Genomic DNA, 72,089 nt, shown 5'->3' with positions numbered 1-72,089 from the left:
AATTTTTAAAATCAGTTAAAATAATTTTTCAGTTTACTCATTACAAACATACTAACAGTCTTTTTATATTATTAATATATACAAGTAAAAGTTTAGATTTGAATCAATATTCTAGTATGTATGTATATTAGAGACATACTGTGGAGAACCCAAGGTCGAATCCAAGCCTGAACGTCTGCAGTTTTGAAACTCATTTACCTACATAGTTAAAATCATTTAAAAATTATTGCCATTTACTTCGAAGGGCACGTGAAGTCATCATCCGGTAAGTTACATTAGAAAATTTTTGTGTAAAACAAAGAGGATTTAGAAACTATTGACACCAGATGTCCAGAGAGAGGAGAGGAGCAGAGGAGTACTTACTTCTAGTCCACTCCTATTTATTTATTTATTTATAAAAGATATACCAACAATATGTTCACAATAATTAAACAGACTATGTAGAATGTTATAAGTAAGTAAGTAATGAAAAATTACTATTTAAAAATGCGTAAATCTAAGTTTACTTGAACAAAAACATTTCTTTCTTTCTTTCTAAACTCAAGGCTAGATGAACACATCAATTAGAGGCGTATTTTTTTTATACTACTTAGAATGGCGATCAAGCTGACGGCCTACCTGATGGAAAGTGGTAACCGTCGCCTATAGGCATGAGCAGTACCATGGACATAACAGAGTATACTGTTTCGCCCATGATACCCATGATACCATTCCTGAGGACTCAGGTGTTATTCCTCTGTACCCAGTAAATTCACGCCATATCTCATCCTTCAAACTGAAACACAGCCATGCAAACACAACTGCTTCGCGGTTGAAACACGAATGGGACAGAGGTACCCAAGCAATCGACTTTTGTACAAAGTCTCTCTCTGGTACTATGGATACCAGGGAGAACCGCGTGGAGGTCGACCTAATAAGGTATACTGGTAGCAATGAGGCTGTCAAACTCCATTGATAACAATCCTTTTCACTCTCGGAAACCCGTGTTAGACTCGTTCCGTTACACGCTATGTTATTTATGATTACAAATAAAAGATAATTAAGTAGAATAGGTATCTCTGTGCTAATACTACCTACCTACGAAGTCAAGGGGGGAAGGGATTGTTAGTGATGCGGACTACCAGTCCCATAGCTAGTAAGGTCAGGTCGACCTCCACGTGATCCCCCCTGGAAACCATCGTGCTGAAATCCAGATGTATTCATCACGATGGGCTAACTGACCTGCTTCATTCTCACCTATCATCCCTCACTGGTGCCCCGCCACCGTTTACCGATAGCGCAGGTGGGGTTACTATGCCATTATAAGTGATTAAAAAAAATATAAACAATTCAGTACATTTCGTGTTGTTATTGACAACATTCTAGAAATAGGCATTGTTGCATCACTATTCTTAGTCACAAGTTAACGAACCGTTTGTGAGTGACCTTGAAAATCAGCCAGTCATCGCAGGTCATGTTGTCTGATAATAATTTGCACTGAGTCCTCATCCGTGTGATGACGGTGTAAAAATATACTCTGTCACCATTCCTTTTACTTAATATATCGCAACCAGTGATTAGGGGAATAAAAAAAAAACAATTAATCAATGCAATCATCAATGAAAACTCGAAATTTAACCTTATCTAAACATTTATTTATAGTTAGATGGAGAATAAATTATTTATTTATTTACTCTTTATTGCGTCACTTAAAAAATAATACAAAGATAAATTTATATTACAGTTATGAAGTACAAAAGGCGGTCTTTTCTTTAATCTCTTGTTGAAAACCTTTGGGTAGAGGGAAAGAAAAGACAGTATCAAAAAAAAAAAAAAAACCTATGAAGAGAAAGTAAAACAAAACAATATAAAAAAAAATAATAAAATAAAAAAGAATAGTATTTTGTATTGGCTATTGAGGCTATATTTTAATACCTTGGATTTCATTATTGCAATTTCCGTATGGATTACTATTTTTTTTTTGTAAATAATATTTAGTCTATGGTACTTGGTGATAATGTAGCTTTCTATATGTGAAATAATTTTTAAAATTGATTAAATTTTATCCATTACAAAGAATAAACAAACATACAAAATTCAAATCTTTCCTCTTTATAATATTAATATAATTTTTTTTTATACAACTAAGAATGGCAAACAAGCTGACGATATCTAGATATATAATAGATTAGATAGATAATTTATTAGTTGCAAGTTAAAATATGATTAAAATATGACACTAATATTTTTTTTTTATGATAAAAACTTTTTATGATAAAAAATTGCATTTTTTCGATCACTTTTATTGCTGAGTTATATATATTACATATATAATTATAAAATTTGATTAATTTTTGAAATAGTGGCGGTCCTTCACCGTGAGTTTTTCAAAGTACTTTCTTCGACGCACAACATCTCTTTGGAATCAATTTCCAGCAGCATTATTTCCGAACCAATACAATATATTTTAAAGGCCGGCAGCGCACCTACAGTACCTTTGGAGTTGTGGGTAGTGGCGGTGGTAGTCACTTACCATTAGATGAGACCCATGTCGATACAGCACTTTTTTTTTATACAACTTAGAATGGCGAACAAGCTGACGGCCCACCTGATGGAAAGTGGTAACCGTCGCCTATAGACATGAGCAGTACCATGGACATAACAGAGTATACTGTTTCGCCCATGATACCCCCATGCGTTGTCATTCCTGAGGACTCAGGTGTTATTCCTCTGTACACTGTAAATTCACGCCATATCCCACCTTTCAAACCGAAACACAGCCATGCAAACACAACTGCTTCACTTCTGGGCAATATGTAAGGACAATAAATATGCATAATTATACTCTTTTTCGTATGGGAAAAAACCCATACTGAACAGTAGAACATGAGTGGATAATTAGAGTAGGTACTATCTTTCAACCGCGACTTCCCCCGCTTGATCATAATGTTTAAGCGACTCACGTAAACGAAGATGGTGGGTAAAAGCTAGTTGGTATATTAAAAATCAGTTGACCAACATCAGGATTTATTTATATATTTATTTAAGGACAACCAACAAAGCATACATTTATAATTACTTAAAATATATGATAATAAGGTTACATTATGAAATGCTGCCTTAAATAAAGGCCGCCACGACAAGCGTATTCATATTGTATATTATATAACTACTAGCCGACTCGGCAAACGTTGTTTTACCATATACATTATTTCTAGAACTATACATGAAAATATATCGTACTACAATTATTATACTCGATTGCCGTCTTGCAACCCTATTGCGGAATATAAAAATCGCGATTGAAAAACACGGGTTGATCGTAAAAGGATGAAAATTTAAAATTGTATGTATTTTTCAATGCTAAATCATAATAAAAAAAAATTGACAAAAAAAAATTAGAGGTGGGTCGCCCTTATCATTGAGTGGTATGAAAAATAGATGTTGGTCGATTCCCAGATCTACCCGATATGCACACAAAATATCATAAAAATCGGTAAAGCGGTTTCGGAGTAGTTTGGTAACAAACACCGTGACACGAGAATTTTATATATTAGAAGATTATATATGATTAGGATGAAAAATGATAAAAACTACAATACTAGTTATACAATAAATAGTTACGACTACAGTAATACTTTTGCTTTGAAAGATTTGTACACTTTTTAATGGATGATAATGGAATGGTAACCCCACCCGCGATATCGGTATACACCGGCGGGGCACCAGTAAAGAATGATAGGTGAGGATGAAACAGGTCAGTTAGCCTATCATGACGAATTCAACAAGAATTGTTCACGATGGTTTCCAGGGGGAACCACGTGGAGGTCGACCTAATAAGGCATATTGCTGGCAATGGGGCTGTCAAACTCCATTACTAACAATCCCTTTCCCCCCTGTACACTTATTTAATAAAACAGATACTCATGTATAGTCAGATTTTGGAATGTCATCGTCAACATTGTCATTTATTAGATAAAATACGATATCTAACGGTGATAATCATCTTTCGAGTGTGAGTCAGTACTTTTTATCGGACTCACTCAAATATTAATAAATTGGAGCTCACTCGAATGGTAACATTAGTCGTAAATAGAGTTGTGAGCTATCAACACGTGTTCCGGGTGTATTTTGTATAATTATTCCTAATCGATTTTTCTCACAGTAAGTACTTGACTATGGAATCACGATTTGTGAAAAATCTAAGATTGTGTCCCACAAAATAATACGATTTTAATTGTATCAAAAAAAAAAAATTTAAAGTAACCATCGATCAGATTTAAAAAAAAAATTCTATCAGACCAATTTGTAAATGTATCCTTTCAGATAAAATAAGAATTTTCCAAATCGGTTTACAACTGACGGAGTTATGAGGTGACAAAAACATAAAAAATACAACCGAATTAAGGATCTATTATATAATCATCGGGAACTTTATAGTGATTAACGTTATAGTAAGTAATAAATAAAAATTATAATGATTATTTTTGTTACAGAACAATGCCTATTGATCTGTACCTGAATCCTGGCTCTGCGCCCTGCAGAGCAGTGCTCCTCACAGTGAGAGCTCTCAACTTGGACGTCAATCAGAAATTGACAGATTTAATGAAAGGAGAACATCTTACACCGGAGTATCTAAAGGTACCTATCGTAGAATTATTGTCTATAGTTTATACTTAGATAGATAGAGTGTCTCCATAAAAATGTTTCGAGAAAAGCGGTTCAACTTTTTCATACAATTTTGCGTGAGTGATTCCTTTATAACTCCTATATTTATTTTGTCTCATAATTTTGCATTTTTTTTAATGCCGAAACACAAATTTTATTGATTAAATAAGACGTCAAAATACATTTTATGCGTAAGTATGTAGAACACTGACAAAAAAACAAAACAAAATGTTGGCCCATTTTCTAGGCTCGATGCTCTATCTGTGTAATCTAAGAGTTTATACTAAGTAAAATCCAAGTGTTAGTCGGTAGTTAAATTAAAAATTAGATAGGGTAGAAATTTTGTGAACAAAAAAAGACCAAAACGGCAAAACTATTGCACAACATTTTTTTAATGTATTCAAAAACGACAGAAACATGACAATGCGAAAAACGGCGAAATAATAGTCAGCTTCTCTGCAAGCGCCGTGTATATTAGGTATGGGAGTTTCAAAACTTTTAATCAGGAAGGAAAGGAAATTATACGATCGAGGTAAAGGCAGCGACTCCTCTCTTAAAACATCATCAATACCTAACTGTGGTTGCCAACCCGCATGCCAAGAGTGACAACTATTAACAAAATTTTTTACTCCCCCTACTGGGGGCTTTCGCCAACAGTTAACTTCCCCCTAGATCTATTCAGCAGTGGAAATTGAACACCTGATATGATGACGACTCATTTTTGGGGAAAATATTTGATATCAGATTTCAGCCACTATGTATGTGCATGACTATAAACGACAATTATCCCTTTTAATATCTACCATGATTCTTAATATAATAATTTCATAAATCAAATCCATCCCGTACATACAAATATTTGGTGAATATTGGCTTATCTCTTCGTATTAGGTACACAGTCTATCTGATAATATTAATTCAGTAAAAGAAAATATCCTTTTATTTTAATGTAATAACTACCGATTTATTTATGTACGTGTAACTTGGTCGAGAAAGTTCAACTAGTTTCGGGACCATTAGGGACTCTTAGTCTTGAGCGGCTGCCTAAGACACTAACGAGAATGACTGCACGCCTTGAACCGTTGATTTCTCTAGTCTTGTAACAGCATGTAAAGAAGTTAGCCTTTTTCGTTCATTCCTACTAATATACTCGTTTATTTTTACAGATCAATCCTCAGCACACTATCCCCACATTAGTGGACGACGATTTCTCAGTATGGGAGTCGAGAGCCATAATAACCTATTTGGTGAACAAATATGGTAAAGATACAGGACTGTACCCTGAGGAGCCGCGAGCTAGGGCCACTGTTGATCAGAGGCTGTACTTCGATATGGGAACACTGTACCAAAGATTTGGCGAGTATTATGTCAGTATTTATTTCTTGAATGCAGTTAGTTTAGTTTAGTTTAAAAAAAAAAAACATTAACATGGGTATAATCGTAGTTTAATATTTATGTGTTTCTTTCAATCGATATTTTAAAGAAAATTTTAGTTACCTCATAACTCCGTCAAATATAAACTGGTTTGGAAATTCTTTTATCTGGAAAGATATACTTACGGATTGATTTCATAGAAATTTTATCAAAATCAGTTTAGTAGTTTAGTTTTTAGATCAAAATAACTGGTTGTATATATCTGTTATATTTATTAACATGTTTTTTTTACAACGTAGAATGGCAAACAAGCTGACGGCCCACTTGATGAAAAGTGGTATCCGTCGCCTATAGACATGAGCAGTACCATGGACATAACAGAGTATACTGTTTCGCCCATGATATCCCCCATGCGTTGCCATTCTTGAGGACTCAAGTGTTATTCCTCTGTACCCTGTAAATTTGCTGCCATATCCCATCCTTCAAACCGAAACATAGGCATGCAAACACAACTGCTTCACGGTAGAAACATGAATGTACAGCAATACTAGTGTTACTTTCCACTGTTGGACACGAATCTTTCCAAAAAGAGAAAGACAAACATAATATCTCTTACTTATATATTTATTCTTTATTGACCGTTATAAAAAAAAAAATATCTGGTACAAAAGGAGGACTTAATACTACAGAACATTCTTTCTCCCAGTCAACCTTTAGCAAAACAGAAATGTAATTATTTATTATTAATATTACTGGTTTTATTATTGGCTAACTAAACATTTATTTTCATTTTTTTTTGTACTGGTGTAATATATATTGATTAAAATGGAAATATTATGGACATGTAACATTTTTTTTTTGATGGGTGAAAATGGTATGGTAACCCTGCCTGCGCTAACGGGATACGCTGGCAGGGCACTAGTGAAGGATGACCGATGAGAATGAAAACAGGCCAGTTAGCCCATCATGATTAATTCATCAGGAATTAACCATGATAGTTTCAAGGGGGAATCGCGAGGAGGTCGACCTGGTTAGGTATATTGCTAGCAATGGGATTCTCAGTCTCCATTACTGAGAATCCCTTTCCCCCCGGACATCTAACATTAGGGGCTAGAGTTTGAGTATTGCGAGCATTATTTTTTTTATACTTAATACTTCCCAAAAAACCGCTATAGTCGATTAAAAATTACAATATTAAATACATAGATCCGTTATCACTGACTTTTTAGTATCCACAAATTTTGGCTGGTGCGCCACCTGATGCGGAGAAGTTGAAGAAATTGGAGCAAGCTCTCGAATTTATGAACACATTCCTGGATGGGCAGGAGTATTTGGCGGGCCCGCAACTCACTGTGGCAGATCTTTCTACGGTCGCTACAATCTCGACCTTAGAGTTAACAGACGTTGACTTCAGGAAATACCCCAACATTAATAGGTCTGTAAGACTTTTATATAGCGAATATGGAATGATAATCCTGCCTGTGTTTTTTATGCAACTTAGAACTGCAAACAAGCTGACGGCCTATAGACATGAGCAGTACCATGGGCATAACGGAGTATACTGTTTCGCCCATGATACCCCCCATATGTTTCTATTCTTCAGGCGTTATTTCTCTGTACCCTGTAAATTCACTGCTATATCCCACCCTTCAAATCGAAACACAGCCATGCAAACACAACTGCTTCATGGTAGAAATACGAATGGAAAATAGATGTCCAAGCATTTGTACAAAGTCTCCTTCTGATGTTAAGGATTTAGGTGAGGATAAAGTTAGGTCAGTTGACCGTTGTGTGGACTTCAGAAGGAATTATTCACGTTGGTTTCCAGGAAGATTTGCTAGCAGGTCAAAATGACAGGGTATATTGCTAGCAAGCGGGCCGTTAGTCTCTATTACTTACATTTCTTTGACCCCAAGTCTATGGTGCTAAGAACTATTTGCTATGGCATCACATTATATTGTTTATTATTGCATCCTAAACTCTGTGGCGATTGCCACAAAATTATCAGGGGATCTACACGGAAGTAAAATCTTTGTATTGCAAAAAGAATTATCAAAATCGTTCCAGAATTAGTGACGTATTGTTCATGTCACTGCAACAATCGAATAGGCAACCCTTTGTTTTCCCGTAGGTATCATAAGAGGTGACTAAGAGAACTTAATAGTTGAGAAAGGGGCAGCTTTTTCACCGTCCCTTTTAAAAGTCATCAAAAGCCTAAATATGGTTGCCAACTCGTCTGCCAAGCGAGGCAGCTACTGGCAAAAACTCTTTATGGGGAGTCCTATGTTCAGTAATAGACAAGTAACGAGACCAAGATGATTATGGAAATAAACCCGTTCTAGCTCTTCCAAGGTGACTCGTGACTAAAGACGAGAAAACATATAATTTGTTTTGTTTGTTTCAGGTGGTATGAGAAAATGAGAGCCGAAGTGGCCGGATATAAAGAGGTGAACGAAACTGGCTTAGATCACATGAGAGCTATTATGGAGAAATTCAAGAAAAGTACATAAATTTATATATATATAAAAAAAAAACATGGTAACGATCTAATTAAATGGCACTGTGCAATTAATTTTCGCCACTTTTCTAACGCACTGAATAATTATATGTCCTTGTCAGGAATCACAAATATGAGTTTTATTTTAGCTTAATATGATCAATCGCCGTGTGGTCCCGGCATAGAATAGGCCACCCCTTCCTTCCCCGTGGGTGTCGTAAGAGGCGACTATGGGAGGGCGAGGAATGAGGTGCAGCGTCCCTCTTAAAATGTCTTCAAAGCCTGTGATTGTCAATCTGCCTGCCAAACGTGACAACTACTGGCAAAATCATTAAGGAGGAGGCTTGTTTAGCAGTGGACTATTAAAAGGCGATATGATAATGATCAATCGGCCAAGTGTGGCAATTACTAGCAAAGCCTTGTTTTATACAACTTAGAATGGCAAACAAGCTGACGACCCACCTGATGGAAAGTGGTAACCGTCGTCTATAGACGTGAGCAGTACCATGAACATAACAGATATACCCCCCATGCGTTGCTATTCCTAAGGACCCGGGTGTTATTCCCCCGTACCCTGTAAATATACTGCCATATCCCACCCATCAAACCGAAACACAGCCATGCAAACACAACTGCTTCACGGTTGAAACACGAATGCCTCCCCTTTAGGGGATGCCTATATTCAGCAGTGGACAGATATGATGATAATAATGGACAATCGAACTACGACATACGTTTTAGAACCGGTTACGTATGGGGGGAAAGGAATTGTTAGTAATGGAGACTGAGAATCCCATTGCTAGTAATATACCCAACCAGGTCGACCTCCTCGCGGTTCTCCCTGGAAATTATCATGGTTAATTCCTGATGAATTCATCATGATGGGCTGACTGGCCTGTTTTCATTCTCGTCTATCACCCTTCATTGGTGCTCCGCCAGCGTATCACGTTAGCGCGGGCAGGGTTACCATACCATTTCCACCCATCAAAAAAAAAACCGGTTACGTATGGGGGGAAACGGACTGTTAGTAATGGGGTTTGACAGCCCCATTGCTAGCAATATGCCCTATTTGGTCGACCTCCACTTGGCTCCCCCTGGAGACCATTGTGATTAATACTTGTCGCATTCGTCACGATGGGCTAACTGACCTGCCTTTTCATCCTCACCAATTCACCAATCGTCCCTCACTGGTGCCCCGCCAGTGTATACCGATAGCACAGGCGGGGTTACTATTCCATTATTTATTAAAAAAAAAACCAGGTTACGTATTTGTTTTGGACCCTAACCTTGGTATAAGCTTGATGGGTGATTTTTATGGGAATATGTACATAAGTTGTTGCGCAGGTTAACCCAATTAGTATTATATTATCTGTGACCCAAATAAAAGACTAACTATCCAGTACACGTTTATTTTAGTTTCTCATACGAACGACTGCATTATTTGCAATTTGCTTGGAATACTTGTAATTTATCAGTTTAAACATAGTAACAATTATCTTATCTGTTACGTACATATTCAATTATTGTTGTTTCAAATAAATAATAAAATAGATAAAAGCAATAAACATGTTTTTAAAAAAAACATATTATAATCGTGACTTGACACAAAAATAGATCATTTAAATAGCATAGAAACAGCCATGACGATTTTTATAAATTGGCTACTTTAGTAGATATGTATGTAGCTTTTTGCTTGTTATTTTGTACCTAGACGTGAAATTAAATAATAGGAAACGCAATAATTTTGATCACATCTCGATGGGGTATCGAGATAAAACATCGGATTTTAAATTAGACCTTCAGGAACATAACTGAAAATCGTATACAAATTTAGGGCAATATAAGGTGTGATGCCGGAACACAAGGGCGGACAGACAAAACTTCTAAAAGTTATTGTTTTGATATTATCCTTATATTACCCTTATACCTGTCTTATCATTTTGTTTTTAAATATCTTCCATGTATAAACATATATCGTTTAGTTACAATTGTATTATGTGCAAACGCGGACTAATGAGAGGGAAGGGGGGGGTTCCCAAAAGACTTAATTTTCCTCATCCATGTCCATATTCCATGTATGTTTATTTAAGTCTATTAATTTCAGTTGCAAAAAAATATTTAACAATTTATTTTTTATACCAGGTGGGAAGCAAACAAACATACGACCCGTCTGATATTGAACAGTTACTGTAGTCACAAATAATATAATACTATACTAGTACTCTTGTCAATGGACGACTGCAACACTAGGGGAGTCATGTGCGCGTTGCCAAGTCTGAAGAAACCTTAATATAACCTTTTTGAAAAACCCCGTACTGTATGTAGTCTCTAGGGAAAACCTCGGTAAGGAGGTCATTCCACAGTCTGAGCGTTCGTGGGAGAAAATTCCTTTGAAACCGCACTGTACGTGACCATTTAGACTCAATCGTGTGAGGATGAATTCCCTACCTATGGCGAGCGGTATGATGGTAAAATGTGGCTGTGGGTATCATTTCAAACAATTCCCCAGAATACAAGCGGTAGAACACACAAAGGGAGACAAAGTCTCGCCTTAGACTTAAGGACTGGATACCGCCTGTAGTCATACTTTGTATAGCTCGTTTTTGAACTAAATAAACATAAATATTTTTATATGCTAGAGGGAGACTCTGTGCAAAAGTCGTTTGCTTGGCCACCTCTGTCCCATTCGTATTTCTACCGTGAAGCAGTTGTGTTTGCATGGCTGTGTTTCGGTTTGAAGGGTGGGATATGGCAGTATATTTACAGGGTACGGAGGAATAACACCCGGGTCCTCAGGAATGGCAATGCATGGGAGGTATATCTGTTATGTTCATGGTACTGCTCACGTCTATAGACGATGGTTACCACTTTCCATCAGGTGGGCTGTCAGCTTGTTTGCCATTTTAAGTTGCATACAAAATGCAAACGTAAATTATTGATTATAATGTGTATACAATTGATAAACTAAGTAAAGGTATGGTATATAAAAAAACAAATATGGACGCCTGATCGATAGGTACCGTGAAACAAAAAAAAAAAGGTACTAGATACTTTAATTAATAGAATAAGGGGAATAATGATTAATGTATGCGTCTCACGGCCATAGTTACTTCCATCAAGTCGTCAATCAATACCACTTATACTGCTTTCTGTAGACACTTTATCGATTTTCGATCACTCTTTCCTTTTAATATACATCCAATGATAAATGTATTTTATGAATTGACAATTTCATTGCTATTTATTATTTAAATATTTTAATTTCCATGACAAATAATTTTGAAGAGAGTGCATTTTAAAATATTTAATTGAATTAAAACTCTACCATTGTACGCCATAGACGGGAATTTCACCCTCATATTTTAGAGCCTGAATAGTCGCATACAGCGCGGTTTCAGAGATGCTTACTCCCACAAACGATCAGATTATGGAATGAGATCTCTACCGACGTCTTCCCGATAGACTACAGCATACAGTTCTTCAAAAATGGGATCAAGAAGTTTCTTCAGGGTTGCCAAAGCGTGTGTAATGCCCTTGGTATTGGAAGCGTTTATATGTTACATAAACCGCTTACCATCAAGCGAGCTGTATGCTTGTTTGCTACATCAGTGTTATAAAAAAATATTATTAGTATATCCCTTCCTGTCGCATGGGTTGTGTAAACTTGTGTAAAATTGAAACACAAATGGGACAGAGCTACCCAAGCAAATGACTTTTGTGCAGTCTCCCTCTGGTACTATTTCTAAAAATAAGTATACCAAAATAATAGGTTTATTGCAAACCAATGCAACGAAATCAAACAGGTACGTAATACTGTAATAGTTAAAATTAAAATAAAAACACCTGCAATGCCGTTGGTGTTGTGGGTGACCATGGGCGGCGGTAGTCACTTACCATCAAGTGAGCCGCATGCTTGTTTGCCCCCTGTGTAGTAAAAAAAAATATTGGTTTGTAGAAGGCTTTACTTTTTATGAATAAGGAAGTTATACGTAGGTCACACTATAAGTTTTGCGTAACTTAAAAAAACAACATGTTATAACCAAAATATTATGTTTATTGCTTTTCAAAATTCTCTCCTTTATATTTTAAGTATTTTTTCATACGATCGAACCATTTTTTAAAACAGGAGGACCACAGATCTGAAGGCATGTTTTTTACGTGCTGATTGAACGCTATCACTACCTCTTCGGAGTTGGTTAAAGTGAAACCTCTCATCAAATCTTTAATTTTGGGGAAAATACAGAAATCACAGGGTCGGGACTGTGCGCAGGATGGGTGACAAGTTGTACTTTTTCGAAAGTTAAAAATAACTTTGTTTTGTTGGCCGTGTGTGAAGAAGCGTTGTCATGATGTAGGAGAATGCGGCTTTTTGGTCGTCTTTCGCGAACCTTTTCTAACAACCTGGGTAGACAAATGGTAGAATACCACTCGGCATTAACACTCTTTTAATCTTCAAGTGGAATTGTACAGGTGGGACCCGTAGCTAAGAAAAAAAACTTGATCATTTTTTTACCAACGTTTCTCGCCTGCCTCACTTTTGTTGGCCTGTTCTCATTTTCAAACACCCATTCACAAGACTGCTGGTTTTTTTTCGGATTCAAAACAATAAATTTACGTTTCGTCTCCTGTGACAATGTCACAAACAGCATTAGAATGTCCGTGGTCGTACTTCAGTAGCATCTGTGAGCACCATTCCACGCGAGCCCGCTTCTGATCCGCTGTAAGTTCATGAAGGATCCAACGACAACAAAGTTTCCGAACTCTCAATTCTTCGTGTAAAATTTACTGAATTTGGCTCATACCAATCCCCAATAGTCCTCGAATTGTCTCATAGGTAATCTACGGGTTTTCTTCAATTAGCCGCTTAACAGTAGCCATATTATTTTCGTTGACGGCAGCTGAAGGCCGCCCTTTACGAAATTCGTCATGTAAAGAAACTCGACCTCTCTCAAATTCAGCATACCATCGCCTCACGGTGCTCAAACAAGATGCTTCTCTCCCAAAAGCATTTTGAAGACGAGCAGCACAGTCTTGCGGAGAGAGAGAACTTTTAAAATCATAAAAAATCATCGCTCTAAAATCTTTTCGACTTAATACCATTTTCGTTGCGTACGTAGAACTTTGATGTGCGATAAAAAACAATTGATAAATGATTTCCCGCCAATTTTTTGTTTTACCTTCTTAGTAAAGGTTGCGACGTTTCAAAAAATATAACATTCAATATTCAAATACTTCCGATTAGCTAGAAGTGCAAAACTTTTAGTGTGCCCCATGTATATTATTTTGATAAAATCAGAATATATCTGATGTCTCGTCCCTTCTCACGGGTGCGGTAGCGTAATCGTACCTACTTTTTTATGTAACTGAATGGCAAAACTATCCATTATATATATTGTTAAGTAAAATTTAAAGAGTAACTGTTGGGTTTCTTGAGGATTCTTTTCAGCAGCTAACACCTTACTGAAGCCAGCAGTAGAATCTTAAAAATGACGATGCAAGAAAGCTTGTAAACAAGTTAAACAAATATTATTTCTATTTTAAATATACTGATCTTATTATAATACATTTTTGGGCTACCTTATTTGGAATACGGAATAATTGAAAACACATAGGAATTTACATTATATTTTATTATCTTTGTCTTTAATAAAGTAATTACAGATAGGCACTAAAAAAATAACCATGCATATGTATGACCATAATACAATAATATATTTATCAGATACAACGAACACCGCATCTCTCGTGCCCCGCCCCGGCGGGACGTACGGAGTAGGCCTTAGTAGCGACGTTTGACTAAAATAAACTCTGGTGAGAATGATACATGGCACGAGACAGGCTCGGATCCAGGGGACGGGGGCTAAAGGGGCTCCATACTGACTCGTGGGTCGCAAAGTATGTTTTGTGAAAGATTCACACAATTGTCTAGTACTATGACTCGTGTACGAGGGTCTTTATTTCGATTCACGACTGCCAACAGAACAGTAAGTTTAAACCCATATTAACAATGGCGTATAATAAACATATTTTTAATTATTTAGGTGCTTTAATAATTTCTCATAGTACGACATGGAACCATGACGATATAATAGGAAAACAAAATGTATGTAAACTGCATTAAAACACTTAAATTTTCCATCGACGATCATGCCATGATATTTTCGAAGGAAAATTAAAAGGGCCGCCATACATTTTGTTTTCCCTTTATATCGTGACATTAAATTCGTGCCGTGCTACAAAAGTGGCCCCGAGTCTCTTTGAAGTTAAAACATTTGAAAGAAAGAGACAAAATATATTAAATAATAAAAATTAACAGTGTGTTAATTAATATAGGATTATTGGAGGTTTTAGTGGAAAATATGGTTAATATTTCAATATGAAAGTTATTATAACATCCCGACTGAGGATTAGCAATACTACAAAAAGAAGAGCTATAAGGATTTGAACCCTATTACGTCCCCAATAGAACCGGGACTGGCGCGGAGCCCAACGCTCGCTGACCACCACTGTCCACTATGGTGTGCCCATAGAGACGAGTGTACATTTGCCTTATCGCAATAACCATTAACGAAATTAAATAATGTAATCGAAATAATAGATAGGCAAAACACTGCATATCATGTGTTACATTATGATATCACCAGATGGCGTTAATCAAGCGATAACGATATTAAAATTTGCAGTAGTTCAAATATCTATTATAAAGTTGGATTATACTCGTTCTTACAAGAAAATCGCTGTGATATCAAATTCTACTTTTAGACAAGCGCCATCTAGTGGTTCGACTGCATGAATTACTATTCAATGAAAATTATTTCACGGATTTCCATACAAAAATATCAATGTCCTTCTCATTAGCACTTTCAGACATAGAATGTATTACAGGGCACTAGCATTTTACATTTGCTGGCAAAATGTACACTCGTATAATGGAACGTAACCGACTCGACTGTCACCGTCATTGCAACTTCGGGGAACCGAATCCCGATGAGATAGCGACGTTAGCTGACTAATAACGAACGTTATTAAAACAATGAAAGCTTCAATAAATGTACATGTCCTATACCCGTTCTAGTACAATATGGCGGATAGAAATCTTCGCCATGCTTCGGCAATATATCTGCTCCCCTGCACGTGGCAGACGAATCTATCAATAGAATCGTTTCGGGTAGCGTTCGCACGAGAAAGAACAAGACAAAGGATGTCGCCATCTCTTTCTATCACACTGACTCGCTAGCGATAACGATTCTATCGGTAGATTCGTTTGCCACTCGTCTTCGGAGGCTGGATAGACTAAATTCAGCATATTTTTTTTATTGGATATCTTGTTATTGGATATATGAAGCGTGTCGAAGATTCCTAAACGAATTCACCTTTAGTTGTACTGCACATCAATATTTGTTACGAACCGAAAACGCGACTTTTTATATAGTGCGATAGTTAGCAACTATTACTGTATAGAATCCGATATGTAGCGGTCGCATCGCGTACATTACTACTGTGCAAATCTATTTTGATAACTTACAAATGATCCAAACGTATAAGGCATAGATACAAAAGTATACATCAAAAACGTTTTGATCATTGTTAAAATACACAATTAATGTGTAAAACAATGTATGTGTATTATCAACTTAATAGATTCTCTATGGAGTATGTAAAATTATTACATTAGTATTTTATTAAAGTGTTTGTACATTAGCAGAATCGTAGGTCACGAGGCGTTGAACAATCCTCATATATTGATGAATAGCAATCACCACACGTTTACTAAATAAATCGATTATTTCAATTATAATGCGATACCAGTCCGCGCCAAATATTGACAATACAACGGGCGTCCATCCATCCAAGGCACGTAATATACGTAAATAAAGAAATTAAGAAAAAAAATGTTGTTTTAAAAAAGCTATCTCGTTACTTAGTTAAACTACTCGCTAGTGTAATACAAAAACATTTTAATATTATGAAGCTATTATTTGTGTGATATTCGACACGTTTACAAGATAGTTCGATCCAGCCGAAAATTTATTGCTGTGTGGAAAATAATTTTATAAAATACCAAGGCATTACAAAACCGGTTTTACTTAATCAGCCAACGATAAATTCACTAAATAAATAGATATAATATGAATTATTACCTAAGTCGAAATAAAACTTTGTCTCCCCATAATAGAAATGATAATTCAACAAAATACGCAAGTGAACTAGGAGGAGCGTCAATTTAATATGACGCACCCTGTAAGCCTGGCAATGTTTTATTGCCTGTCAAACTTAACACAATTAATTTAAAGCATTTGCGATAGTACACAAAGTTTCACGATAATCCGGCTCGAAGGACCAGATTTATAAGTCCACCTCCTATAAAAAACATATTAATGATCATTTCAGAAATATTTTATCATCACTTCTGCTATTCACTGTCCAATAATGGACGTAGGTCTTCCTCATAGACAGGAACAAGGAACGATCACGAATGATCAGAATCCTTCATTTGACGTCCTGCAAAATATATAAAAAGGCATCGCTCCATCTGATAGGAGGTGGCCTAGAGTTTACATATACGAAGTTGTCACTCGTGAACCTTTCTTCGCATCAGTTAATTACACTAAAAATTCAACAGTCAGCGCTAATGTTGCCAGTCTTAAAGTATGCGCCAACATAATAGAGGTGCTTGCTTGCTATAACCGAAGCCTGGAATCTACCATGTGATATAATGAATTCTGTTCACAATACGATATTTATTATATTTTTTCGTATTTTATTCGTTTGGACACTAAATAACAATAATTACACAAAGCTATCTACATGAGCCACTCTTAACCGCCTGAGTTGATGTTGCCAGCATGAAATACCTGTCGTAGCCGTAGTGCTCAACGACGCAGAGAAACATCTAGATATTATTTCTGTCTGTCTAGTCGGAACTCATAATATACATGTAGACTAGATACTTATGAGCTGACAACATTAATGTGATGGTAAGACCACTGTCTAGGAATGATTCGTTTGAAGATTGGGTTTAGAATTCCAGCCACTCGCATATCTTTCTTCAGCTTCAACATTGGACTTTCTGTAACGGAAACAAATAATTATATTTAATAACAAGTTTTTATATACAGTTCTTATGATTATTTTTAAGATTTATGAAGAAAAATTAACGTAACATGATGAAGATGAATGTACAGACCAGGAATGGCAAACTGGTCAGACGCGACTATCGGTCCAGTCGATCGTGGCAAGGAAAAAAATATAATATTTTGCTAATCTAGCGGAAGATGATCAGACGCAATGCTCACACTATAAAACTGAGAACAATTTTCAATTTTATGTTTTCCCTCTTAATAAAATAAAAAAATACTACAATACAACATAATTGTGTACTGAACTGTTGTTTCATTTGTGATTCCAAGAAGTATGTAATTGGTAGATCGTATTGGGTTTCGTTAGTAAACAGTAGATCTTGGGTCTAGTCAAGTCGGTCACCCTCGGTATAGGTTATGGTTATTACTTTCCATTATGGGTAGTCGATCAATATGTTTGATTCTCTGCGATATTTTTTTTAACCACTTTTTAGTGGTCACATTAAATTCGATGTTCGAATGAACTTTTTTATCATCAAGAGGCGACGAGCGCCGTCAAAATTTTGGCCAGGGACATCAAATAAAAGATGAAGATGACCTTTACCTTATTCCTTTATTTTCAAAGGGTGCGTCGTCAAAAACTTTCTCAAGGGCGTCAAGTTGTAGGAAGGGATTGTAAAAGGGACAAGCGACCCCATTACCAGCACACTAATAATACACTCTGTTAAATTGACTTTCCCATGATTCCATCTATAAACAGTCCATGATAAGTTCTTGATGAATTTATCACAACAAGCTAACTAACCAGATTTTATCCTCATCCATGATCCTTTACTGTTATGGCAAAATAGGTAGCGTATACAACAACAAGCGAACAAGCGTGTTTGCTATAGAAAATCACCCATTAAAGACTAGGCGAAGTGGACCTGGTCGTAAGATACAAAGAGTGTTCCCTGACTAGTGTGAGGTGTACAAAGAGAGTGTTCCCTGACCAGTGTGAGGTGTACAAAGAGAGTGTTCCCTGACCAGTGTGAGGTGTACAAAGAGAGTGTTCCCTGACCAGTGTGAGGTGTACAAAAAGAGTGTTCCCTGACCAGTGTGAGGTGTACAAAGAGAGTGTTCCCTGACCAGTGTGAGGTGTACAAAGAGAGTGTTCCCTGACCAGTGTGAGGTGTACAAAGAGAGTGTTCCCTGACCAGTGTGAGGTGTACAAAGAGAGTGTTCACTGACCAGTGTGAGGTGTGTGTGGCGGCTACTGGCAGCACTGCTTGCGCACGCTGTCGGCCTGCGAGGGCCGCGCGTCCGCCGCCTCCGCGTCGGGCCGGATCACGTCGCCCTCGGGCGGGTCGCGCATCTGCTTCTGCGACACGATCCTGTAGATCTCTGTGGGGGAACACGACGATACCTTGTTTTTATAATGCTCATACACGTATCTTTAATAAAAACTAATAAAAGAAAAAAATATTTAGTAACATACATAGACATTACAGCAGCTAACAATAAAATAAATACCTAGTCAGTCAGAAAACCAGTGTTTTGCTCTTTTGAGGGCAAAGCAATAAACTGAGTTGTGACCATTTTGTGTTACTAAGCCACACGCTTGAAAGAAGGAAATTGTTGTTTTATATATATTATATATATATTTCTTTTTTGTGTTGTTTTTTTTTTTGTTTCATGCTTTTATCTCTTTTTACTGTGTATGTACAAATAACAATACAAACATACACATAATACAGTTATGTGTATGTTTATATTGTTATTTGTGTGCTGTAAGTAACGCAAATAATAACCAAACGTTATAAATGTATGGACAAACGGCCTTGCTCTCTGCCCAGCCTAAACGCAAAGAACTTGGCGTGACAATAGATAGATAAACAAATAAATATTCCATTATTTTCATCGAGAAAATTAATAAAAAAAAAAAGAAATAACAAAATAGAATAACATGTACGGAGTAAACTGAAATAAATTGGTCAACATAAAACGTAAAAAAAGTTGGCCAAAACTAGTTCTCGCATAGTAAACAGTCCGCCCACGACCGCTCATTATGTATACAGTTTCGTAAGAAATTCCGCAAATGCTGGCAGTGTTGACGGTATTATTTTTAAGCTGATAATTATTAAAAGTACGAAAACAAAAAGTTTTATTAGGATTGTTTTTAATCCCAGACAAAGCAGCTGTGTTTCGGTTTGAAGGTTGGGATATGGCGTGAATTTACTGGCTACAGAGGAATAACACCCGAGTCCTTAGGAATGGCAACGCATGGGGGATATCATGGGCGAAACACTGCTCATACTGCTCATGTCTATAGGCGACGGTTATCACTTTCTGTCAGCTTATTTGCCATTTTAAATAGTTGTAAACCGATTTGAAAAAACTTTTTTTATCTGAAAGTATTATACTTATAGATTAATCCACACAAAAAAAAATCGAACAAATAAATTTGAAATCAAAATTACTGGATTTGTCACAACTGAAGTCGGTTCTGTTTTTTTTAAAAAACACAATCTTAAAATATTATCGAATTTAAATGTATTAAATATAGGATAGGCCTAAAAAACATCAGAATAGATAAACAACGGACATATTGCCAAGTAGGTGTGTCGCGTCGAGTCGACGGCCTGCCTTGAACTTAGTTCTGTAATGGGGTGCCTAATTTAAGGGCAATGAATGGTGAATAATAAGAAATCTGTGTGATGGAGGGTTAACGACATTATCGTAACCAAAAAAATAGATTTTCCTTAACGAAATAAACATAGTGGTACAAAATAATTCGATATTAACAAACTGTTCTCATGATTTATGATATTTATTTATCTATTTATTTATTTAACTCTTTATTGCACCAAAAATATAAAATAAACAATTCAAGTGAAATACAGTAGTGTAAATATATTTAATTTTTTACACTACTACACTAGTAGGGAGAAAAGGGATTGTTAGAAATTGAGATAAGCAATACCATTGCTAGTAATGTACCCTATCATGTCGGCCTCCACGCGGTTCCCCCTGGAAACCATCGTGATTGACTTATTCTGTAGTGATGAATTCATCACGATAGGCTAACTGTCCTGTTTCATCATCTATCATCCCTCACTGGTGTCCCGCCAGTGTATACCGATAGCGCAGTCGGGGTTATCATTCCATTTTCATCCATTAAAAGAACTATCATACTTATAAAGTCTGTCTGATGGCAAACAGTTACCGTATCAGTTATAGCATAACATGTGGATGTTTATAACTCTTTTTTTTATACCAAACAAGCATACGGCCTACCTGATGGTAAGTGATAACCGTAGCTTATGAACACCTGCAATGCCAGAGGTATGACGAGCGCATTGCTGACCCTGAAGGAACCTCTTTACCCCCCTTTTGAAGAACCCCATGCTGTAGTCTCTTGGGAAAACCTCGGCAGGGAGCCCATTCCATAATTAATTGTCGATCCGGCGTGAAGTAATGTTTCGCTCACCGGGTAACCGGTAAAATATTTTTTAAATAAAATTTGGTACATAGAATTTTATTTTTAAATGATAATAGTAAAAAATTAAGAGATATATTTTATTTGTTTCTAACTCATATAAGTAAAACCAGATAACGAATCCTTATCTATAAAATTTTATTATTGTCAATAGATTTTAAAGAGTGATTTAATAACTGGCTATATTGTTTAATAGATTTAATGAGGCCTTTTGATTGAAAAGACTCATTTTTATGATAAATAAATAAATAAATAATAAATTTATTGCTATTCTTTACAAACATACAGAAATTATAATGTACATATATTTACATTCAATAAATACATTGTGCAGTATCCGTATGCCTGGCAATAGATACAAACTCAGCTTTTGCTGGACTGATGTTCGTTCAGCGCAGATTTTCAGTTTGCACCTACACGGGGCACCGTTTCATGTTAAAATATTTATATGACAAAAATAAAAGTTTTTTTACACCACTATAATTTGGTGGTAATTTTTTTTTTCTGAGTCATAATGGAATGCTTACTGTGCCTGCACTATCGGTATATACTGACAAAACCCCGGTGAACGATGATAATGATTAAGTGAGGTGAAGATGATTACAGGACTGTTGGGTCATCATGATGAATTATCCAAAACTGAACCACGATGGATTCCATGTGGAACCGGCGTGAAGGTCGATCTGACAAGGTATATTGCTAGGAATGGGGCTCTTTTTTATGAAGTTTAATATGCACCAGTTAGGGATGACAGGTGAGAATGAAAAGGCAGGTAAGTTAGCTTCTTGTGGGGAATACACGTGGAGGTCGACCTGAATCAGTGTATTACTAACAAAGGGACTGGTAGACTGTAATATTAACAATCGCAATGGGGCTCTTAGACCTCCATTACTAACAATCCCTTCCCCCTCGCCTAGTAAATATATTAGGTTTCTGTGAAAACTGAGCGTTCTGTTATAAACAGATTAGCAATTGCGGCGAACGATACAATGCGTCACTTACCAGTCAGAATATTCTGGAATGCGGGTTCCACATTAGTAGAGTCGAGAGCGGATGTTTCAATAAAACTAAGACCATTCCTTTCCGCGAAAGCTTTTGCCTCTTCTGTTGGGATAGACCTGTAAAAAAAAATGTATAGATTTATGAATAATATCGAATTAATAATAAAAGGCAATTATTATTATTATTATTATTTATAAGAACACAAAAACTTTATTAATTTTACATTAATAAAAAATGGATGCTAAATCGAATTAAATATATTAAGGATTTCAAATGTCGTGATTTGCAAATGGAATACTGCATAATTATATAAATCTACTAGTTATTAGATACTGATTAAACGTAGCAGTTGTTAAATTGATGAAACATTTGTTGATTTACATATACATCATCATATCAGACATTAACTGTCCACTGCTGAACATGGTTTCATCATCGGGGGTTCCCATTAGTTGCCACGCCTTGCAGGCGGGTTGGCAACCGTAGTTAGGTTTTGGCGACGAGTTTTGGGGACATTGCTGTCCATCCACCCACTTTCCCTTAGTCGTCTCTTACGACACCCGCAGAAAAGGAAGAGCTAGCCCATTCTATGCTGGGAGTTAACGAAGTCCACTTTGACAGGGTCGACTGAGCCAGCTCACCTGAGATGCCTAAGATCGCTTTTGTTGCCGACCAACATGATGAGTATGTTCTGGTCGGCGTGGTCGCGCAGCTCGCGCAGCCACCGCTCCACGTTCTCGTACGAGAGGTGCTTCGCTATGTCGTACACGAGCAGCGCGCCCACCGCGCCGCGGTAGTACGCCGACGTGATCGCGCGGTACCGCTCCTGGCCCGCCGTGTCCCATATCTGAGCTTTTATGGTTTTACCGTCCACCTGCAATATAGAAATTAGTAACATTACTAATATAATAAAATTTGTAACTGGACACTGTCAAGGGGAAAGGGACTGTTAGTAATGGGGACTAATGCTCCCATTGCTAACAGGCCCTGTCAGGTCGACCTCCACGCGGTTTCCACTGAAAACCATTGCGATTGATACATGCTTACATGTTTATCTATCATTCCTCACTGGTGGCCCGACAGTGTACACCGTTAGCGCAGGCGGCGTTACCATTTCATTACTCATTAAAAAAAAAAACTAGACACTTGGAAGATATTTAAGAAAAATGATAAAGGTTTATTTTTTATAAGTGACAATGGAATATGGTAATCCCATCTGTGCTATCGATAATTTCTTGTAATTGTTTGTATTTTATACTTATAAGTCTAGCCGTATGGTCCCGGCATAGAATAGGCTAACCCTTCCTTTCCCGTGGATATTGTAAAAGTCGACTAAGGGACGGCGAGGGATAGGCAGCAGCGTCCCTCTTAAAACATCTCTAAAGCCTGACTGCGGCTGCCAATCTACCTGCCAAGAGTGGCAACTACTGGCAAAAGCCCCAAGGGGAAGGCTTATGTTCAGCAGTGGACAGTTAAAGGTTGATATGGTAATGATGATTTTCCTAAGATACTATAATCTTTTGGAGGAAACAATAAAAAGTATATATCTATGTTTTTTTCTTACAATATAATACGCTGACCCTATATTAATCTCGTTTATAATTTTAATAATTTACACTCTATTCAGAAACCTGTTTAAAAATGCGGTAAGCGTCACTTAAATACGCAAAAAATGGACTATAAAATTTCAATAATATTATTTACCTAGTTTAACAAACATTAAATAACTTGAATTAAAAGAGTTTAATTGTGACCGTTCTGTTTAAACGAAATATATTATTATAACTAGCGGCCCGTCTCGGCTTCGCACGGGTGGACATTTTTATATTTTAAAAAGTGGCCATTAAGGCTGCACACGCGACGGAAGCTTAAAAATGGAGTAACTTCTCCCGTTTTCCCAACATTTCCCTTCACTGCTCTGCTCCTATTGATTGTAGCGTGACGAAAAGTATACTATAACCTGCCCAGCAGTATGAAGAATAATTGTACCAAGTTTCGTTAAAATCCGTCGAGTAGTTTTTGTTTCTATAACGAACATACAGACAGACAGACAAAAATTTTACTGATTGCATTTTTGGCATCAGTACCGATCACTAATCACCCCCTGATAGTTATTTTGGAAATATATTTCATGTACAGAATTGACCTCTCTACAGATTTATTATAAGTATAGATTATTTAGAGAACTTTGTATCGCCTAATTAAAAGCAAATAAAATTATCTATTCTATTCTAAAACTACTGTGACACTTGTATCGGTAAGTAACGGTTTGTTTAACCTTAAAATTTGTATTAGATTATGAATAACTATTAGCATACCGAATAAGTAGCCAAATTTAAACCAAATGAGTCTAAGCAGGTTATGTGGGTTAACTTACAACGCGGAATATTTCGAGGTCATAGGATGCACGTTTAAAATAGAAACATACAATCCATACAGTGGGTTCAGTGTTACGTACTGAATACCAAATTGAATAATAAACGACATAAATCTTCATGGTAAATACGCAATAGTGCTATGAATTATTTAAAAAATAAGTTTAAAATACCACTGTGCAATTCTGTAGGTATAACGCTTTGTAATGAAAAAATGGTTTAAATGGAAGATAAGGGAAAGTATAATACAATTGCACCCTGGTTGCCTCAGTTAACCGTAGCCTACTTTGGTATCTTACCACTTTCATCGGGCAAAAAAAATTTTTTTTTATGAAACTTAGAATGCCAAAAAAGCTGACGGCCCACCTGATGGAAAGTAGTAACCGTCACCTATAGACATGAACAGTAACCATGGACATAACAGAGTAGCTGTTTCGCTCATAATATCCCCATACGTTGCCATTCTTAAGAACTCAGGTGTCATTCCTCTGTACCCTGTAAATTCAGTGCCATATCCCACCCTTCAAACCGAAACACAGCCATGCAAACACAACTGCTTCACGGTAGAAACACGAATGGGACAGATGTGCACAAACAAACGACTGTACAAATTTTGCCTCTCGTGAACTCTAAAGCTATTTCAAGATGTATATCTTGTTACCATCTTGTTTTGCAGACGTGACATAGTTTCACTACTTGGTAGACGTAATCCTGTCGTTGCGCATGCATTACAGATTATTTTATTACATCAGAGGGAGACTGTACAAAAGTCGTTTGCTTAGGTACCTCTGTTCCATTCGTGTTTCTACAGTGAAGCAATTGTTTGCGTGGCTATTTCGGTTTGAGGGATGGGATATGGCAGTGGATTTTACAGGGTACAGAGGAGTAACACCTAAGTTCCTCAGGAATAGCAACGCATGGGGGGTATCATGGGCGAAACAGTATACTCTGTTATGTCCATGGTACAGCTCAAACCTACAGGCGGCGGTTACCACTTTCCATCAGGTGGGCCGTCGGCTTGTGTGCCATTCTAAGTTGCATAAAAAATAATTTTATTGCCTTTTTGATTTAATTCCACCACTATTGAGTATGAGCGTGACTGCCAACATTCAAAGATTGATCACCACTAGTACCACCAGATGTTCCACAACCTTCGGTATTTAAACTGTAAACAGTTAATAAACTAAGCTCCGAACAGCGATCTAGAAATTTGTATAAAGATGTCTCGTTTAGAGGTGAAACGTGTCGCAAAAAGTGCGTGAATAAAATGGCAGTCGGAGATCGATGGCTAATATGCAAGACTGGAACTTCTGGTAGCTATTACTACCACTATTATGGTGGTTAATCTTCGAGTATTGGCAGCCACACACATACTAATGGTAGCGGAATTAAACAAATTAATTGTAATTCAATAACCAATGACAAAATGGACTTCCACATGATAACACCTAGTTCCGTAAAAGATGACTTGCACTAAAATCCATTTCATAAAAAATTTAAAAGGATTTTTGCTAATTATGCAAGTGGGACATATGCGTGAAATAACCATAAACAAGTCCGCTGATGTTTTTAATACTTGTACTTCGTGATGTAATCTTTTGTGCGCAACAGTCCACCCTATTTATTCCTACAAAGCTTTTAGGTTTTATCCGCGACTTAATCCGCATGAACACGACTGCACGTGTTCATTATCCGGGATAAAATGTAGCCTATGTCTTTCTCCAATTTAAATTTCATAACGATTGATTCAGCCGTTAAAATGCCAAAAGGTAACAAACAAACTCACTTTAATATTTATAATATAATATTATATATATATATATATATATATATATATATATATATATAATATTTATAATATAATATTATATATATATATATATATATATATATATATATATATATATATATAACAGTAATACCAGTGATAATGACGATTCTAACAATGAGATAAGATCACCACGTTGAGTGCGACGTGGACTTTTTTCAATTTGTAAACTCGCCGACGCAGCCTTACACGTATGTATGTATGACTGACACGACCCAGTGTTGACGTCATTTAACATTCTCCCATACATATCACATGCCTAGAGCTTTGTTCCACAATATCTGATTTCAATCTTGCCAGAATAAATACGAGAGCAGCACGACTTAGTCATTAGTTTAAGTAGGTAAGTATATCTTTACATAATGAAAAATCTAATTCAGTTTATAACAGACGGAGTTATGAAGTAACATACACATAAAAAAAAATCCCTCTTTTTGAAGTCAATTGGACCTTTATAAATCTATTCATGGCAGCCGTTTCAATACAATTCTAATTCCAACATCAGTACTCTTTATAAACAACGATCAATCTACAAATACACAATAACCAAATAATTGACACTTGATAATAGCAATTGTCCTTAATTGACGAGTGATATGAGCACGCTCCCATTGATAATTAAATTAGCTTGGTATACATTTAATAAAAATAAGCACAAAGGAATAACTATCGACTACTGATGCAATTAAAGAAACATCCTCATCCTACCAGGTATTCATATGGCGTGAATTTACTGCGTACAGAGGAATAACACCTGAGTCCTCAGGAATGGCAACGCATGGGGAGGTGGTCATGGGCGAGACAGTATACTCTGTTATGTCCATGGTACTGCTCATGTCTATAGGCGACGGTTACCACTTTCCATCAGGTGGGCCGTCAGCTTGTTTGCCATTCTAAGTTGTATAAAAAAATTCATTGTCTACTGTTGAACTGTTGAACTCTTTCATACTATCAAAAGAATTTTTAATTGAGTTAGATCTTTTTAAAAAACTTCAAGATTTCATGTAAATTTAAAACTACTCACATAAACCCAAACAAATCTCAATGGAATTAGAAAAAAATAATGTAATTGCAAACTTGGTTCATTCTTTTATTTATTCTTATTGAGGTTTTATTACTATGACAACTCAAGATTACATTTATACATCAATTGAAAAAAAGAACACAAGTTAAGAATTAATAAATAAATATCCATCATTATAATAATTAATGTATTCCACCAGCAAATCCTTTATTGGAATAAGAATATTTTTTTATTCAAGTAAATTTATTACTATAATTAAATTTATCAATTACAATGTAATGTAATGTAACCTTAACGCAATTTAAATTAGATCAGGTAAAATCAATTCATTATAAAGGAGTTATCCTTAAAGTTTGCATCACTATGTTCAGTATTTTATAAATATTTAGGGAAAATAGTAGTTATTATTACAACACTTGTACAGTTGTTTGGTGCGGTTACTAGGCATATACACTGAAATATTTATGATTTTTAAACTAAAGATATCAGAATAAATCAGTTTTCTCAGTGTGAACATTTCTTGTAATTGTTTGTTGTAAGTTTACTACTATAATCTTTTGGAGAAAACTATAAAGAGAAATCTATCTATCTAAATCAATGAATAATAAACTTAATCAGCTCAGAAATACTTTTTGAATGTTAATCTTTTTTGTGGTGTTAATGTTTATAGACAATGGTTAGCCCTTTCTATCAGATGGGAGTTTAGTCGATCTGCCATTTCATATCAAATAAAGAAATGTTCTTATTTGTTGGAAGGATTTCTTTTAGTTAAACTTAACAACCAGAAAAGAAAAACAGTCTAACAGAGTTCTATTTCACAAGGTTCGAAAATAAATACTTCAAATACACAAACAAACTAGTTCAATTTTATAAGTATTAATAATAATAAAAAGAAAACAATAGCATTGTTATATTTACACTATTGTATTAAAAACAGTAATATTGTAAGTTTGTTAACATATTATTTTTTATTATATTTAGTGAAAGGCATATGTATGTTACTAAAAATTTCATTACACAATTACAGAAGAGCATATTGCAATTCACCCACATATTTTTACTTCAATATTAACTTTGTTAACATTAAGAAAAAATGGAAATATTTCTTTTTAAAAGATTATTTAATAATATTCAATGTTTAACTTTGTCACTGTATAAAGAAATGAGAATGTTCATGGAAACAATGAGAAAGTGGAATAAGTAAATAAATGCAATCACAATGTGTGAAACAATGAACAAAGTGTTACCTCTATACTTCTTGTTGCAAATTCCACACCTATTGTGGATTTTGACTCTAAGTTGAATTCGTTTCTAGTGAACCGTGAGAGGAGACTGCTTTTTCCCACCCCAGAATCTCCGATTAAGACAACTGAAACAAAGAATGACAGTTTAATAAACAAAATTTCCACATACACAAATCAAAATGTCTAGAAAAACGGAAATTTTCACTTCAATATTGTACGTTTAGACGATTAGATCATGCTGATCAATCGCAGGTGACTCACGAATCAAGAAATTACGCGAAATCGATAGACAAAACTGAATCAGCTGATCATGAAACAAACATCGAAACTTCGCTTAAATTAAGCCTATAACTAGGAGCTAACACTTTTATAGAAGAGAAAATAATTTCTTGTAAACACTAACACTAAAACAAAGGAGAAAATAATATCGGTCATATATTTTTTACGTCACTCTTTAATGTAACAATAAGTTTTGTTTAAATAATACATTTGGAACTAAATATTCGAATGTACGTGGTGAAATTGCTAGAAAATACATAACAAATTTATTTACCTTTGAACAAATAATCATATTCGTCCTCTCTTGTGCCCATTTTGATATTCTACGAACTCTGTAATCGACGTCAAATTCGATCAACTAAAAACGTCAAGATGTATGTAAACAAAATAGTTGGAGACACAAATATCACAGGATCTCAAAATACTGCACAGCTTTTGAAATATCACTTTTGTATTGAGATTTGGCCGATTTATTCGGGTTTTATATTAATAAAATCATAAATTCCGTAATTGTCATAGAGACAAAATGGCGGATTGTTTTACGCCCTCTTTGGACGTTCGGATACACGCAGATATGTGATTAATTTGATAGAAATATTAGCTCGTTTTGCCTAGGTACATAATTTTTAAATAAAAATTATTTTCATGAACTAATATTGCACTGCAAAAATAAAATTAAAGCTAATTTTTAAATTACCTATTATTTTTTCTTTTGTCTTCTTTCTCATTTAGACTTCATGCATAGAAGCTAAAAGTAACGGAAAGTTTAAGGAAAATTTATCTATTTTAGTCAATTAAGAATTTATATACTTATCATTCGATTACATATTATTAATATTCTAAAAGCGAATTAAGGATGAATGGATGCAATACTCTTTCATGCAAAACGATGAACCGATTTGAATTAAATTTAGTATATGAGGTATATGCTAACTTAGCACTTCAAATACATACCTACTTTATGTTGTTACTGACTTAGGCGGGAAAAGCCGCTGGATACATCTAGTATCGTATACAATCTGCAGTTACATTAGATGTATTACAGAAAAAAAAATATTACAGAAGACAAAGACGAAGTATAATTACACATTGAGACAAAATTTTCTTGCTTTTACTTTTTTCGTATAACATAAAAAGTTATAAAATGTAGATATTGATAGTTTCCATAATATCATATGATGAACAAGCAAAAAAATCAGTGAAGCATAGAGTATAAAATGAAAAAAAGTCATCAGTTTTAATATTATGTATATTAAATTTATGCATAATATATACTACAAAGTAAAATAACAATATTATTTTTAACCAGTAGCGGCGACAGCTTCTTCGTCATCACTGTCTTCTTGAACTTCCTTAGTAAGTGTGCGTTCTACATATACAAATGGATCAATCTTGAGTGTTTCTCGAGATGGTGGACTCACTATGAAACATCTAGAGATAAAAGACAAAAAAAATTTTGAGTGTCTAATACAGGTACAAAAAACTATTTTACAGAATTTTTTTATGCAACTTAGAATATATTAATTAATGGTAGTAGAATTAAACAAAATTATACTAATCAATTATAGACTTCAATAAATGGTTAGTAACTCTTACAGCTATTAAATTCAGATATTAACAATAAGAAAAAAATACAATACAAGCAGTATTCTTCATAGCATGCACTGACATTACCATAGAGTAAAATTTAAAGATTTCTCAACATTTTTTTAATAATAAATACTCTTTATCTTTGGTTATATTAGAAATATAAATAAGCTTGTGGTGATTTTATATTGATCGTTAAATTGTATGATATCGCGCTGGTGAATGGTAAATTTTAAAAGCATCTGTCAAATGATCCTTATAAAAATACCTTGTAATGAAAGGTCCATCCCTCTTTGGTCGTGCAGACTGGAGGTCTTTTAATAGGACTTCAATATTTTCAGCTACCAGTTTTGAATCCATATTTAACTGTAAAAAAAGTACATTATAAAAACTTAAAGGTAAAACTCCCTTATGGGGGAGGCCCATGTTCTGGCAATAGACAGAAATTATAAAAAAAGAAATCTGATTATTTTTGTAAAATATTTCCAAACCAAAACACTATGAGAGATTCTCTCCCAATATAGAATCAGGTAGAGGAGGCCCTAAAAACTATCATGGCCATCATGATTGGCCACTAACTTTAAGCTCATCTACCGTATTCACCATTTACAATTCCAAATCAAATTTAATGAAATTTTATATACATTTATAAGCTTTTTGCTCCAAATTAGATAACGATATAGGGCAAAACAAAATTTGCCCGATCAGATAGTCATCAATCAAAAACTCTTACTCTTATAGTCTTACCCGTCCAACTGGCACTTCAACAGATCCATAATTTTTTTGGTTCTCATCCTGTAATACACGGTACTGGATACCGGCTGCATATTTCTTGACTAAACTTGCTAGATTGGGATCTAAAGTGCCAAAGTGCACGTTGGGGAAACGTCGTTTCATCAATCCTCTTATTGGTACCAGCTCAGTGATTATATTTGGATGAGCAATGATATAATCATATTCAAATAGTTTGATTGTACCATCCTGGGGAAATAAAAAATTAACAAGTTAACAGAGAAAAAAATTATAGTGCATATTGTAAATGGCGTGAAGATTTTCTTTTTATATTAAGGAAATTAATGCTCAAGGGATGGGCAGCAGTGTTCCACTTATAACATCATCCAAGGCCATAATTGCAGTTGCCAAACTATCAAACGTGACAACTATTGGAAAAACCCTCCAATAGGAGGAGGCATATGTCCAGCAGTGGACAGATAAAAGCTGATATGATGATATATGTTGTAAACCATAAACAGATGGTTTGCGTACATTAAAGATAGAAGAATGTGTGTCCCAGTACTACTGTATTTACTTATCTAATGTTATTTAGGCACTAAAATTCTCGGTACCTAATCTAAACACACTTATTGAAGCTACAAAGTGGCGCCACAGATAGGTGCACTGTATGCTATGTTCTTATTTCAAATTTCTAAATTTAAGGGTACTGTGACTTAAGATCTTTTGTCTATGGTGTTGCAAGTTTATAGAGGTGTTGCTAGCTAACGCTAACAAAATTTAGCTATATCACTAATAATAATGGTACCTGAATCTTTTTCACGAGTTCAGGCCCACCAACAGTGGTGGCTCCAGCTGCCCTCGCACTGTCTATCAAATCGGGGCCTTTGCAGAAAGCGAGTATGGTGCGTTCTTCATCGCGCGGAAATACGTGTGGCAGTAGGCAGAGGCGAGTGAAACTATCTATGTACCGATTCTGCAAAACAATATATCTGTTACCTTCTTCCTTTGTGAAAGTATCTTATATAACAATTAGAATAAAAAAAAATATTTATTCAGCATTTTATATTTTATTTATAGGAATATAAAATAGAAGATCATTTATTAGATGATTACTACACTATAAGGAGAAAGAGAACTGCATCACTGCTACACAGAGTTAGGACAAGCACAAACAGCATTCTAAAAGTAATAGGCGAGAAATATAACTCGCCTATAATTAGGCAATTTATATTTCTCGCCTCTTACTTTTTACGCCATATAATTTCATTCATACGCTGATCTAATCAGCCGAATCACATTTGATTGAATTGATTTAGTTGAATATTTACTTTTTTACTAAAATAGTTTATAAGGAAATTGTTACTAACAAAATGTACCAAATTGTAGTCTGAAAATATAAATTATTATTATTATTAATCATTTGACATTATACATGCTTCAGTGAATATTGAATGGGAGTCCCTCTCAGCATATGCTGTAGTATTTGACAATACCACCGAGCTGATTTTCAGTGAGGCCGCCAAACGTGAGACAGCATTTATATAAAATAAGAATAAATAATCTAATATATAAAATTCTCCTGTAGCTGTGTTTATTACCAAACTCCTCCGAAATGGGTTTACCAATTTTTATTACATTTTGTGTACATATCGGGTAGGTCTGAGAATCGGCCAACATCTATTTTTCGTACCCCTCAATGATAAGGGTAATTTACCCCTTAATATTATTTTTTTTATTTTTATTATGATTTAGCATTGAAATATACATACAAATTCAAATTTTCACTCTTATAGGATTAACTCCTGTTGTTTAATCGCAATTTTTATATGCCGCAATAGGGTTGCAAGATGACAAGTGAATATAGTAATTGTAGTACAATATATTTTCATGTACAATTTTAGAAATAATGTATATGGTAAAACAACGTTTACCGAGTCAGCTAGTAACTTCATAAAAATAGTGTTATTATCTGTGATATTATGAAATAGAAATATATTAGTTGGGTCCAGATTTGATACATGTACCTGGGTCATATTGATTGGGTATTATACATTACTATATATTACCATTCTCATTCTGGTAAGTTTGATTGTGATTGAAATGGAACTAGATTGAGAGATAGTATTAATATACACATTGTTTCTTAATACCTACCTAATATATAACAGAACAATATAACTTATTTTAATGGATGAAAATGGAATGGTGACCCCACCTGCGCTATCAGTATATCTGGTGAGGTACCAATGATAGATGACAATGAAAGCAAGTCAGTAGATAAATTCAAGACAGCTTCCAGGGGAAACCCTGTGATATATGAACCCTTTTATAGTGTTAGGGTCACATTTGAATCATTTTAATAGATTAAAATAAAACAATACAAACTTTTTTAACAGCCTCCATATTGAGTTCGACCCGAGCATATACCAGTGCATCTGGTACATTATACATAGTGGGGTGGTGGGTCTCTTGGTGCGCTCGCACTGCTTCCTCAGCAGTGTACACCACCCATCGGTAGTATTTCATTGGGTAAACATCATCTTTTGCTTCTGCTTTATAAGTGTCATCCAAATGTTTGTTTATATTTACCTTTACTGATCTGAAATTGAATTTAATTTTAATTTATATCTGATATTCAGCTATCAATCTGCCAGTCATTGATAGGCGAAGTTAAGAATTGAGAAGTTCAATTTAAACTTTCAAATTTCATGCATGCATGCATGAAATTTGAAAGGTCTTGGCACTCCATTCTCTCTGCCTACCCTATAAGACGTTTGGTGTGAAGAATGATAGTAAATAAAACATAGAAGTATTACATTAGTAATATTAGTATCATCAGCCAGTGGTTTTTAAAGTTATATAGTATACAATTGAGTAAAAATTAAAAAGTAAAATAATAAAACTTACCTATCTTTTCCTCTTTGATTATGGGGTATGAAGCCAACTTTTGTGACTTCCACTTTAACTTTTTTTGCTTTAGCCTTAGCTCTGGTACCTTTTCTAGCTGCATAGAATACTGTGGCTGTATGTAAATTTCTCTGTAAAATAATATATGTCTGAATAAGAAATATGTATTAGATTTCAGAATTTTTAATTTACAAAGTTTTACTCATTTATTCAGTTTCTAGAGAGAATTATAGTTTTGAAATATTAAGTCACTGATAAAATTAAACATTTTTTTTTTATTTCTACTAAATAGATACAAGTTGATACATCTTTTTCATTGGAGGATATGGATAAATAGGTAATTTTTAAATAAAATTATCTAAAATATGTTAGTACTTACCACAGTTGTAGTGTTTATTTTATAAAATGATAAAGTATTATTGAAAAAGGAACCTGAAATGAAAAAAAGTAATTGGGTATTATGTATTTTTCTTATGTGGGGATAAAATCACTACAAATTGGTTCACTCACGGAATAGTGTTCCAGCCATTGTATATTTTTATAATAAATTAGTTGTCTTAAAATTAATATTTTATTAGTGATTATTTATTTTTAGTTAGGTAAGTTTAATTATTGAGGTTATCCAAAGATTTTGTTTTTTTTTTAATGAAAGTGCAGAGCAGTATTCTTTATTTTACAGAGTAAGATGCGAGAAACGTAGAAAAAGAATTGAAGTTGTTACTTCTTTCTTGTATCACGTACACAATAAAGATAATCTCTGTAAACTTTTAGGCACTTTATTGTTTTACTTGTAATAATTTATTTTTACAGTAAAAGTGCATTGACTGCATAGTTTTGTAACTTAGCCTTATACCGGTGACATTTAATTAATTTCTTGTTTATGGTATATCAAGACGCGAGAGACGACGGAAAACGTCAAAACAAATTGTTTTTTGTAATCCAACTGAATATTTGTCCAATACAAATTTTAATATTTCAATATCATAATGAATTAATAATTGATAGAGCTAATTGTATGCATATACTATTAAATATTCTTATCCAGAATGGAGAGGGTAAACGGTATTTTATTAGTGATATCGTTATGCGCTTTATTATGGGGTGTGGCCGGTCAGTACGAATGGCAGTTACGAGACGCTTTTGATGAAATTCGAGGCAAAATGGATAAAGTTACATCTGATAACTGCTATATCACTTATTTGGATGATCTGTATTTGCCAGAAGACTCCGTATCTCACCGGCCTGACGTGAAAGAGATCAATATAAATCCCGTGTTTCCTAATCGCACCGCAATGCTTCATTTACACAATATGGCTATGAACAGAGCTTTTTTCTGGAGCTATATCCTCCAGTCACGGTTTATTCGGCCGGCTATCAATGACACCTATGATCCAGGCATGATGTATTACTTTCTTTCCGCTGTCGCCGATGTATCTTCTAATCATTATATCAACGCTAGTTCTATCTATTTCTCACCAAATATGTCATACACGTCATCTTATAGAGGATTCTTCAATAAGACGATGCCAAGATTCGCCCCTAGAGCTTACAGGGCGGACGATTTCAATGATCCTGTTCATCTTCAGAAAATTTCTACTTTAAATACATTGTATGTGGAGGATTTAGGTGCTTTTGATCCAGAAAGTTTGTCAAAAGATTATACATCTGATTTCTATCGTACAAATGAGTGGTACCATCTTTGGTTACCTGACAAAGTAGATAAAAGGCATGATACTAAGACAACATATCAAGTGGAGATCAGATATGCCAATAATACAAATGAAACATTTACATTCCATGGACCTCCTGGAAATGATGAGGTTTGTATTTATAAAATCTCTCTTTTCATTTAAGAGTTTCCTCTTGTCGGTGCAACTAATTCATGCATCTTCTTCTAGCCAGTTCTATCCCAGGCCATATCCTTGACCTCCCTATACAACATGACACCTTGTGTTTCTTTTATCTATCCCATGTAGTTATTCCTCGGTTTTCCCCTTCTTCTTTTGCCTTCTATTTTTCCTTCTACTATATTTTTTAAAAAATCATCATGTATAAGATGGCCCACCTCTTCTATTTATTTTTCTTTCACTCTATTCTTCCCCATTTATTGCTTTATTTTTACAGTAATGGAAAAATATTGTATTTAATTATAAATAATTAATATAATTTATTATAAGTAATATAAATACTATTTATTTTATTTATTATTTATTGACTACATTACAAAAAAAGTCTGGTATAAAATGTGTATATAGTTTTCATATTTTTATTAGTTTTATGTCTCTATTAGATTTTTTTAATGGATGAAAATGGGATAGTAACCCTGGTTGCTCTATCATGGCTCTATAGGCTGGCAGGGCACCAGTGATGAATAATAGGTGACACTGGAAACATTTATTGCAAATTTACTATGTCAATTTTCTGGAGGAACCATATGGAGATTAATCTGATAGGATGTATTGTTAGCAATTTGACTGTATTAGGATTTTGAAAGTCAGTTCACACACTCATGAATACATGTTCAAGTTTCTTTGTTAAATATTATTATTTTCTTTCAGAGTCCAGGGCCAGTGAATTGGACTCGTCCATATTTTGATTGTGGAAGGTTGAACAAGTGGCTGGTGGGAGCCGTATCTCCTGTTGCTGATATTTACCCTCGCCACACACAATTCAGGCATATTGAATACCCTACGTAAGTATCAGTATCACTACAGCACATATTTCAAATCTGCCTTAATCGTCCAGCTGAGCAGCTGATCTTACATAGCCAATCTGGAAATCCCTCAGTAGACTGCAAACACAGGATAGCCCTTGCAGGTACAGCTTAGTAAAATGGATGTTATTTCTTGGGTGGCCTTTGACGATGTAAGCAATCACAGACCAAGTCTTATTATACCTTCTGTCCTGTCTTTTGTGTCCACCTCCTGTCCTGTCTTTTGTGTCCTTCATCCGACATAAAGCAGGACCTGATTGAGGCAATCACCTATGCTGTAGTGTTTGTTAAGTTCTGGTCCAAATATATTTAGGCTACCTATAAACTTTTAAGAATTCTACCCTAATTCTGTCACTACATGCTTCCATGCTTTTTTTGTTTAAAGATTCAAATTAAAGGGTATTATGACTTAAAAAATGACAATATTGAGTTAAAATACCCATTATCTTCTACTATGGTTGTACTACTACTACAATGGGACGTAAGTTTTGTTGTCATTTGGGAACAAAATTGCAATCGAGGTCCTTTAAATTGCTGTGTGGTCCGGGCATAGAATGGGCCACCGCTTTCTTTTACCATGGGTGTTGTAAGAAGTGACTAAGGGGACTTAACGGTTAAGGCAGGGGCAGCAGTGTCCCTTTTAAAACATTATCAAAATCCTAAGTGCAATTATTATCCTGCCTGCCAAGCCTGGTAACTACAGTCAAAACCTCCCAATAGAGGGAGCCCAATATTTAGCAGTGGAAAGATAATGATTAAATGATTTGAATTGGGTTCATGAACTAGAAGACTTTTTTAAAAGAAATCTGTATATCTCATATTTATTTGTGTGTTAATAATACATTGTTAATAATATATATGTAGATGTATATAGCTTTTTTATTGTATTATATATTCAATTTTTTACTGGGTATTATTTAGTTTATCTTTAGCTGTATGGTTATTACCCTTGTACATTCTACAGTTTTCTTTCAGCTTCTCAAAGGTTGACTGTAAGAGATCCCTTTATGGGATAGGTTCACCATTGTATATTAAATCTTTTGATGTATTCCCTATTAATTATGTACAATAAAGGTTTTACAATACAGTACAAATACAATACATTTTCTTACTTCTTTTCAGGTATACAGCAGCTGTTGTGATGGAAATGGATTATGATAGAATAGATATAAATCAATGTCCAATTAGTCAGGGGAATGAGGGACCAAACAGATTTGCGTCTACTGCACGATGTAAAATTGAAACTACTGAGGTATGTGTTTTATTTTTATAGTAATTTCTTATTTACTCTATTAGTGACAATACCGTGTCATTACTCTTTCTTATCTTTTGATAGCAGAATCTTTTGCAGAAAACAATACAGACTATCTATCTATCTAGGAGGAAATGGTACAGTGTACTGATACTATAGGAGAAAAATTATCCCCCTGGGTTATCGGTATATACTGTCGGGACACCAGTGAAGGATGATAAGTGAAAATGAAGCAGCTGTTAGCCCATCATGAAAAATTCACCTATGAATTAATGGTGATGGAATGGGATGGGATGGTTTCCAGGGAAAATCGCGACGAGGTTGACCTGACCATGTGGTTCTCCCTGGAAACCATTGAGGTTAATTCTAGTGGAATTCATCACGATGAGCTAACTAACCTTCTTTCATCGTTATATGTCATAACTCACTGGGGCCCCGCCAACGTATGTCGATGGCGCAGACAGGGTTACCATTCCATTATCACCCATTAAAAAACAAAGCTCTTGTGTTCTGTCAGTGAACATATCCCGGTCACGCGTACGAAGTCACGTCTAAAAGCTAGTTTACAATATTAGTAAGAATTATTCAGTAATTGGCTGTATCCCGCGACTTTGCTCACTTGAATATATACAGTATCTTATGTGCTATGTTAGGATATTACCTATTCGTGTATCAAATTTTATTCCAATCCGTTCAGTAGTTTTTGCGTGAAAAAGTAACAAATATTCAATCCTCTCTATAAACTCTCGCATTTAAATATTAATAGATAAATAATGAGGAGAAAGGGATTGTTAATATTGCAGACTACCAGCCCTATTGCTAGCAATATACCCTGTCAGCTTGACCTCCAGTTGGTCCTCCCTGGGAACCATCGTGCTGAATTCCAGGTGTATTCATCACGGTGGGTTAACTGTTCTGCCTTTTCATTCTTACCTATCGTAGCTCACTGGTATTTCGCCAGCATCATCCGTTAGCGCAGGTGGGGTTACCATTCCATTATCATCCATTAAAAATAACAAAAATATAATTAAATGTGTATGATCAGTGTGAGCCACTACATGGGTGGGGCTTCCGCCGCGGCGGCTACCAGTGCCGCTGTGCACCCGGCTTCCGGCTGCCCAGCATCGTGCGCCGCCCATACCTCGGCGAGATCATCGAGAGGGCCACCTCTGACCAGTACTACAACAACTTCGACTGCCTCGAGATCGGATGTGAGTTGACTTTACATAATTATATGTGTGTATCACATTCATAAGTATGTGATAAACTTTTACTTTCATATTAAGAAATAAGATGGATTTTTTTAAGCAATTTAGAATGGCGAACAAGCGAACGGCCTACCTGATGGAAAGTGATAACAGAGTATACTGTTTCACCCATGATACCCCCCATGTGTTACCATTCCTGAGGACTCTGTTGTTATTCCTCTGTACCCTGTAAATTCACTGCCATATCTCACCCTTCAAACTGAAACAAAGCCATACAAACAACTGCTTCACGGTAGAAACACGAATGGGACAGAGGTGGCCAAGCAAATGACTTTTGTACAGTCTCACTCTTGTGAAAGTGGCCTTGGTTATCATATTGAACGGTGTTCTTGTATGCGACAGGGGTGCAGCGGTTGCCGGTGCAGTGGGAACGTGCGGAGCCGTGGCTGCGGGCGCTGTACGTGGACCGGCACGCCGAGTACGTGAACGCCACGGCCGGGCCCGCCGCGCTGCACACGGAGAAGGTCAACGTCTACGAGGTGCTCAACTTCATCCGGGGGGTACAGCCCTCTAACTGCTCCAAGTAAGGCTTCTAGTAATGATTATCATCATCATTGTCTCAGTCATTTGACGTCCACTGTTGAACATAGGACTTCCACATAGTTTGGGAGTTTTACCAGTAGCTGCCACGCTTGGCAACTGTATTTAGGCCTTTGGAAATGTTTTAAGAAGGACACTGCAGTCCATCCCTCGCCCTCCTTAGTCGCTTCTTACGACACCCACGGGAAAGGAAGAGGTGGCCACTCTATGCCGGGACCTACACCTTTTTAGGGCTTGTTACGTAATTATGTAGCTCACTAAAATAATTTTTATACTCTTATTTTTTTTTATGGGTGAAAATAACCCCGCCTGCGCTAACTGCGCATACGCTGAGGGGGCCAGTGAAGGGTGATAGATGAGAATGAAAACAGGCCAGTTAGCCCATCATGATGAATTCATCAGGAATTAACCATGATAGTTTCCAGGGAGAACCGCGAGGAGGCCGACCTGGTTGGGTATATTGCTAGCAATGGAATTCTCACTCTCCATTACTAACAATCCCTTTCCCCCCTTGCTTTTGTTTTGTGACGATGTAACGGAATCGCAATTATTTTTACAGATACAACCCTTCGGATTTGTACCTAAACGGAGACATAGCATACGGGAAAGAAGAACAAATGGAAAACCAGGCCAAAATGGCGCTGCGTTTGGCCAATTTTATTAGTGCATTTTTACAGGTAATTTAATTATTTTAATTTTTATATGTAGGTCTTTTTTTTATATTATTTAACGTAATTGTTTGTACGTATATCTATACATCTATACTAATATTATAAAGCTGAAGAGGGAGACTTTGTACAGAAGTCAATTGCTTGGGTACCTCTGTCCCATTCGTGTTTCAACCGTGAAGCAGTTGTGTTTGCATGGCTGTGTTTCGGTTTGAAGGGTGGGATATGGCGTGAATTTACTGGGTACAGAGAAATAACACCCGAGTCCTTAAGAATGGCAACGCATGGGGGGTATCATGCGCGAAAAAAGTATACTCTGTTATGTCCACGGTACTGCTCATGTCTATAGGCGACGGTTACCATTTTACATCAAGTGGGTCGTCAGCTTGTATGCCATTCTAAGTTGTATAAAAAAAATTACTGCACATCCTATTGACTTACCAGTCAACCTGTAAATGCCAGATGCCATGCCTGAAATCAGAAAATGCCTATAGCATTTCTATGTTCTCTCAGTTTATTCCTCCTTATTGTATTGGTCAGGTGTCGGACCCCACGGAGGTGTTCAGCGGCACTCGCGTCGCGGATAAACCTCTCACCGAAGATCAAATGATTGGCGAAACTCTTGCCATTGTGCTCGGCGACTCGAAGATTTGGTCTGCAGGTCAGTTCCAATACTATACAATCGAGAAAGAGGGTCGTAGGAGGGGGAGGGGGAAGGGCTTGTTAGTACTGGGTACCAGCGACTCAATTGCTAGCAATATACCCTGTCAGGTCGACCTTCTCGCGGTTCCACCTGGAGGAGAATTTATTACGATAAGCTAACTCATTTGGCTCTCTCGAGCAGGAGTTTCTAAACTTAAGATAACGGGAGGACCACCAAATACCTTTTATATTATGGAACCCCATATCAAACGATAACAAATCAAAAACATTGTTAGACGACGTACTCCAAAATGATATCACTTAGTTCCACTAGTGTTTTTATATTTATTTACATATTAAAGTTAATAGCTATTAAACATTACGTCAAAAGATATAGGAATGGTATAAAAAATTCAAATAATTCTTTTTTCAAATATACTATATGGCTTCTTACCAGCCATTACCACTGTAATTTAAGTAAGAACAAAAACTTTTATTAGAAACTTTTCAAAAGTATAGCACTTTATAGTTTTCTTTAATTTTTAATATTAAGAAGAAATTGTTTCACTGTATAAATAATTTCGCGGAACTCTGGTAACTTTTTTACGGAACCCACATTAGGAATCGCTGTTCTAGAGAAACAGCAAGCAAATTCCACGATGGAATCGACATCGCTAGCGAATCCGTGAGATAGAATGAGATAGCTACGTCGGATGTCTCATTCCAACTTATGGACTCCCTTTCTATAAAGATTCCATTGATGAATTCGCTTGTCACTTGTCTAGGGGGGGGGGGAGGCTTTTTCATCGTCACCTATTATCCTTATTACTATATTATTATGGGTGTCGTAAGACGCGTCTAAGGGAACTAAATAGTCGAGGGATGGGCAGCAGAGTCTTAAAATATCACCAAAATCTAACAGTGGTTGCCAACCCGTCTGTCAAGCGTTGCAACTAGTGGCAAACCCCACCAATAGAGGGAGGCCTATGTTCATCAGTGGACAATTATCGGCTGATATGATGATCATGAAGCTTGAGTTTATCGAAGTGTGATAACGTCGCAATTTTGAAAATCTGGTAATTTTCAAAAACAATTTGACAATTTATAATGTTTCTGATTGTTTATTTAAAAAGCGCTCTGCTAGCGAACATTTGCCCTGTATAGGTAATAATATTAATATATAATATTCAAGGTTTTATATATATATATACCTTGAACTGCTCCCTGTTACAGGTACATTCTGGGATAGAAATAAATTCACCAACCGTACATTTTTCGCACCGTTTGCATACAAGACCACGTTGAATACGAGGAAATATAAATTGGAGGATTTGGCCAGACTGAACAAAACTGGTAAGAGTTTCTCATTTCGACTGGATATATATTTTTTTGTTAGACTTTTATGCAATGTCTTCAGCAGTTTCTAATTCAAGGTTTTTGTCCTCTAATTTTAAGAGTGAATCCTTTTTTTTATACTTCTTAGTTTTGCTTTACCCCCATAGGGCTTGATTTTTAAATTTATCCATTTACACAATATAGGTGCAGAAGCAATCTGCAAAATTTCAAGATTCTAAATTCAGTGGTTTTGATTGTCAATCAGTCACTTAACTTCCTTTTTTGTATATATAAATATTACCTTTTCACATTCGCTTATTAAATTTGCAGAAGAGCTATACACAAACAAACAGTGGTTCCAATTCCTCAAACAACGCTGGTCGACCAACTTCGACGGGCTCGAAGAAGTCTTCCTCAAGATGAAGATTAGGGACAGCGAGGCGGGAACGTATTTGAAACGATACGAAAGGTATCACACGTCGTACAAGGCGGCTAATCTGAAGCACGGACATTGGACCAGGCCGTACTACGACTGCGAGGGACACCTGAAACAATGGGTTATCACATATGCGGCTCCATTCTTCGGATGGGATAATGTTAAAGTGAAATTGGAATTTAAGTAAGTGCCTATAAAGTTGTTTTTACTAATTTAATTACTGAATGCCTCTATATTTTTTTATGTGTTGCTATATGTATATATCTGAGGAATTGTTCGGATTGATACCTGCTGCTGATTTTCACCGTACAACCCGCCACAAACTAAAGTTTCATCCCAATCATCTGGACGAGTGGCGGTCTTCCACCGTGCGTTTTTCAAGGCACTTTCTTCCACGCACAACCATTCTGTGGAATCAACTTCCAGCAGCAGTATTTCCGAACCGATACGACAACATAACCTTCAAGAAAAGAGTATATTCCTTTTTAAAAGGCCGGCAGCACACCTGCAATGCCGCTGGTGTTGTGGGTGATCATGGGCGGCGGTAGTCACTTACCATCAAGTGAGCTGCATGCTCGTTTGCCCCCTGTGTTGTAAAAAAAAATGTTTTATGCTGTATCCCGTGACTGCCCGTAGTCGTATCGTGTTATTTAAAAGCATATATATAACCTTCCTTCAGGAATGAGCCATCAAGAATGTTAGAAGAATTTCTCAAATCTGACTGGTATTTATATAGATTAGCGCATTTAAACTCTTCCGTTTTATATATTTACAAGTTTTTACCCGCGACTTTGTTCGCGTGACTGGAATACGTCCATTGACGGGGATAGCGGTTCGATACCGCTTGCAAGCCTGGGATCATCGACAATTCTCATAGCTCGTTGTTGCACTGAGTCGAAGGGTTCAAGCTGGTATCTAGGTGCTCCCGCCCATAACTGACAGCAATACTCCATATGGGGCCGGATACATGAAGCAACGTCATGGGCAACTCGAAACACACTGTGATTCCCACGGTAACTGTCGCTAACGGTGTTTGTTTAATTTTTATGGTTTTTTTTCCAGGGGAGTCGTAGCAGTAACGATGCCTTTAACGTTATTGGACATCAATCAATGTCCGGATAAAAATCAAGTGCCCAACGCTTTTCAGGGCACAGACAAATGTGACAGAAGCTCTTCCTATGTAAGTATTTCCAACTAGTTTTGACACGCGACTTCGTCTGCATAATGATTGGCCAGGATGAAAAGTGGCCTATGTCCTTCTCCATCCTAAATAGTAAATCCAAAATAAGTAATAGTATGTTATTGTATCAACCATTAACTGTCCACTGCTGAGCATAGCCTCTCCCATTTTTTTTTTTAATTAATGATAATGGAATAGTAATCCACCGCCTACGCTATCGGTATACCCCGGTGAATCTGTCATCTTTCACTGGTGCCTTACCAGGTGAGGATGAAAGCAGGTCAGTTAGCCCATCCTTGCGAATTGCACTAGAATTAACCACGATGATTGACAGGGTATATTGCTAGTAATGAGGCTATTTGACCCCATTACTAACAATCTCTTTTTCCCCCTGACAACCGCAGTTAGACCTTTAGAGATGTTTTAAGAGGGATGTTGCTGCTCATTCCTTCACCATATCTTAGTTGCTTAATCACCCACGGGCAAGGAAGGGGTGGCCTATTCTATGCCGGGCTACCTACACGGTTCTGACAAGCATAAAATCATAAAAATTAAGAGTGCAATTCACTAGACAGACATTGCCTTATTAGCAATGGGGTCTAACTGACCCATTGCTAGCACCCTACTAGGTCTGCTGCTTTCATCGTCACCTATCATCCCTCACTGGTGCCCCGCCAGTGTATACCGATAGCGCAGGCGGGATTACCATTCCATTATCACCCATTAAAAAAAATAGTACCTACATACCTGCTTCTTTATTGCCGACTATTCTATTTACCTGCCAATTATACATCGCTTTAAGTCCCGATTGTGTATTTTAATATGTGTAACAACACGAAAATTTAAAATTAACTATAACAGGATCCTTATCTTATTCCCCAGTGCGTGCCCATCCTCGGTCGTGGGTTCGAAGCCGGCGGCTACAAGTGTGAATGCCTCCAAGGCTACGAGTATCCGTTCGAGGATCCCATCACATATTACGACGGGCAGATCGTGGAAGCGGAGTTCCAGAACATCATAGTTGATAAAGAGACACGTATAGACATGTTCAAGTGCAGGTTGGCCGGTGCGGCTGGCATACAGGGCAGTTTTGCAATAATTGTAGCGGTTTTGTTCCTGTTATTAAAAATTAGGTAAACAGAGTTTGTCCCGGTAAAAAATCGTTCCAGTAATAGTTTGTTCCGGCAAGAGATCGTCACAGTACTAGTTTGTTCCGGTAGGAAATCGTCCCAGTAATACTTTGTTCCGGTAAGAGATCGTCACAGTACTAGTTTGTTCCGGTAAGAGATCGTCTCAGTAATAGTTTGTTGCCGTAAGAGATCGTCCCAGTACTAGTTTGTTCCGGTAAAAGATCGTCCCAATAATAGTTTGTTCTGGTAAGGTTTGTTCCATGTAAAAGCTTGTTCCAGCACTGTTTGTTCCAGTAAATATTGGGTGTTTTTATAATTTAAGTGGAGACTATTGCAATAATATTATGGTCATGTATGGTCAATTATAAAAACGCTCATTAGGCGACAGTATTTCGTAATAAGGAAGACACCTCAGCATATTTACTTTTAATATAAAAGACAATATTTTGAAAAATATAGTTAGGTAGATGTCGTGGCTGCTAGTTTGTGAACTGGAAAGTATTATACATATAAATGTTCCTATTGAATCACTCTATCTATTAAAAAAAACCGCATCAAAATCCGTTGTTTAGTTTTAAAGATCTAAGCATACATAGGGACAGACAGACAGGAATCGACTTTGTGTTACACTATCTAGTGATAATACAAGCGTAATGTAAGTTATAAATGCAAGGGGGGAAATGATCACAATTTTTAATCTTTATATTATAATATTCTCGACGGTTGGGTTTGATAACACAACATTTAAAGAATTTTTTGTTCTTTTTTTAATTTAATTTGCGAATTATTGCCTATACAGCATATGTTAATTATATATAACTTAAAATTATTTAAAAATATTGAAATTAGTACTTGGGTTGAAGTAAATGCAGATTATTATAAGGTCATTATATATATATATATATATATATATATATATATATATATATATATATATATATATATATATATATATATATATATATATATATATATATATATATATATATATATATATTGCACAACTAGCGGCCCACCCCGGCTTCGAACGGGTGGACATTTTTACAACATTTTGATAAGCGGTTATTGTGACATAACGATAATAGTTGGACATATAGTATCGCGAAGTTTTTTGTAGTTATTGATATTTTCTTCAATATTGTAGAACATACTTTTGTTCTATCACCAATAGTTTCCGCAGCGCACGCGACGAAAGGTGTTTTATAGTATTTTTTTTACAACTTGAGTTACGTTACTAAAGTTTTAGTAAGGATCCCTAATCTTTTCTAGCAATAAATATAGCCTATGTTACTCAGGATGAATGTAGCTTTCTAATGGTGAAAGAATTTTTGAAATCGACAATGTAGTTTTTGTGTTTATTCATTACAAACATACACACAAAAATACAAATCTTTCCTCTGTATAATATTAGTGTAGATGTAGATAAAACATTTGTACAAGTGGTGAGCTTAATGCCATATGATATTCTCTATCAGCTAACCATTAGATAAAAACAGAAAGCGTATGAAGGGCAGATGTGGTGAAAAATATATGACATACTTAACCAAGTTATAGTAACATATTGAAATAATTATACACAATAATACATAGGAAATACACATATAACACAAACACTACTTATAATATATGTATATGCAATATATATATTTTATTGAATTTTTGAGCGTTGTTTTTATATTGAATGACGCGTATTTGTATTCCAAAGGTTTAAGTGTCTTACATCTAGTTAATAATTCTATTAGATAAAATTACATATATATATATATATATATATATATATATATATATATATATATATATATATATATATATATTTAAAGTTATATTTGAATTTGTACCATTAGTATTATTTTTTTTACCTGTACAAGGTAATAAATAACCGTCTAAATAATTTTACGATTTAATTTCAAATTAATTTACGAACTGATTATCTACAGGCATGAGTGCATTGTAGTTATTCAAATAAAAATACACATATCGCTTTCAATTAGAAGTAGTTCCGTCCATTATAAGACTGACATTGTTCAGGTATTTGCACAGTTGTATTGACAAATACCACTGACTACTCCCATCAGTGATTGCTACCGTGAACATATATTTATTTGTATTGGCAGATGTCTAAATAAGGTAATATATTTCAGTAGCAAAGCCTCTTATCTATTTTTTTTGTAGCTTAAAATTATAAACAAACTGATGGCCCACTTGATGGTAAGTGGCAACTGTCTCTATAGAAATAGTGCCAAGGGGATTACACAATACACCATAGACTTTGTATAGCGTACTCGGTACACTGTAACGTTCATGGTACCCCTCATGCATTACAATTCTGTATTGCATAAAAAAGAAACATATTAACTGACTCTTGGTCTAAACGTCTCTTGAGTTGGCGTCTCCCTACTTTAAATAGGACTATAGGATCTATAAAATTAAGTTTTATATTACTATTTAAATAAACGTACAAGTGTCTGTCCATTAAAAAGACTTAATTACTTTAGAATCTCATTTACACGTATTTTATATTGCATTTTTTATAATATTCATTTGGTCAACTGGTAACATGGTCGAAGTTAATGTATTATGTAATTTAAAATGTAAAATATTCCAGAGCAAGCCTACATTATGTAAGCGTTAGTTAGTTATTATAACTGTATTATGATATTTTTGCAAACATTTGTATCGATTATGTATTTTTTTTTATAATAGATAATAAAAAAAAAGGATTTACATGAAAAATAATGTATTCTAAAGTCAAAAACTAGCAATAAATAAGAATAAGACAGAAAATTTTAGTAAAGTTATAATAAATTGTGCTGTTCCCTAATTTAGTGAATTGTATGCAGATTTGAAAGCAATATTTTGTTTTTTTTTATAAGATTATTATTTGTAATAAAATAATTTGATATTTTAAAGTCTAATGATGAATCTCAATATATTATTGTATATTCTAATATACTGTAGAATATTCCAGTATGCAATAAAGCTACTGTAGTAATATTCACTCATAATCTGGTTTATTCAGTTTCCTTTATTATTGACAATCTTATTTATATCTTCATATATCACATAAAATTAACTTTATTCCCTTTATTTTTTTTTTTGTATTATTACTAGTGTATTGATTTAAAGAAATTAATATTTTTTTTTTAACGAATTGTATTATTAAAATCACAATTATGTAATATTGTAAAAGAATGATAGTAATTTGTATACATTTATGCCATTATTAGATTATTTGGAAGTTATTTTAAATCCACAATCGGGACTTAACGCGACGAAAAAACCTTTACAGGTAAATAGTACCTACATACCTGCTTCTTTATTGTCGACGTCAAGTCCTATCGTGACCACAACGTGCAATTCACGTTGAAAAGTACAGATTGTGTATTTAAAATAAATGTAAAGGACGCGAAAGTTTAAAATTTAATCATTTTTGACCTTATTAAAGCTTCCACGTCATTCTCGATCGGCATGTTTATTAGAAATAATAAATTAATATTCTTCAATTTTAAATTTTCACATATTTCAATTGAATACACAATTTTTTTTTTCTGTATTTACAGTCTCTCACTTGCGCTACCTCTGCATTCTCTCTGTACTATTTTGTGGCAGGTTGTCTGCCCGAGATTGCTTTTAGCGATAACTTCCGCCTTTTGCATTTGCTTATACTGTATTAATATTCTTTGTATACATCTTTTTTTGTGCTCAATAAAGAGTTTATTATTATTAGTACGATAAGTTGCGGTGCCTTGACCAAGTCCGACAAACTGGTGGAAAGACGTATTTATTCATTTATTATTTAAGTATTGATCACATTATAAAAAAAATGTTTAGTACAAAAGGGGGAATTAATGCTATATAGCATTCTCTTCTTATTCATTTATATTCCAATATACAGTAAAACAATTCTAGTTTGCGAATAATATATTATTTTAATTAGAGATTGTAATGTTTGTATTTTACAATTATTTAATTCACTGGAATCTACTGCCGTCCATTTTTAGTGCCTTTATAATACAATAAAAAAATAAAAAAAACTGTATAATCTTTTATTATTCAACTTCGTATGTTTGCAATTCGTTGATGCTAAAATATGAATAGGTAATATTAAATGGTAAATAAGGTGAAAATATATCTTAGAACAACTCGATCCAATGGGATTTGAACCTACATCCCTCTGCTATCCGGGGTGAGAGCATTATCAGTAAATATTATAATTATGTAATAATGGGTAGTATGGTCCCGGCATAGAATAGGCCACCCATTTCTTTCACTTGGGTGTCGTAAGAGGCGACTAAGGGAGGGCGAGGAATGGGCAGTAGCGTCCCTCTTAAAATATCTCTGAAGACTAACTGCGATTGCCAATCCACCAGCCAAGTGGCAACTATTGTGATAACCCCCCAAGGGGGAGGTTTATGTTCAGCAGTGGACAGTTATAGGCTGATGATGATGATTAAAATGTCGAACTTTGTTATCACATCTCTTGGATTACCTTACTAATATTGTAAATGTGAAAGTGTGTTTGTTACCTTTTAGTGCTTTACGGCTTCACTGATTATTATGAAGTTTGATAGGTACATGTTATATGGGATGCAAGATATAGTAATGGGGAATATTAGCCCCATTGGCAACAAGACAGGGTGTACTGTCAGGTCGAACTCCTTACGGTTCCCCCTGGAAACCATCGTGTGTAGTTCCAAGTGAATTTATCACGATAGCTTAAATGGCCTGCCTTTTTTTTTATCCTCGCCTATCATCTTTCATTGGTGCCCCTCCAGCATATATCGATAGCGTAAAGTAAGTTTTTTTTTTATTAGGGAGGCAAACGAGTAAACTGTCGAAGAATCGCTAGTGCTTTGCTGGCCTTATGTTTTTTTTTAATGCCCCATATTGTAAAGAAAAAAACTGAAGACAGGTTACCATTCCATTATCATTCATTAAAAGAAATTACTATGAAATTTAGTACACATGTATTATATGCGAGGGAGAAGAATATAGGCTACTTTTTATTCTGGTCACGCAGACGAAGTCCCAAGTGAAAGGTAGTATTATTATATACTTGATTATGTTTGCGTATAGCAGTTGCTATATATATATATATTTTTTTTTTTTTTGATGGATGATAATGGAATGGTTACCCCGCCTGCGCCATTGGTATAGTATACTAGCGAAGCACCAGTGAGAGATGATTGGTGAGGATGGAGAGACAGGTCAGTTAGCCCATCGTGACGAATTCAATGATAAATTAGTTACCATGGTTTCCAGGGGGAACCGCGTGGAGGTCGACCTGATAAGTTATATTGATAGCGATGGGGACTAACCTCCCCATTACTAACAATCCCTTCTCCTCAGTAGTTGCTATATTAGATTTGCATTCCTACAATTTAAAACAATTAAAGAGATGCCAAAAAGTTCTGTCGCATGGCCTTTAGAATGCTAAATGTCTGTTTAAAGCAAATAAAAATATACTCTTACTCTACATACTTGTAGTCTCTTAAATAAATGTTTCTAACATAAAACAAGGCTCCAACTAGTCCAAAGTAAATCGTTATGTAAACAAGCATATAAACTATCACTAAAACACGGAAAAGACCCATGTTTGGGTTATGGAGTTATTAATTCTGTAATTGGAATTACATTTTGAACGACGGTTGTGTATTTGAATGGATTTATTTGGCTGGAATGGATTGTTATTGGTTTACTTCACGTTTGGTTTCATCGCGTGTCATGACAATCGTATACAATACAAAATAGATGGCTCTTATTGTTTTGATAAAAAAGTTTATATATGACTAATAAATTAAAATAGTTTATGTTGCAAACTATCCCGAAATCTTTAGTTGCATACCGGTTAAAATCAAAGTTATAACTTTTACAAAAAAACAGTGATTACTTGTCTTGTAATTACTGTAGGTATTAGAAAATTATTCTGAAATAGAATATACGTTACTGTTTTATGAAAGAAATAGGTATTTTGACTATTTAAACGAAGAGATGAAGACAAATAAATGAAAAACAAATGAAATTTAAGTTATCGTTCATCAGAAAATTACATTCTAGTTTCATCAATATTTATTGCTGAAACTAGATTGTTTAGTAGTATTTATAGAAAAGGAATTTAATTTGATTACTAATTAAAATCACATCCGTACAAATACAGCTAGATCCAAACGCGTTTTAGAATTAACAAAAAATACCAAGTACAAATAAAAGAAGAGGAAAAGGACCAATCCGGTGTACATGAATTACGCATATACACCGATGGCTCCAAAACTGAGAACGGTTCAGGAGCTGGAGTCTTTTCCTTAGACCTTAATATAAACATGCACATACCGCTTGGCGACCACAGCTCAATTTTCCAATGCGAATGTGTTGCAATAACCGAGGCTGCTGCAGTTGTACATAAGCTAGGAATAAATGGTTATAGCATTAGATTCTTATCCGACAGCGCAGCAGTACTAAAAACATTAAGAAACAACAAGACAAACAACAAACTAATAATTGAATGCCACCATTCACTGGATAGGATATCTTCCAATAACCGTATTATCCTCCAATGGATAAGAGGGCACAGTGGATCTTATGGTAACGATGCCGCAGACGAACTAGCTAGGAAAGGCTCAGGAACGAGGGTGGTAGGCCCGTATCCACTCCTTCCTCTTCCATTCTCACAATTTCGAATGTGGATTCGTCAAAGATCCTCTGACATACAAAACCAAAGATGGATACAGGCTACTGATTGCAGACAATCAAAATTGGCCGTACCTATGTTGAATCAACGACTATCAAAACGTTTATTACATCTAGACAGAAAAAACCTCAAAACAATGATAGGGACAATAACGGGTCATTGTCCATTAAACAAACATCTATACACAATAGGAGCCACAGACAGCCCTCTATATCGAGGCTGTTTCAACGCCGAAGAAACGGCAGCTCACGTAATCCTGGAATGTGAGGCTGTGGCCCATCAACGTTTAGAAATCCTCGGAACGGTGAGGTCGCTCCGTGAGGCCTGTGAAGAACCCAGGAAGCTTCTGCGCTTCTGGACGGAGCTAGGTTGGCTGCACTAGCCACGACTCATACGCACAATGGCCCAAATGAGAGGCTAAGTGCGGAAAATGGAGTCCCTTTCACATTCACATTCACATTCACGCGTTTTAGAATGCTTATGAATTGAAGTAATAGAACTGAAGACTATTTCGTGTAAGTAACAGCAATATTTAAACTAAAACTGAAGAGAAGACTAGGTGGCGTGACCATTGACCTTAGTCTGCTCCTTATAGAACAAACACAAAATTAAAGTGACAGAATGAAATGAAGATAGATAGTAGGCAGCATGGTCTCCGACCTTAGCCTGTTCCACAACGGAACAAACGTACTAAAAAAATAAAATGAAGAAAGATAGCAGCTATCAGGCTGTCAGCTGTCAAGCTATCAGCTGGTTGTATGTCATCGTTGAGGTTAACTTGTGGCTTGGCAATAGTGGGCAGTGACAATTGTGTCATTGAAATAATGTACTTGTGTATCTAGTGATAAATAGCTACATATACGGTGCAATTTACAAACCACCTGACTGCTGGTAGAAAATTATATAGGACCATTACAATATTGAATAAAAAATTAAATAACTTTGTGTTTCTTTCATATAATTTTGGAATTAATTTATTAAATTGCTTTGCAGTATTACGTGAGTATAACCTTGACGAGTTTGACCCTTGGTAGTTGATTAAATATTTACCTAACTCACTAATTAATTCATAATTATTGTATGAATTAGAGTGGTTCACATTCATTATTATAGTTTTACATACATACATTTTGATGTACTTAAATGTAGTTTTATTTTAATTAAAGACTTAATTTATTTTTAATTTTTTTTAGTCAAAGAATTTTGTGTGTTTTATTATTTTGGTGTATTTCAGTATTTATATCTAAAAATATCGTTTACAGCAAAAAATGGGTTCGTTAGTAAGGAATGCATTGACTCAGCTTAAAAGTAAAGAATTTAGAGATTATTTGATGAGGTGAGTCGAATTATAAAATTGTTTTAAAAATTTGTAAGAGGTGTCTGGATATAGTTTCCTTATTAATTTAATAAGTATGTATTTTATGTTCACGCCGCATTCTTTACGGAGTAGACAGATTGCTGCCTTATACATTTTATTTGTTCAATAAATATATTTAGTTTGCACATTTGGAGAGGGTGGATGAATGAAGAATTATGTTTATCAAGCATGAATGAATGAAGGTATTGGTAGGTGCCACCCTAAACGGACATATGCCAAGCAAGTAGGCGACAAGCTGAAGATTAAAATTACCCATAACTGGTGATTGATAAAAAGGTCTGTTTGATAATAACCACTTAGCATTCTATTGTTTCTGTCTAACCCAATAGCAGACAGGCATGATGGTTGTGTATGTATGTATATAGCATTTACTTACAAGTATATATATATATATATATATATATATATATATATATATATATATATATATATATATATATATATATTTATTTATTATAATTATCTATGTAATATTAAAAATTAAATTAATTCCAATTCTGATTTAATAAATTAATATTTTAAAATATACTTAAAGAGAATTCATTATTTTTGAAATATTAGTTAGAAAGCAATTTATTTATTTTTCAGCACACACTTTTGGGGTCCAGTAGCCAATTGGGGTATACCGTTAGCAGCGATAGCCGATACAAGGAAGGACCCCAGTTTTATTAGTGGCAAAATGACATTTGGTAAGGACTTTATGAGTTTAATTATTCTATATACATATATAGTGAGAGGAGTGGTTGCTCTAGGCGCCAGATGGCGATGGGCACTAAAAAGTCGAATGTGAAAAACAATTTGTAATGCAAAATAAATATATTACTTTTAATTTTCAAATGACTGAATTTGATAAAACGGCCATACTAAATAAGGCAAGTTTCATACTTGCCATATTTTATTACTATTATAGCTTTTTATCCACTTCAGTGGTCCCCAAGGGTAAAAGCCTCCTCCATCTTTTTCCACTTCTTATCTGTAGCGATGTTTGTTCAGTTTTTTCCTGCTGTCTTTATTATGTCATCAGCCCATCTCTTTCTTTGTCTTCCAACATTTCTTTTTCCTGCTGGACCTCGCCATTTTGTTGTTTGCAGACTCTCCAAACTTGCCATATTTAGATGATACTAAATATGGCAAGTATGCATCATTTAGTAGTATCATCATAAAGATTGTATTCCACAAAATAAACCTACATCAGTTGTTGCAAGACTGGTTTTTTTCGATTTAAAAACAAAAATACTGTACCGATTTTGATAACATTTCTATTGGACCTAGTTGTAAATATATCCTTTCAGATAAGAAAAATCCAAATCGGCTTACAACTGACAGTGTTATGAGAAAACAAAAATAATGTACAACCAAATTGAGAACCTCTTTTTTTTAAGTCGGTTAAAAATACATAGCTACTCAATGTGACCTACTCACATTGAGTAGCTATGTAGTGAGTAGTTGAGTAGTAGTAGTAGTAATATTCATACATACATACATACATACATATCTGTCACGCCTGTCTCCCATTAGGGTAGGCAGAAACAATGGAACGCCAAATGCTTCGATTCAAACAGACCTCTTTCGCTTCTTCCACATTCATCAATATCCATTGTTCTGTTATTAAACTTTTGGTATAAGGCTTATCTTTACTCTGAAAAAAAAAACGGTATTAAAAAGATAACAGATATCTACATAACAAATAATATAATAAGCAGATAGCAAACACATTTGAGACGTGTTGAGAGAGATAAAAACAGATTTAATAAAGAATTATTATTGTTACTCTGTTATGTCCATGGTACTGTTCATGTCTATAGGCGGCGGTTACCGTTTCCGTCAAGTGGGCCGTCAGCTTATTTGCCATTCTAAGTTGTATAAAAAAAAATCTTCCAACATATTTTGGGGGTAAAAAAACAATAGAATCCTTGCATCATTATTTCAGCCATTATCCGTCCACTGCTGGACATAGGCCTCCCCTAAAGACTGCCATAAGGAACGGTCCTAAGCCAGCTGCATCTATTGACTCCCTGCAATGCATTTGAGGTCGTCACTCCATCTAGTTGGGGGGAGGGGGTTGTCCTACACTGCGTGTGCCCGTACGGGGTCGCCACTCAAGAAACTTTCTTTCCCACCGGTTGTCGGTTCTTCGAGCTATGTGACCAGCTCATTGCCACTTCAGCTTACTTATCCTTCTTAATTTTTGTATTGTTTCTTACTATACTACTAATTATTGCGAATATGTGGCATAATATACGTACATATACATATATATACATACATTTGACTTTTATGTTAAAACAAAGTACAATCCGCTACAATCTAAAGTTCCATCCCAACCATTTGGATTAATGGCGGTCTTTCAAACTTGCGTTATTCAAGGCACTTTCTTCCACGTACAACCACGCTTTGGAATCGACTTCCAGCAGCAGTATTACTGAATCGATACGACATCGTAACCTTCAAGAAAAGAGCATGTTCCTTTTTAAAAGGCCGGCAGCACACCTGCAATGCCTCTGGTGTTGCGAGTGTTTATGAGCGGCGGTAGTCATTTACCATCAGGTGAAACACATGCACGTTTGCCCTCTGTGTTATAAAAAAAAAAACAAAAAAAGGAGGTTCTTGACCTCTTTTTTTGAGGTCGGTTAAAGAGACTAGCCGTTCCGAAACATAGTGAATATGTAGTATTTTTATTTTAAATCACGCCTTTGACACGATCACATCTCGCGTTGTCGCATCGCGCCGCTTTATCTTGTCAAATTCTTATCAATAGTTAACAGTATTCGAGTGTAATGTTATGTTACGAATATGTAATATATGTAACGATAAAATAAAATGATATGGTGTAATAAGGGCTTACGCACACTAGGCCACTGATGGCGACAATTATTAATCGTCTATAGTTGTACACGCATTTGCAACATGCATTCAGTTATACCAAGTTTCTAGTGCGGTGGACAGAGAGAAACTGGTATTAAATTGTGTAGAAAATAAATATAAATTATATATTTTTTTATATTACTGAGGTGCCAAACAAGCATACGGCCCACCTGATGGTAAGCGGTTACCGTAGCTTATGAACGCCTGCAATATCAGAGGTATTACGCGCTTTGCCGACCCTGAAGAAACCTCTTTACCCCCCTTTTGAAGAACCCAATGCTGTAGTCTCTTGGGAAAACCTCGGCAGGGAGCTCATTCCATAACCTGAGTGTATTATTATTATTTGTATTTTTATATCAATAATAATATAAATTTAATTTAAATTAAATATTGTTAATTATTGTTAAATTAAGACATTCTGAAACTATCAAAATACTGGATTCTAATAAAGTCTTAATTTTTGTTTATGCAATTTAGATATGGCAAATAAATTGACGATTTACTTCATGGAAAGTGCATAGCATCATGGACATTATAGTATACCATGGATGGATAAGTGAAAATATAATGGGGACCCCATTTGTTCTATTGGTATATGCTGGCGGGGTACCAGTGAAGGTTGAAGGATGGATGATAGATGAAGATGTAATCAGATGTGTTGGCTCAACGAGAAAATTTCACCAGGAGATAATCGCGGTGACCGTGTAAAGGTCGACAGTATAGCTTATTGTATATTGCGAAGTTGGGTACGCGACAAGTGAACACAGAGGTCGGTTACACACTGGTTTAATAGACAAGGTCAAATGACTTATAAAGGTGGACGTAGCCACCCGTACATGTTTAATACTACCCACATAAATAACATTTGTATTGCTAGCAAATAGAGTTGCTAGGCTATAAACGAAAGTCATCCCCGGGACGTTATCGCGAATAGGGTGTAGCGACTCGCCTGAGTAGTCGTCGTTACCGTTATGATTCGGGGGGAGAGTAATGGAGTCTAACTGCCCCTTTGCTGGCAATACACCCTATCAGGTCGACCTCCACGCGGTTTCCCCTAGAAACCGTCGCGGTTATTTCTAGTAAATTCCTTCACAGTGGGCTAACTGACCTGTTTTTATAGTAACCTATCATCTATCACTGGTGCTCCGCCAGCGTATACCGATTGCGCAGGCTGGGTTACCATTTCATTATTACCTATTAAAAAAGGGATTGTCAGTAATGGAGACTAAAAATCCCATTGCTAGCAATATACCCAACCAGGTCGACCTCCTCGTGGTTCCTCCTGTAAACTGTCATGGTTAATTCCTGATGAATTCATCACGATGGGCTAACTGGCCTGTTTTCATTCTCATCGATCACCCTTCACTGGTGCTCCGCCAGCATATCCCGTTAGCGCAGGCGGGGTTACCATTTCATTATTACCTATTAAAGATACAGTTGTGGTTAAGTGTGCGGCAACCCTTAGGTTATAAAAAAAACTCTTGTTTATGGTTAAATTGTATAATACGTTATCTGTAATCATTAAAGTATATTGTTAAACGTCTTTATTTGTTTAGATTATGATAATATTATACATTAAAATGAAAATGTAAGCGTAAATTGCTTAGGCTGATAAGCAGTGGAATCCAAACCATAGGATTTCGACCTCCACGCAGTTCCCCCTGGAAACTATCATGGTTAATTCCTGATGAATTCACCATGATGGTCTAACTGGCCTGTTTTTATTCTCATCTATCATCCTTCACTGGTGCTCCGCCAGCGTATCCCGTTAACGCAGGCGGAGTTACCATACCATTTTCATCCAACAAAAAGAATAAAACCATAGGATTTCAGTTTTATATTCGAACTAGTTTCTACCCGCGACTATGTCTGTGTGGTCAGGATATATTTACATTAGTTTATTGTAAACTTTCGCGCTGTTTACACATATTTTAAATACACTATCGGGACTTAATGCAATGAAAAATTTTTGCAGGTAAATAGTATTTACACACTTGCTTCTTTATAGGTACTATTTGGCTGCAAAACTTTTTCATCCCTTTAAGTCCCGATAGTGTATTTAGAACATATTCACAAAAAAATGGGTTAAAAAGTACGCTTATGTCCTTGTCCATTCTGATTACTACGTTTATACAGTAAAATTATATTTACTTGTACAACAATTAGTCTATTACCCTAAGGTTGTCTTGAAAGATTGCTCTCAGTAATAAGACCGCCTTACGGTACTTTTACAATTGTATCGTTACATTTATTAATAGTCTTGTTTGTTTCCTATATTGTATAACTAGCGACCCGCCCCGGCTTCGCACGGGTGCACATTACATCACATCATATGAGAAACCTTTAAAAATATCAGTGTTTCTCGACAATATTAGGCATGAATTATTTATACACATAAACCTTCCTCTTGAATTACTCTATCTATTAAAAAAAAACCGCTTCAAAATCCGTTGTGTAGTTTTACAGAGTTAGGCATACATAGGGATGGACAGACAGAGACAGCGACTTTGTTTTATACTATGTAGTGATGATAATGATGCAAATAAAGTATACTCGTTCATTCATTCCTTCATATCAAATTCCATGACCATTGTTTGAGGAGTTAAGGTTCCTTACATATATAACACCCTTCAAGGTCGGTTGGGCCGGAATAGCCCAGGTGGCTGACCATTAGCCCGGTGCCCGAGACTAGATGATGGTAGGCGGGGTTGCTATTTTATATTCATTATCATCCATTAAAAAATTCTTTTATTATTACTAGAAGGTATAAAACATTTGGTACCCAAACTGAAAAAAAACGGTTAACACTAGGCTCCAAGCCGCGATTTATTAATTTCCCTGCAGATGCCTCGTGTAAAGGTGAAACACGTGTTGCAAAACGTGCATGGACGAAGTACCAGTCGGAGATTGATGGCTAATATGGAAGGTTGTAGAATTTCAAAAAGAATTCTTATCAAATAACCGGCTATATGGATTTCTCCAAAATGACACCTAATTCAGTAAAATTATTTAATAAAATGAGAATAATATTAAATTAGTTATTATTATAAAAATTATATTAAATGACTTTTTTTTTAATCTTTTTTATTTAGAGGCTTTTATCCTATAAGGATATGTCAGCCTCATTACACCCTAATTTTATAAAATACCTCACACACTTAAAACATTGATACATAAATAGATAATACATAATATCTTAGTAGTCCATTTTCATAAACGGAATTATTGATACAAAAATATAGTAATTAAAGATTTTGCCATTCCCGAATGTGGTTCTGCGAGTATATTTGAAAATAAACCAATCTCCTGTCTATTGGCACTATATTTCTGTATCAATACTTCCCCTTTGTGTTTTGTATTTCGTACATTCAGATATATGATTGAACATCATCCAATGTGTTACAAAATTAAATGACTTGTCATTCCCTATTCCAGCTCTTACACTGTATTCAATGATGTTCATGAGATTCGCGTGGAGAGTCCAGCCCAGGAACCTTCTGCTCTTCGCGTGCCACTTCACCAACACCTGCGCCCAGTTGACACAGGGCGGGAGGTTCGTCAACTACCATTACCTGCAGCGGGGGACGGCGACGGCAGAATCGACGGAACCTGTTAAATAAAAACGTGTAAAGTTAGCTAGATGTACATTTGGTGAGTTTGGAACTCACTTCTCATCAAAGTAACTCAATACATGCAAGTTTAAAACTAGTTAATAAATGTAATATTTGAAGACATGAATGGATGTCCCAGTTTCGGATTATTGCTTTTATATTTTTTTTTTATTACTATTATATCAGCCGCTAACAGAACACTGCTGAACAGAGACCGCCTCCCCATAAGGGTTTTTTTTTATACAACTTAGAATGGCAAACAAGCTGACAGCCCACCTGATGGAAAGTGGTAACCGTCGCCTATAGACATGAGCAGTACCATGGACATAACAGAGTATATTGTTATACCCATGATATCCCCCATGCGTCATTCCTGAGGACTCAGGTGTTATTCCTTTGTATCCTGTAAATTTACGTCATATTCCACCCTCCAAACACAACTGCTTCACGGTAGAAATACGAATGGGACAGAGGTACCCAAGCAATCGTCTTTTGTACAAAGTCTCCCTCTGGTGCCTGTAGTTGCCACGTTTGGTAGGTGGGTAAGCAACCGCAGTTGTGTTTTGCTGATATTTTAAAAAGGTACGCTGCTGTTCATCCCTCGACCATTCCCTTAGTGGCCTCTTACGACACCCTCAGAAAAGGTGGGGGTAGCCCATTCTATGCCGGGACTACACGCCAATTACGTGCATGCATGAAAATGTTATGTGCGTACTAGCAAATATAACTCCTCTGTCCATGCATATAAGAGCGATAATTCGAAAATGCCACATATAATTTTCACCTCCATTCATGTCTTCATTTAATTTTTGGGTGACAACTATGATTCAATATAGGCTATAATGCCAGGTTCATATGCCAGGATAAAAAAAGTGGATTTATAATGCCTAGGTAATGACAGGAACAAATTATTTACTTGATTAGTGACAAATATATAGTATAGTAGTAAATAAAATAAATAAATAATTGACATTGGAATTAAAAGAACATTCGTATTACATTCGAGAGTAGACCAGTGCGAGCAGCCATCGTTCACGAGTATGACGGTTGAACCATCACTGTATTCTACTATTGGAAAGAGAGATAATAATTCTAAAAAGAGATAGAAATTCAAAGTCAAATAAATAAATTATTTTTATTTAATATTTATTTAAAATCAGCAGGCCTAATTTGCTAGTCAGTAATGTCTATTTTGGACAGGTAATGGCTGATATGATGATGATGGTGATGACGATGATGATGATGAACATCTACTTATATAATATATACTTATATTAATGACTTATCGCTTCAGAACCAATCATATTTAATAACTATTAAATCATATTTCATTTAACGACTTTAAAGGTATTACTTTTAAGACAGGTCTAAAGTAGTTTGTTGAATATGTATATTTAAGTATTTTATAAGCAGCCTCTAATATATGTATATATGTATATATGTATATATATATATATATATATATATATATATATATATATATATATATATATATTTTTTTTTTTTTTTTTTTTTTTCTATATGCCAATCATATGGGAATTGCATTGTAGTTATATTAAGACAAGGAGGCTGACTCTAAGGTGCCATGTCTTAAAACCTAATATATAATATAATATTTTCATTTGTCTATCTATCTATCTATCTATCTAATTTCACTATCTATCTAATTTATGATAATTTCATAAAATTACACATTTATGGGTCATCAGGAACTAAAATAATAATATCAATGTAACAACTGCCGGTTTAACTTACGTGTAACTAGGTTGAGAAAACTCGACTAGTTTCAGGACCATTCGGGACCCTTAATCGTGAGCGGCTGTGATACTAATTACACGTAAGTTAAAATGGCAGTTAATATTTTAAAATATAATGTGTACTTACGGTTTTCTTGTTATATTAAATTGAAATTTAGGTTTAGAGATGTGGCGCTTCAGAAAATTGCTGTCCTCCTGGTATGGTAGGTAGGTGTAGGAAATAATGAACAATAATATGTCACAATGCGACTCACACGGCCACCCGCCGGGACGTCAGCCAGGGGAGTGGCCCGAGCGGGGGGGCTTGCAGTCTAAACTTTAACACACATCACACTGTCCTCAGCCCAATATAAATACAAAAAGACAATTTTAACCTAAACTACCTTTTGGTATATTGTTTTAGATATATTTTATTATTGATTAACAAAATATGACTACTTTCAAAAATATGCAAAAAATGGGTATTTTTTTATCCTTTTTTACTTTCGTGTATGTAAATGATTTAATGTATATAAACAAATGTTTATATAAGATTGTGCTGTGAGTATAAATATCAGATTATACTGTAGTATTAGCTATATAATGTACAAATTATATGTAATTTTTAAAAAAAATATGGCTGAAAACAATAACAACAATAAAATAAGTAACTATTGGAAAATTGCCACAATTTTTTTGATAAAAAATTGTGGCGATCCACGGATCGTTAAAACGTTCTCTTTTCGGTTGGTCATACTCATGGAGCGTGTCGTCTTGGCGCTTGCTCAGGATAGTGTGGTCAGAATATTGTGATTTTATACAAGAAAAAAAAAAACAATAGCCTTGTCTATGAATGTCATGTGCATACGAAATGTGTTTATACAAGAAAAAAAAAACAAAAGCCTTGTCTATGAATGTCATGTGCATACGAGTTGTGTTGTATTGAGTGTAATTGTTTGGGTGATGGAGGTTGGGGGAAATTTAAAAATAAATAGTAAGTAATTTTTATAGGTTAGTTTTATAGATCAAAATCCCTATACGAATAAAAATTCCAAATTATAGGCATTCCAAATTCATGGACCACTAGCAAATTCCTTGTAGTAGCTTTAACACTAGTATTGATGTAAACAAAGCAAAAACTGTGTATTGTATAAATCTTTTCTTAGATTTGATCAAACGATTGATTGAAAAGTATCATAGTACTTTTCGACTGAAATCAGCTTCTAGCTCTTTTTTGTTTAATCATGAAGAAATAAAAGACATATGTGTGAATTTGAACACTGCCAAATCAGCTTAATTATGTGGAAATAGTTGATTTTGATACTACTATATTTATATAATAGATATTGTATTTGATTCAGTATGTTATAATTTTATATTGGAACTATGATATTAATATAATATCTTAACGCATATCGAATTAAATTCAATAAATATATATTCGAACCTTAGCTTATATAGATAGAGCATGAAGTGAAAAAAATTTAAGTCAGTCAGACGTCAAATTGGCTGACTTATACATATCGTCATAGTCGTAGAATACTGACGGATCTTTATATGTAATATTCGTCAGATCCGTCAGTATTCTACGACTATGACGATATCTTGTTATTTCAAATATATTTCTAAGAATTTTGTATCGTATTTATTTTTTAATTTAATCTTATAAATTTTTCTCCACTTACTTTGTATTAACTATACATACTGGTAACCCCATTTACGCACACATGGATAAAAAAGTTGATCTGTTTTTAGCGAATCATTTGTTGGAGATACTCTATCTATGTAATTTAAGATTGAAATTTTATGGAATTTATTTATGGTTCAGGATGTAATAGATGTACAATACAGAGTAAAATCGAAACTGTTAACATTATTTTAAGGAACTAATAAAAAGAAACACTTTTACTATAGAAGTATGAATAAAAAAAACGACAAAAACATTGTGGCTTCCTTACTAATATAGCGTGTCTATTTAATTAGTATAGGTTCTATTTTTTTTTTGTTACTTTTTAATATATGATTCACCAAATTTTCGTCGTTATATACTCTATAGCATGGGTAGATATATAGTTTTATGTACCGTTAACAAATCGGTTTTACTCTGTATCACTAGTTAGGCAAAGTTGTGATAAGTTGTGAAATATCTCTTTAGGCATGTGGCAAATGTAAAAAGTGTTACATTAAAAATAATACCCTAATAAAATAGTTAACTTGAGAAAAATATGATTTTGCTTGAAGGCCTCGTAATCGAGCTATAAAAAAATGCCGTATATTTGTAAATGTGAATAGATTGTCTTGTATTTTGATGTTGCTATCTCTATTTCTTTAGCAAACGTATGTGTTTTTAATAATCGTTATCTTTTTATTTTAATAAAACAACAATAAAAAATATCTGCATAATAAATTTTTAATTCATTATTGCATATTATTATGTCCTTATACGCTTTTTATTTTTACCCATTGGTTACCTGATGGAGATTCCATATTATGGCATTAATGTTGCCATTTAAAAAAAATATGCAATAAGGAATAAATAAATATTGTTTTAAATAACTATTTTTGATAAAAATACATTATGTAAATGGCAACCCTGAGATTATGAAAATAAAAAAAAAAAACCGTATTTGATTCCTAATGAGCATGTACTTATATTATCCTAGTTAAAAATTCTATAAAAAGATGTGAAAATTGTTATTTAATTATTTCGAGTATAGAAAAACGAAATAACCTTGTTTGCCACGTGTTTAAAGAATAAAATCTTTATTGTTATATGGCAATAATAATGTTGTCAAATTAATTTGTATATTATGAATGATTATTAAAAATAAAAAACACTAATTAGCCAAAAATGTATTTATGTAACAAACATTAATTCGAGTACGTTGTATCGATTATTTCAGATTATTTATTTCGATTATATAATATTTAACATGTGAATATTTATTTGAACTTTTATAGGATGACGAAACATTTTGTGATTGCTAGCTTATCTGGGTTTCTAATAAAATTAATCTTACAAAAGTCTTGCTACATTTAAAACCTATGCTTAACATGTAACTTTTCATAACTATGACTTCTAGTCATAACTTTAATAAATAAAATAAAATCTATGCTTAACCTCTTACATGTTTCGATTTATATTTAGTAAGGGATGAGTTACCGATTGATGATTTGTCTATTTAAACATTAGTAACCCAGATATCTTGTATCTTGATTTTTAGATATTAGGTCAATTGTATGTGTACATCACTAGAACAAAAATGTTGACTCAATACCTATTTAATTTTTGACATATTTTATAAATTATTAAATAGAAAAATGTTATTATTGTAAAATAGAATAAGTTTTTGTTAGAACAAATGTTATTTTACAGACAAATGTTTAAACTATGAATCAATATATGCAAATATTTTTTTATTTAAATGCACAAATCTTATTTTTTTTTACATGCAACACTATGTTAGTGGTGTGATTTCTTTTTTAGAAAAATTAAAGTTATGAATGCTTGCCATTACATAGATCTTATTGTGACACAAATAGAAAATAGATGATGTATATTATAAAATATCTGTAAAATGTACAAGGGTATATTTTTTGAATATTTATTATTATTATAAATATAATGTTGATTTGTTTTTGTTGTTTTAATTTAATTGTTTTCAACCGATTTCATAAAGAAGGAGGTTCTAAATTCGGTGGTATTTTTTATATTGGTTAACTCATAACTGTCTCTTTAAATAAATTTCATTAGTTTAGATAATTTAGCCTAGAGTCATGACACTAGGGGGCGCTATTTTTGCACGATTTATATGTAAGTAGTATTATTAAATTAATGTAGTATTCGAGTACATAAGTTTTTATATACTCGAATACTATATACAATGCTGATGTAAATAAGCTGATAGCTCACTTGATGGAAAGTGGTAACTGTCAACCATAGACAAACAGCACCATAGCCAACACAGGATATACTATGATTCCTATGACGTACTCAAACGTTGGCAACCTTGAAATTTTTTTTATGGGTGTAAATGGTATGGTAACCCCGCCTGCGCTAACGGGATACGCTGGCGGAGTACCAGTGAAGGGTGATAGATGAGAATGAAAACAGGCCAGTTAGCTCACCACAAGGAATTAGCCATGATAGTTTCCAGGGGGAACCGCGATAAGGTCGATCTGGTTGGGTATATTGCTGGCAACGGGATTCTTAATCTCCAATACTAACAATCCCTTTCCCCCCGATGAAATTAGATCAGTTGGCCTATCGTGATGAGATCAGCAGCAATTAACCCCAATGATTTCCAGAAGTATCACGTGGGGGTCGACCCGACAGGATATATCAGGCCAGCTGGGCAAAACATGAATTCATTGCGAGCCCATAGACATTCGTTATAAAGGTAGGCAAATATTTTTCTCCAGTGCGGAAAAATTGCTCGAGTAGTCACTGGAGGTATAGGACACAGTATACTCTTGAGATGTCCATTACATCGTGTTTTGTCTAGAAATGATGATTCCAATGAGGAAGCTCGCTTCTAGCGATAAGGCCGACCATTGTTTTCTCACTGCGATTATTTATTGTAATTGTTTATATTTATAATAAATTTACTATTGTAATCTTTTAGAGGATGAATTCATCAGGAATTAACCATGAGTTTCCAGGGGGAACCACGAGGAGGTCGACCTGGTTGGGTATATTGCTAGCAATGGGACTTTCAGTCTCCATTACTAACAATCCCTTTCCTCCCAGAACAGGTAATTATAATTGGCTAGTAATTACATTAACATCGTAACATTCAAATACTATCGATAAAGAGTATCTATCTATCATTTTCCATCTCGGTTAGAGAAAACATCCCGGTTACGCGGACAACGTAGCGTGTAAAAGCTAGTATATATCTAATTCTTCCACTAATATAATTTAAGTGAGTCAGAATTTATTAAATTGCATATTGCAATAGACACGATGGGCGGTTACCTACGAGACTGCATCAAATCGCAGCAAAGTAATTAAAAATGTGTTTTATTATAATTAAATTTAATGCAGCCATAGAATATATACGTTTATGTAGTTATGTAGCGACACTGCAATAGTATTACTTCATCAAATGAAGCGGAGCGGGCCATTGAAAGCGAGCTCCATCATTGCTAGATGCAATATTTTATTTTACCCTAAATAATTTTTTTTATGCAACTTACAACGGCAGATAGGCTGACGGCCCACCTGATGGAAAGTGGTAACCGTCGCCTATAGACATGAGCTGTACCATGGACATAACAGAGTGTATCGTTTCGTTCATGATACTCCCCATGCGTTACCATTTCTGAGTAGGAGTTAAAAAGTAGGAGCAATTCGGTTGTATTTTTTTATGTCTCATTACTCAGTTAGTTTTATTTATTTTTTATCTGAATGGATATATCCTTTTCCTTACACATTGGTCATACAGAAATTTTACCAAAATCTATTTAGCAGTTTAATTTTTAAATCGAAATATTTGGTTTTGCTTGTAGTAAATTCGATTGTTCGAAGATCGGAAGTTTTTTGTGGAACTCAATCTTTATTATTTATGACACAATGGTGAACAAGCTGATGGCTCACCAAATAGAAAGTAGTAATCGTTGTCTATAAACATGAATAGGCACCATGGATATCACCGAGTACACTGTGATGCCCATAATACTCATCATAAGTTCCCATTCTTGAGGATAATGGTGTTATGCCTGACATTTTATTAACATAGTTAATTTTAAATTTTTGCATTGTTTATGCATATTTAAATGCACTATCGGCTCTTACGCGATGAAAAATTTTTACAAGTGAATAGTACCTACATACATACCTGCTTCTTTATTGCCGACGTTTCGATGTGGATTGCACCACGTCGAGGTCACGATAGGACTATATATCTACAAAAATTTTTCATCGCGTAAGTCCCGATAGTGTATTTATATACTTTTTAATTTACTTCATCTTTTGCCGACATTTCGACGTGGGTTGCACCATGTTGAAGTAAAAATAAAAACGTCGGCAATAAAAATGAAGTCATCATCATGATATCAGCCTTTAACCTTTTGCCAGTAGTTCCCACATTTGGCAGGCGGATTATCAACCGCAGTTAGGCTTTAGAGATGTTTTAAGAGGAACGCTGCTGCCCTCCCTTAGTTGCTCTTACGACACCTACGGGAAAGGAAGGAGTGGCCTATTCTATGCCGGGACCACATAGCCAAAGTAAAAAATTAGTTATGCTGCACAGTGGCAAGTATGTAGGTATTATTTACTTGTAACCGCTTCTCGTTAAGTTCCGATCGTGAATTTAAAATAGCAAGGACTATGTATGGCGAAACATGGACTTATGCTTTTTGTAACACCAAGTATGTCATGTTTCAAGTGAATAATAAGGAGAAGAAGAGTCTTTGTACAAAAGTCGTTTGCTTGAGCACTTCTATCGTGTTTCATTCGTGTTTCTACCGTAAAGCAGTTGTGTTTGCATGGCTGTGTTTCGGTTTGAAGGTTGGGATACAGCAGTGAATTTATAGGGTACAGAGAAATAACACCTGAGTCCTCAAGAATGGCAACGTATAGGGGGTACCATGAGCGAAACAGTATACCCTGTTATGTCCATGGTACTGCTCATGTCTTTAGGTGACGGTTACCATTTTCCATCAGGTGGTCCGTCCGCTGAACGATACGGGCGTGAGTTGTAACTTTAAAAAATTCTAAAACCGCGCGCAATTCATTTTTACGCACGAAGCTGAAATAACATGATAGTGAGATTCTAAACCAGCCAATAAGAAATCATTTTAGCGGTTAGGTGGTGCAGTAGTCTCGTGCGTGCCGGCAAGATGGCTTGGCTCCAAAACACGAAAATATATTTAATCTGAAAGAAAAAAAATCTTGGGTCTGAAAGGGTTATTTGCCTTTCCAAGTTGTATAAATAGAAAAATAATAATAGATAAAGTATACATTTTTGCTCAAAATAATGGAAAATATCCGAACCTGGCAACATTGGCGAAGTGGAATCGCGGTCGCGCACACAAACACTTGGCGGCCACAATGCTTGCAGGCGTTATTGTTCGGAATTCTAAGCGAGGTCTATTGTTTGCGTAAACGTTTCTGAGTTCACAAACTTACACACGATGAATGTGACACCATTAAATTATTAAATAAAGGTAAGGTGGCAATGGAGAATAAAGTGCCAACTGTCTCTAGCTTTAAAGATGGGAGTAGGACTGGGTTATTTTTTTAAAATATCTGCAATTTAAAAAAAAAAATTACAGGTTTCTTTCTTAACTCTACACTGTCTCTTTCAAACCACTTCTCGCAGAACCGCTTTGTAAGTTAGCATAAATAATTAAAAGAAATTTAACGTGTCTAAGTATTCGTAGTGATATGTGAATTTTTTGGGGCGTATCAGATCTTTTCTGTTATGTCAGTAACAGGAAGATCACTTCAAAAGATTCTCGTATAATAAAGAAGTTTGGAAATTGTGTGCACGAGTAAATAACGAGAATACATTATGGTAAATCAAATAATATTTTTCCGTTTTTCATTTCTACTGACTGATCTGACTTCATCTCATGTGAAATGATGATAAGATCTAACATCTAAGGGGCGTGCTTTCCCACGAAATACTTATTCACCATTGACTTGAAGAGTCTCGAGTTGTATTCATTTGGGAACGTATTCAACTTTTTAAGAGCGTTCAGAACGAAGTGTGGTAACCTTATAGTTACCTGTCAATCGTCATCATCATCATATCAGCCTTTAACTGTCCACTGCTGAACATAAGCATCACCCTGGGGGGGGGGGGGTTTGACCAGTAGTTGGCTCGCTTCGCAGACGAATTGGCAACCGCACAGTTAGACTTTGGGCATGTTTTAAGAGGGACGCTACTGCCCATGCCTTAGTCGCCTTTTACGACACCCACGGGAAAAGAAGGGTGGCTATTCTATGCCGGGACCACACAGCCAATATTCAACCACAACAAAAATTTTGCTATCAATATTCAAAAACAATTGAAGAATGTTCAATGTTTCAGATTGATTATTTAACCTACCTGCAAACTAAACATTGCTCTTGTAATAATATTTACATTAAGCTGTCACTGAAAATTTGGATTTTGTTAAAAAAAATTGGCAAGAATTGAAAAATCTCGAAATAAAATATAAATTATGTGCAAAGATTTTAATGGTAAATTTATATGCAGCGTTATTCTACGATTACCGTTTTAGATTGCAACAGAGCACTTTTTTATGTAAACTTAAAATGGCAAACAAGCTGACCGCCTACCTGATGGAAAGTGGTACCATGGGCATTGTTTTTTTTAATAATCAGTTAAAAACATCGATAAGTTTTTTTTTAAATGGCGATGTTCCACAATTAGTTAAGCAAGAGTTTTTTTTTATTTTTTTTTATTGGGTGATAATGAAATGGTAACACCACCTGCGCTATCGGTATACACTGGCGGGGCACCAGTGAGTGATGATATGTGACGATGAAAGCAGGTCAGTTAACCCATCGTGACGAATTCCACTAGAATTAACCACAATGGTTTCCAGGGGGAACCGCGTGGAGGTCGACCTGATAGGGTGTATTGCTAGCAATGGGTTCATTAGACCCCATTACTAACAATCCCTTTCCTCTCGGTAAGCAAGAGTTAAAAATGCTGTTAACAGTTAGTAAAGAAGATATTGCGATATTTGTAAATTATGTTTAAATTGATAAAAAAAATAACTCAAAATAAACTTAACTAAGTGCGCTTATACTCTTACAAAATCGGTTTTAAATAGTTTTTTATTTTACTATAGTTTAGAAAATTATCTGTTGATAGATAGATAGATAGATAATTTATCTACATTACTTACAGCACACAAATTACAATACAAACATACACATAATACACAGTAAAAGAGATAAAAGAATGAAAATAAAACCAAACCAAGCAACAAAAAAAAAAGCAAAATATATAAAACAACAATTTCCTTTTTTATCCTTCATGCGTGTGCTCTAGTAACACAAAATGGTCACAACTCAGTTTATTGCTTTGCCCTCAAAAGAGCAAAACACTGATATTCTGTTGTGGCCAAGAGTCAGTCGCGAAATTGAGATGAATACATAGATAGGTTTTTATGATATATGGATTTATAGAAATTTTAGACTGACACATAGGCTACACCTAATCCATACAGACAGAGCTGCAGTATACAGCCACTGTAAACTATACTAGACTGACACTTAGGCTATTCTTTATACTAGTCCATGCAGACAGAACCGCGGTATACAGCCACTGTAAGCTATACTAGACTGACACATACGCTACTCTTTATACTAGTCCATGCAGACAGAACCGCGGGATATAGCCACTGAAAGCTATACTAGACTGACACATACGCTACTCTTTATACTAGTCCATGCAGACAGAACTGCGGGATATAGCCACTGAAAGCTATACTAGACTGACACATAGGCTACTTTTTATACTAGTCCATGCAGATAGAACCGCGGTATACAGCCACTGTAAGCTATACTAGACTGACACATAGGCTACTTTTTATACTAGTTCATGCAGATAGAACCGCGGTATACAGCCACTGTAAGCTATACTAGACTGACACATAGGCTAGTCTTTATCTTAGTACATGGAGACAGATCTGCGGGATAGAGCCACTGTAAGCTATACTAGACTGACACATTGTCTGCATGAACTAAGATAAAGGATAGCCTGAGCCGCGATATACAGTGACTGTAAGCTATACTAGACTGTAGGTACTTCGGTTACGAGCGTTACTTCAGTGGTCGTGCAGTTACCGAGCGTTTGCGAACACAAAGATACGTGCTACTTTAATTAAAATTGCTCCCGTCTAATTAGTAGCTATTTTATGTACACTAAATAAGGCACGTAACGGCTGCCAGGGTGTGTAAGGGCCATAAACAATCATGGTCTAATATTCGGCTCCCGGGCCTGGAATGTTGAAAGTAGGTTTAGTGAGAGAGACTCAAATAAGGAATTCAATGTTAAATTGTTTTTATTTTTTAAAAAGAGCAAGAAAACAAAAAATTGTTTTCAATCAATTCAATTCGGTTGTACTTTTTTATATGTTTTTACGTCATAACTCTGTCGGTTCTAAATCAAGTTGGGAAATTGTTTTTTTTTTGTCTGAAAGGATATACTTATAGATTTGTCTCGTAGAAATATTATCAAAATCGGTTTAGTAATTTAGTTTTTAGATTAAAATAACTGGTTTTGCCGCAATTGAAATATTTATACATATTTTTTATGGAACGAAAAATTTTCAAGTCTGTTTAGAACTGACGGACTTATGAGGTAATAAACATAAAAAAAAAATACAACCGAAGAGGTTCTCAACCTCTATCTTTTCGAAGTCGGTTGAAATAAAGAAATGGAATAAAGCACAAATATTTACAATATATATACTTTATTTCACTTCTTTACAGTTGATATAGTAAAGTTCCACCAAGGAGTCACAACAAATATTGCGAATTATAAAAAAAAATATTTCAAAGTAGCTCATAGATATTAATACGTTGCATCTATCCCGAATATTCCCCAATAAGGGCATGCCTATGTT

At 35.1% G+C, this 72,089-nt stretch overlaps 5 protein-coding genes across 6 annotated transcripts; 3 read left to right on the top strand and 2 right to left on the bottom strand.

Annotated features, from left to right (window-relative positions):
- Nucleotides 1-3,998: 3,998 nt before the first annotated feature.
- Nucleotides 3,999-8,650, top strand: LOC113518959 (glutathione S-transferase 1-1-like). Its single transcript, XM_026903996.3, has 5 exons — nucleotides 3,999-4,143; nucleotides 4,476-4,620; nucleotides 5,814-6,014; nucleotides 7,251-7,456; nucleotides 8,426-8,650. Exons 2-5 carry the CDS (start codon nucleotides 4,480-4,482, stop codon nucleotides 8,529-8,531), a joined length of 654 nt encoding a protein of 217 aa, XP_026759797.1. The 5' UTR covers nucleotides 3,999-4,143; nucleotides 4,476-4,479; the 3' UTR covers nucleotides 8,532-8,650.
- Nucleotides 8,651-14,130: 5,480 nt separating this feature from the next.
- On the bottom strand, nucleotides 14,131-29,385 carry LOC113518969 (ras-related protein Rab-11A). Its single transcript, XM_052898563.1, has 6 exons — nucleotides 29,103-29,385; nucleotides 28,553-28,674; nucleotides 22,720-22,952; nucleotides 22,079-22,194; nucleotides 18,829-18,981; nucleotides 14,131-17,588 (listed from the first exon to the last, which is right to left on the bottom strand). The coding sequence occupies exons 1-5, from the start codon at nucleotides 29,140-29,142 to the stop codon at nucleotides 18,851-18,853; spliced, it is 642 nt and encodes a 213-aa protein (XP_052754523.1). The 5' UTR covers nucleotides 29,143-29,385; the 3' UTR covers nucleotides 14,131-17,588; nucleotides 18,829-18,850.
- A 674-nt stretch (nucleotides 29,386-30,059) lies between these two features.
- LOC113518888 (50S ribosomal protein L1) lies at nucleotides 30,060-34,719 on the bottom strand. Its single transcript, XM_026903913.3, has 8 exons — nucleotides 34,568-34,719; nucleotides 34,437-34,489; nucleotides 34,058-34,188; nucleotides 33,536-33,749; nucleotides 31,956-32,123; nucleotides 31,163-31,396; nucleotides 30,684-30,781; nucleotides 30,060-30,259 (listed from the first exon to the last, which is right to left on the bottom strand). The coding sequence occupies exons 1-8, from the start codon at nucleotides 34,584-34,586 to the stop codon at nucleotides 30,130-30,132; spliced, it is 1,047 nt and encodes a 348-aa protein (XP_026759714.2). The 5' UTR covers nucleotides 34,587-34,719; the 3' UTR covers nucleotides 30,060-30,129.
- A 214-nt stretch (nucleotides 34,720-34,933) lies between these two features.
- Nucleotides 34,934-46,133, top strand: LOC113518934 (uncharacterized). The gene is made up of 11 exons (XM_026903969.3): nucleotides 34,934-35,877; nucleotides 36,616-36,749; nucleotides 37,893-38,022; nucleotides 39,068-39,233; nucleotides 39,633-39,813; nucleotides 40,390-40,507; nucleotides 41,039-41,159; nucleotides 42,374-42,493; nucleotides 42,806-43,094; nucleotides 43,974-44,091; nucleotides 44,974-46,133. The coding sequence occupies exons 1-11, from the start codon at nucleotides 35,104-35,106 to the stop codon at nucleotides 45,226-45,228; spliced, it is 2,406 nt and encodes an 801-aa protein (XP_026759770.1). The 5' UTR covers nucleotides 34,934-35,103; the 3' UTR covers nucleotides 45,229-46,133.
- A 6,542-nt stretch (nucleotides 46,134-52,675) lies between these two features.
- Nucleotides 52,676-61,208, top strand: LOC113518834 (mitochondrial pyruvate carrier 1). 2 transcript variants are annotated; one of them, XM_031907072.2, is made up of 4 exons: nucleotides 52,676-52,939; nucleotides 53,172-53,245; nucleotides 53,876-53,976; nucleotides 59,588-61,208. In XM_031907072.2, the coding sequence occupies exons 2-4, from the start codon at nucleotides 53,178-53,180 to the stop codon at nucleotides 59,770-59,772; spliced, it is 354 nt and encodes a 117-aa protein (XP_031762932.1). In that variant the 5' UTR covers nucleotides 52,676-52,939; nucleotides 53,172-53,177; the 3' UTR covers nucleotides 59,773-61,208. The 2 variants fall into 2 exon arrangements, with proteins under 2 accessions (XP_031762932.1, XP_026759636.1); XM_026903835.3 differs by having other exon boundaries at nucleotides 52,680-52,908; nucleotides 59,588-61,207.
- Nucleotides 61,209-72,089: the final 10,881 nt, after the last annotated feature.

Source organism: Galleria mellonella, unplaced genomic scaffold, assembly GCF_026898425.1.
Source record: "Galleria mellonella isolate WM207_F2 unplaced genomic scaffold, CSIRO_AGI_GalMel_v1 utg44, whole genome shotgun sequence".
In the NCBI taxonomy this organism is placed as follows: domain Eukaryota; kingdom Metazoa; phylum Arthropoda; class Insecta; order Lepidoptera; family Pyralidae; genus Galleria; species Galleria mellonella.
This window is presented reverse-complemented; position numbering and strand designations above follow the sequence as displayed.

Coding starts and splice junctions, on each gene's coding strand:
- LOC113518959 (XM_026903996.3), top strand. CDS start 4,480: ATGCCTATTGATCTGTACCTGAATCCTGGCTCTGCGCCCTGCAGAGCA. Junction 4,621..5,813: donor TTACACCGGAGTATCTAAAG/GTACCTATCGTA, acceptor TTATTTTTACAG/ATCAATCCTCAGCACACTAT. Junction 6,015..7,250: donor AAAGATTTGGCGAGTATTAT/GTCAGTATTTAT, acceptor CTGACTTTTTAG/TATCCACAAATTTTGGCTGG.
- LOC113518969 (XM_052898563.1), bottom strand. CDS start 29,142: ATGGGCACAAGAGAGGACGAATATGATTATTTGTTCAAAG. Junction 22,953..28,552: donor TTGCAACAAGAAGTATAGAG/GTAACACTTTGT, acceptor TCTATATTGCAG/GTGGACGGTAAAACCATAAA. Junction 22,195..22,719: donor AGCGATCTTAGGCATCTCAG/GTGAGCTGGCTC, acceptor TTTTTTTTACAG/GTCTATCCCAACAGAAGAGG.
- LOC113518888 (XM_026903913.3), bottom strand. Junction 33,750..34,057: donor AATCAAAGAGGAAAAGATAG/GTAAGTTTTATT, acceptor ATTCAATTTCAG/ATCAGTAAAGGTAAATATAA. Junction 31,397..31,955: donor AACTCGTGAAAAAGATTCAG/GTACCATTATTA, acceptor TTATTTCCCCAG/GATGGTACAATCAAACTATT.
- LOC113518934 (XM_026903969.3), top strand. CDS start 35,104: ATGGAGAGGGTAAACGGTATTTTATTAGTGATATCGTTATGCGCTTTA. Junction 38,023..39,067: donor GTAAAATTGAAACTACTGAG/GTATGTGTTTTA, acceptor GTGTATGATCAG/TGTGAGCCACTACATGGGTG. Junction 40,508..41,038: donor TTATTAGTGCATTTTTACAG/GTAATTTAATTA, acceptor TGTATTGGTCAG/GTGTCGGACCCCACGGAGGT.
- LOC113518834 (XM_031907072.2), top strand. CDS start 53,178: ATGGGTTCGTTAGTAAGGAATGCATTGACTCAGCTTAAAAGTAAAGAA. Junction 53,246..53,875: donor TTTAGAGATTATTTGATGAG/GTGAGTCGAATT, acceptor TTTATTTTTCAG/CACACACTTTTGGGGTCCAG. Junction 53,977..59,587: donor TAGTGGCAAAATGACATTTG/GTAAGGACTTTA, acceptor TCCCTATTCCAG/CTCTTACACTGTATTCAATG.